General features: G+C 39.5%; 5 protein-coding genes and 1 pseudogene across 5 annotated transcripts; 1 reads left to right on the plus strand and 5 right to left on the minus strand.

Moving 5' to 3' along the window:
• Positions 1 to 5947: 5947 nt before the first annotated feature.
• KRT39 (keratin 39) lies at positions 5948 to 13501 on the minus strand. Its single transcript, XM_061145071.1, has 8 exons — positions 13473 to 13501; positions 12684 to 13164; positions 11744 to 11826; positions 10832 to 10988; positions 9369 to 9530; positions 9145 to 9270; positions 7602 to 7822; positions 5948 to 6209 (listed from the first exon to the last, which is right to left on the minus strand). The coding sequence occupies exons 1-8, from the start codon at positions 13499 to 13501 to the stop codon at positions 5948 to 5950; spliced, it is 1521 nt and encodes a 506-aa protein (XP_061001054.1).
• An 8822-nt stretch (positions 13502 to 22323) lies between these two features.
• On the plus strand, positions 22324 to 27785 carry LOC133057962 (bax inhibitor 1-like; annotated as a pseudogene).
• Positions 27786 to 28948: 1163 nt separating this feature from the next.
• Positions 28949 to 36398, minus strand: KRT40 (keratin 40). The gene is made up of 7 exons (XM_061143981.1): positions 35888 to 36398; positions 34970 to 35052; positions 33418 to 33574; positions 32458 to 32619; positions 32253 to 32378; positions 30613 to 30833; positions 28949 to 29726 (listed from the first exon to the last, which is right to left on the minus strand). The coding sequence occupies exons 1-7, from the start codon at positions 36332 to 36334 to the stop codon at positions 29627 to 29629; spliced, it is 1296 nt and encodes a 431-aa protein (XP_060999964.1). The 5' UTR covers positions 36335 to 36398; the 3' UTR covers positions 28949 to 29626.
• A 4947-nt stretch (positions 36399 to 41345) lies between these two features.
• On the minus strand, positions 41346 to 41642 carry LOC133056055 (keratin-associated protein 3-3-like). The gene has a single exon (XM_061141137.1). The coding sequence runs from the start codon at positions 41640 to 41642 to the stop codon at positions 41346 to 41348; it is 297 nt and encodes a 98-aa protein (XP_060997120.1).
• Positions 41643 to 48106: 6464 nt separating this feature from the next.
• Positions 48107 to 48403, minus strand: LOC133056056 (keratin-associated protein 3-3). The gene has a single exon (XM_061141138.1). The coding sequence runs from the start codon at positions 48401 to 48403 to the stop codon at positions 48107 to 48109; it is 297 nt and encodes a 98-aa protein (XP_060997121.1).
• An 11399-nt stretch (positions 48404 to 59802) lies between these two features.
• On the minus strand, positions 59803 to 60099 carry LOC133056057 (keratin-associated protein 3-1). The gene has a single exon (XM_061141140.1). The coding sequence runs from the start codon at positions 60097 to 60099 to the stop codon at positions 59803 to 59805; it is 297 nt and encodes a 98-aa protein (XP_060997123.1).
• Positions 60100 to 68534: the final 8435 nt, after the last annotated feature.

The raw sequence follows: 68534 nt of genomic DNA on the forward strand, positions 1-68534 counted from the left end.
TTAATCTCTTTCTCCCTTCCTCTCATTTGGAAAGGGCATTTGCTTTTAAAATACCATTTATTATCAAAACTTGAATTTAATTTTTTATTTTATTTTTGTTTTTTTTTTAAGCTGTTTATTTTGTATTCAGTTATAGCCGATTAACAATATTGTGATAGTTTTATGGGAACAGAGAAAGGACTTAGCCATACATATACATGTATCCATTCTCCCCCAAACTCCCCTCCCATCCAGGCTGCCACATAACATGGAGCAGAGTTTCATGTGCCAAACAGTAGGTCCTTGTTGATTATCCATTTTAAATATAGCAGTGTGTACATGTCCATCCCAAATTCCCTAACTACCCTTTCCCCTTATCATTTCCCTGGGCAACCATAAGTTTGTTCTTTGAAAACTTCAATTTTAAATCAAAACAAACAGAATTAGAATAAACCTACTCAAGCAATGAGTAGGATATTTTCCTCCATTGTTTGAGAGATGGACATTAAGGGAATTAATAATAATAACAACATACAATTATTAGCTTATAAAGAAATTAAAGAGCTTATTGTTAGCATCAAATTGCTTTTAAAAGAAACCAGAGAGAGGAGTTGGAGGACGGTTTTTCAAGTGTCATCTCCTATGTACATATGCAGAGGACTAGATACAATGAGTGACCTCAGGAACTGTAAGGGAAACTGAAGATGTAGATCAAGAAGACTCCTGGTGAGGATCCGGAGCACAGGGAAGTCAAATGACGCTCCTAACGATTGGACCTGAATAGCACTATCTCGTGGCCCAGGGTGGTTTCCATCAGACCCAATTTCACTCTGTCTACTACAGATGCGACAGAGAGTGAGAAGGACAAGAGCGAGTACTGGATTCTCCTAATGACTGTGTAGTGATGGGCCAGTCACCTTTCTCTCTGAGTTGTAGTTTCTCCATCCCTGATATGAAAAAGAAACTATTAGATGCCACAGAAATACTTTCCTAATTTTCAGAGGGATATGAGCACTCTCATGTTCATTGTGGCACTATTCTCCAAGAGAAAGAAACAACCATCTCTGTTCATTGATGGATAAATGTGGATGAATGTAAAAAAAAAAAAAAAAATCACACACACAAACACTCACACTGAGCCTTAAAACAGGAAATCCTTCAATATGTGGCAACATGCCTGAACATTACACTAAATGAAATAAGCCAACTCCAGAAGGACTATTAATGCATGATTCTGTTTATATGAACCATTTAAAATAAAGTCATCGAAACAAAGGATAGAAGTTGCCAGGGGCTTGGATGAGGGGAAAGGGGGAAGTTACTAAGCAACAAGTATAAAGTTTCAGCTATACAAGACAAATACGTTCTAGAAATCTGCTTTACAGTATTGTGTCTAACAAAACTGTATTGTTCACTTAAAAAATCTGTTAAGAGGGTCGATCTCAGGTTAAGTGTTCTTACCGCAGTAAAGTAAAATTTAAAATAAACACACTTAGTCTATGAATTTTTGGACAAAGAGAACTAACAGTGCTAATGACATAAAGACTCCTGGGATGGTTTCTCACTAGAAGCAATGACAAGAAAGCTGGAGAAAGGTGCTTAGAATGGTTGAAAAATAATCTCTTGCTGCTGTGAATCATTTCTATTCTTGGATACTAATTATATAAAGTATCAGGTGCCATATTGATTTTCCTAAGGAAAGTACTTAAAATTCAGTCTTATTATTGTGTGCTGGCATTGAGTGAGTCACTTAACTTCTCTATCTGTTGGTTTCTTTATTTTTTTGTATTTTATTTTTTGTTTTCTATACAAGTTTGAAAGATTATTTTCCTATTGACAGTTATTACAAAATGCTGGTTTCTTTATCTTTTACATGGGAATATTAATAGTAAGTACTTTATGGTAGTGTTTTGATGATTAAGTGAGTTAATAACACTTATTAACAGATTTATTATTGATGAACCCCATTGTATAAAAAGGTGGATGGATATGTGGAGAAGGAGCTGTCTGTAAGTATGGTCATCTAGCAAGCTCATATCAGAACTTAAAAGAAAGCCCCCTGCCAAAGGTATCATGTCATTCAGAACTTTAAACCAAAAGGCACTTGTCAGATAGAAAGCAGTGGCTTTTAGTTCAGTGTACATGCTTCAGCTGAGGATATTTGTTTAAATTTGCATTTTTGGGTCCCACACCTGGAGATGCTAATTCAGGAGGTCTGGGATAGGGCCCCCAAATTTGAATTTTACAAGCTCTCCCAGGGATCTAGATGTAGATATTTTCTGGGTCAACTAGAGAATTCCTGGTGGAAAGTAATGCAAGAGGTTATCACTAACCCAGTTCTTGGGGAAATTATTTTAGGCTGCTTCTTCTAATTAGAAATTTCTGTTAGTAATGGCAGTGTTGATAATAATACCAACTACCGTTTACTGAATACATGCTATTCATCAGCTACTCCTCTAAGCACTTTACATGCTCTAGTTCATTTAATGCTCAGAATGATCTCGTGGTAGGTACTGCTAATACCCCCATTTCACAGATAGGAAAAGTGAGGTACAGGGTCAGTAAACAGTCTGAGGTCTCCCAGTGAGAAATCAGAGGTGGGATTTGAAGTCAGACTCCAGAGAACATGCTGTTTCCTGATTTATGATTGACTTTTGAGCAGTGCTAAAGTTATACTTAAAAATTTTTTTATTTTGTTGAAGGATAGTTGGTTCAAAATATTGTGTCAGTCTCAGGTGTGCAGCGAAGTGATTCAGTTATGCATAGATATGTATTTTTTTATTTATGCATAGATATGTATTTTTTATTTATGCATAGACATGTATTTATTCTTTTCAGATTATTTTTCCTTATAGGTTGTTACAAAATACAGACTGTAGCTCCCTGTGCTATACAGTAGGTCCTTGTTGGTTATTCTATATATAGTAGTATGTATCTATTAATTAAAAACTCCTAGTTTATCACTCCTCCCTTCTCCTCCTTTGGTAGCGATGTTTTTTTTTTTCTTAATTGAATCCCTCCTTTTCCTCTCCATTAGACCCTTATATACTGTACTCCTGGCCTACACCTAATAAAAACCCTTTAACTCCCTCCTGTGGCTGTATAGGATATTAATTTAGCTTCCTGGGAAAAGTCCAGACCCGCTTATGACCTTTAAAAGGTTTGGCCACTCATATCCAAAGTCCAGTAGATAGTTTTATCTTCCCTTACATAGAGAAACTCTTAAGAAATCCATTAGTTGTTGAGTGGTCAAACCCCCTCTTCACCACGCAGTTTATAATAATTTACTTTGATCATGGAAGGCATGTGGGAGACTTTGCTCTGAGCAGGAGGAAGATGTCCTATTTCTGGGAAAAGCTGACAATGGCATTGCCGTATCAGCCCAAGGTTTCTCTGAATCCAGCAAGGCTCCTCAACCCGGAGTCTTGTTGGAATTGAAGCTCAGAGCAGACGGTGCAGCTCTGATCTTTCCTTAGTTGGTTTCCCAGTTAGTGTTGATGGTGTGTACAGGGTTCACTGGGGACTATCTCTGAACCAGACACAGAGGAAGAAGGTATGGAAGGAAATGACATATGCTTAGATTTCAGTATAAGCAATAAAAACTCCCTTCTGCACAGCGTTTTACAGCTTACAAGACCCTTTCCCCATCATTATCTCCTTTTTAAAAAATTTATGGCACATTTTATTGAATGTCAATGTTGCCACTATTTGCATAAGACCTAAGTCCCCATCACCATGGAGTATTTAGTGAGGTCAGAGAGAAGGGAGCTTCCTCTGGAATCTTATAAGATTTCAATTTTAATGAATTTTGGAAAAATCACTGATTATAAGGGTCATAGACCACTTGCATGGACTAAAGTTATGTTGATCACAAGATTGTTAAGGTGATTTTCTTCATTATCTCCATTAATCTTCCCAGCCGTGCAACAGACGGGGCCCAAGTTATTATGTCCTTTTTGTTCAAGGGCACACACACACACACACACACACACACACACACACACACACACAAGCTGATTTAAAACTCTGTCCTGGAGTTTCTGAGCCTAAACTGTATGCTCTTCCCATTTCCATCCTTAAGTCTGAGATAGAATGCAAGGAAGTGATGATCAGGGGTAATTTGAGCATTCAGAGTTAAAAGAGTTTATTGATAGAAAATAGATCCCTCTGGGAGTTCTGCAATCCATTTGCTTAGTGTAATTTGCTACTTGTTTGGAGGAAGTGTAGGGCTAAGCTGTGAGCTAAACAATGCTTTCACCTTTGATGTGGCCACAGCCATCAACTGATACCTGATACGTGGGCTAAGACTTCAAAAATGTTTTATTGAGTAGAACTGTGGGCTTGATCACAGGAGATGTTATCAATAACATTTCTATAGTACTTTTCAGCGTACAGAGCAGCATCGCCTAGAAACTTCATCTGATCACCACAACAACACCGTGAAGTAGGCATGAACCTCATTTAACAAACAAGGAAATTAAATTTGTTGACGGCTTAAGATTTGCCAGAGTCATGGTTAGGAAGTGGCAAGTATAGGACTTCAGGACTTTTGACTTCGCATTCTGTGTGTGGGTTGGAATTATTTACTGAAACCTCTGGAAAGGTAAAAAAAAAATTTGTACAGACTGATTTAAACACTCTGAGACCCTACTGTAAGAAGCTCTGATAATGGCTGGTACCTAAATGGTGCTTTCTCACATTGGGACTGCTTGCAAGCAGGAATTATTCTTGAGTATTCTCTGCAAAGTTGGTTGCTATTGAGTCCATTTCTCTATTCTGATAGATTGAAGTAGGCATCTAAGTTATTTTTTCATGGCACCTGTCACAGGGAGATAGAGGAGCAGGGTAATGTCTTGAGATTTCCAGCTACATGTCCTTTGTCAAACAATCAGAACTAAAGCCCATTCCCGAAAGAATAGAAAGAGAAATAGCAAACATTTAATGAAAGGATCCAAGATATTTCTTCAAACTGCTCTGGATTCACACCTCACAATGATTCCTGATTCTTGATGAAAATATTTGGAGAGCCTGATGATTTACAAAGTTTTGGAGAATGTGTACATCTTTAAAAGTATTTTTGTGCTCGGCACTTCCCTGGCAGTCTGGTAGTGAAGACTCGGTGCTTCCAATGCAGAGGGGGTGGGTTCTATCCTTAGGCCGGGGACTAAGATATTGCATGCTGTGCAGACAGACAAAACACATACAACAAAATACATACACACAAACAAAAATAAAAACGAGGAAAAGCTCCAGTCTTCATGTAGAAGGGGTGCAGAGAGAGAACAGAGAAAGGGAGATAATGGACTTGAATTTCCTCAAACCCAGTAGTTGTAAAACTTAAGATTCAAGAAGCCCAAAAAATCTTGAGCATAATAAATAAAATAAGTAAAAAATTTAAAAAAAATACTTGAGAGCAGGCAGAGTGTGTACGTGTGGATAAACAGTCATTGAGACAACAGAGGTGAATAGGATTCAGACTCATGACTATTCAAGGAAACTAAGTATTAAAAACTTTTCTCTGTTCATGCCATCCCCACATAAGCTTCTTTCTATATACAAAGAAGGAGTTTAGAAGGGAAGATTTTAACTTTTCACCTTCATGTTCTGTGGCCAAAAACAACCCTCAAACTTGTCAGACTGGCTCTGGAGAGGAATGTAAGTAAACAAGGCCTGAATAAACACAGAAGAACCTGCCCATCACCTGGGGAGTCAGGTAATGTAGGTCACCTTGTCACACCTACATATCAGTGCCTGACCTTCAGATACCTGGGAAATGTGCTTCCAGAGAAATGTCATTTATTGTCGTGTTGGTGGCAATGACTTAGAGCAGAATAAAAGATCTTATATCTAGCAATGGGGACCCGTGTAGTAGCAAGAAACCAAGTACCTCAAGGGACTGGGGGTTCTGGCAGAAACAAGGATTGGCCTCTCTTTCATGAATGAGGGTCATTTTTATCACCTTGAGATGTCAGGCTTTGGCAGTTCTGGTGATGAAGCAAGGCTGCACGTGCTCATAAGAAGAAATGACTTTCCCATCCTTGATCTCCTCAGTGATGGTGCAGATTTTAACCAGAATTCTGGGCAGGATGCTGCAGGCACTGCGGGACTCATGTATTCCACAGGGGCCTAAGGATGACGTGTGAACTGGGGCTGTGCATTCCATGGTCCTGGCCTTGCTGGATATGCAAGCAGAAGGCTCATGCTTAATGGCACATGGGTGACAGGGAAGCCTAGGAAAAAACAGAATTTTGCTTGTGATTGAGGGAAGGCAATGGTGGCTATGGAGAAACATCGCAGTGGTTAATTTTTCAATATGTGTCGCTCAAAACAAGTACTTCCTAATACTTGTTTATTCATTTTGCACAAGCACCGGTGGAAGAAAAAGAATCAGACCAGATCCATGGGAAAGCAGCACCCTAGGTTTAGACACGCTAGATTATGTAAGCTGCTATTACAGCCAATGCCATAGTGTTGGATGAACAGGCCAGGCGTCCAAGACTGGGGTGGGGCCCAGGTCTGTCATTTGCCAGCTGGTGACCTCAGATAAGTCAGTTAACCCTCCTGAGCTTTAGTTTTTCATCTATAGAATGGATATAGCGGGAACTCAACCGTGAGAAGGGACAAGTCAGAGGGCTTACTATCAGAAGAAAGGAAGTTAATCTGGTATTTTTCCTAATGAGAGTGTTAGTCACAGTACTTTTGGTGACCCATCTCCATCTACGGAAGAGTTCTCAATGCGTCATCCAAGATCTCTGAAGTACCTTCTGGGTGTCTATAAGTGACTAATCTTTAGAGAATTAGAATTAGGAGGAGTTACAAGTGAGAACTCTTTAAGAAAGCATCATGTTTCTTTGATGGATGATTCAAAGTACTTTGGTATATTATAGCTCCTAAGAGTGATCACATAGGTGAACACTGTGCTAATATAATGTGGACGTGAAAAGATTGCTGTGAACAGAGTTCACTGATTGTTTTGGGGAAGGAAGTCTCCTTAGCAGTTGTAAACTAAGTCTGCATGTGGGGCGTTAGTTTGGACGGAGTTGATTCAAAGAGCTCATACTCCTTATCAGTTCTTTATGAGTTGGTTAGCTTCTTATCATGAACAAAATTACAACTTCTAGAAAAGATGCTGATACACACATGTGTACATGCTGCTCTTGGCCATCAAGGGCAAGTGACTGGACAAGGCTAGGAGTTTCATCCTGAGCAGAATGTTTCTCTTCAGGGAACATGGTTGTCCTACTTGATCTCATGGCAGTCAGATTTTCATCTCAGTAGGGGAAAAAATCTGTAAATCACCAGGAATGTTCATCTTTGGGGAAACTATTTTTTTCCCCTAGTAATTTTTAAGACTTTAAGAAGCTAGACAGCCTGTAGGGAATCAATCTGGAGCACTGGCTCTTCAAAAACGATGCAGTTCAGCTCACCCCTCAAATTTGGACTAGGTTACGATTGTAGGCCTCCAAATGGCACAGCTCAAGAGAGAGTGGATGGACTGTTTCAGCTGAAGCTCCCCATCACTGACAAGAAGACCAAGGCGACGGTTCCCCGTTGCTGGTGGCAGCACACACATGTGTGTGTTTGAAACTTTTTCTTGCAAAAACTGCTTTTATTTTACATACTTGCCATCTGAGCTCTCCAGAAGGCTGTGGTATGTGGCAATCTCACACTCCAGTCGGGACTTGACATCTAGCAGAATCTCATATTCTCGGTTCTGTCTTTCCAGGGCCCCCCGGATCTCTGCCAGCTGAGCTTCTAGGTTATCGATCAGACACTGGATCTGGGCCAGCAAGGCTGCGTAGCGGGCTTCCGTTTCTGTCAGGGCACATTCCTGGGAATCTCTCTATCATAGAGGAGGAAAGGAGAATTTCTAATGATGACTCCTTTAAACCCAAATCATTTGTGATCAGCATCATTTTAAACAGTAGTTTTTTTTTTTTTTAATGACAGGTACTAATGACTCTCCAAGCCCTCTTATTACTTCCTAACCAAACAAATCTAAAAATAAAATTATCAGCTATGTTAAAGCTCACTTTTCTTTGTCTTTTTTCTTTGGGCATCTCTTTAAATAATTATCTTCCTCTTCCTTATTCACCTGACAATCTCCTACCACATTCTCCTACCTAAAACAGAAAAAAATTCCAACATATTTTACACTTAGGTGTTAAAAACACATTACCATGGCACCTCGTTTTATGAGGATTTGTACCTTAAAAAGGAGAAAAAGGAAGTGAGCAGCAGTTAGCCATAAACAATTCCTTCACTGGAGCAATTCCTTTGCATGTAAAATATGAGAGTTGAACCTTTGATAATTAAAGTTCTTTCCTGATCTATCATTCTGTATGACTATATATAATGGGATTTTCATTTTCAATAACATATGACTTGCATGATTATTCCAATTTTTACAGATGAGAAAACCAAGGCTCAGGAATTTAAATGAGTTGACTAGCTGGTGACAAAACCAGCTTTGGGGCAAGGTCTTCCTAATACCTTTCATACCAAAGCATTTAAATAATTTCCTACTTCACAGAGGTTGTAGAATGAGGAAGAAGTGGTTCCAGCTTTGGAACCAGCATTCTGGCTCAGACTTGAATTTCTTTTGTGACTTTTGACAAGTTACTTAATGCCTCAGGAGCTCATATCTCCATCTACAAAATGAGTGAGATGAAACTTATCTTGGATTTGACTTGGTAAAGCCACCTTAGCTCTCTGAGCCTCATCTGTAAAATTGGCCACTTCCTTCATAAGATTATTTTAATAAATTTGAAAGTTTGTAAGAGTGTTTTGCATATAATAAAATGCTCTTATAGAGCTTCCCAAAGTGTACTCCAGGGATTATCATTGCTGTGAGATGCTCTTTAAAAAAAAGGAGTCCATGATCAAATGAGTTCTAAAATGCTGAATATTATACATCCCTTTCTTGTTGATTCATGGTGAACATCAGCTTACTGAAGGCCTGTAGGAAGGTACCCTGTTTTACCTTTGTTTAATCCAGGATTTCTCTGGCTTATTTGATCACAAAGTCTTTTTTTTAGCACAGACCCTTTAGGAAACAGAGGAACTATTGTTCTAAGGGACACACTTTGGGAAACACAGCACCACACAGATGTCAGGGACTATTGCCATCACTGCTGCGCTAAGTTTGGTCAATGTTTCGGGTACCATTCGGTGCTGGGCCTGCAGTTCAATCTCCAGAGCATTCATGGTGCGTCTCAGTTCAATGATCTCCTTCTGGTAGCACTGCTGTTGTTGAGTGCTGGTCACCACCTGCTGGTTCAGCTCCTCCATCTGAAACACAGTCAAAGGCCATCGAAGGATATCATGAAGGGAAAACTTGACTGTGTTTCAAGTCAACTTTTTGTTTTTGAATTTTCTACCCTCCCTACCTGTGTGTTGAACCACTCTTCCACATCTTTGCGGTTTGTCTCCATGATGGACTCATATTGACATCGCATTTCTTGGAGAACCCGGTTTAGGTCAACAGAAGGGGCACTGGTCACTTCAATGTTGAGTCTGTCCCCAAGCTGGCTCTGTAAGGAACTGATTTCCTATGAAAAGAAAAGAATGTGAAGTCACTTGATGAAGAGATGCCCCTCTTGTGTTCTTGTTTCAGTCTAACAGTGATAATTTAGCTTAATTGCATCTGAAAGAAAGTCCACAATAAAAGAATACATGATTTACAGGTGCTATTGTATAGCAAAAACCTCTACAATATTGTAATTAGCCTCCAATTAAAATAAATAAATTAAAAAACATGTTATGACTTAAGGCTATTTCAGATATGACTGTGTGTTCAAGTATGTGCAATGTTACAAGGAATTAACTAGCAAGATCAGGATTTAAAAGAATTTAGATCATTTCCATGGGTAACGGGTGAAGTGACATAGAGGTAGAATTTATAATGAGAGATCATAGTCTTTATGATGCCAATATGTCCGTATGCCAATATTGGCTTATACCAATTGTGGCAGAAGTCTGTGCAGAGATGCCTATAGAAAGATGGGAAACCTGTGAGCACAGGAAAATTGGGTTGCTTCCTTTTCCTGGAAAAATTGGAGAGGACAGTGGAGGCTTCAGATATTGTGTTATAGGCAACAGATTAGAAACACATTGAATCAGTGGAAGTAGTAGTAGGTATAACCAAGGTAGAACAGAGTAGTGGCTAGTGGGGACAACTTTTGTCAAATTCAACTCAAAAAAATTGATGCTATTTTTAAGCCAGGACATGGAAGCAACCTAAATGCCCATCAGCAGATGAATGGATAAGGAAGCTGTGGTATATATATATACCATGGAATATTACTCAGCCATTAAAAAGAATTCATTTGAATCAGTTCTAATGAGATGGATGAAACTGGAGCCTATTATACAGACTGAAGTAAGCCAGAAAGATAAAGACCAATACAGTATACTAACACATATATTTGGAATTTAGAAAGATGGTAATGATAACCCTATATGCAAAACAGAAAAAGAGATACAGACGTACAGAACAGACTTTTGGACTCTGTGGGAGAAGGCGAGGGTGGGATGTCTCAAGAGAACAGCATCAAAACATGTATATTATCTAGGGTGAAACAGATCACCAGCCGAGGTGGGATGCATGAGACAAGTGCTCGGGCCTGGTGCACTGGGAAGACCCAGAGGGATCGGGTGGAGAGGGAGGTGGGAGGGGGGATCTGGATGGGGAATACATGTAAATCCATGGCTGATTCATATCAATGTATGACAAAAACCACTACAATATTTTAAAGTAATTAGCCTCCAACTAATAAAAATAAATGGGGGAAAAAATTGATGCCTCTGTTAGAGGCTTAGTTTGTAATAACTCTCTTGGTCTTTCTCTAACCTGTTCATGGTCGTTTTTGAGGCAAAGGAGCTCCTCTTTCAGAGACTGGACTTGTGCCTCCAGGTCAGCCTTGCCCAGCGTCAGTGCATTCAGGATCTGCTGTAGGCCATTGGCATCTGCCTCCACTAGCTGGCGTAGGGACAGCTCAGCTTCGTACCTATAAAAATGATACATGAAAAGATAGGCATTAAAATGTAGATGGTATAAATCAAGCCAAGTTAACTTTCTTCTACATTTTTCACTAGGCTTCTCATTTCTTATGTTTCTATCAGAGGTTTTATTCTCTTTAGAGGTGGAATCATTTGAAAACATTGCTACTTAATTATGCAATCCATGGGTTTGCAAATTATACAGTTATGCAATTATGCAATCCGTGGGGTCGCAAAGAGTTGCAAACAGTTGGACATGACTGAGTGACTGAACCAAACTGAACTGAACTTAATTATGATTCCTTAGTTGGCCAGTTATGCTCCCTTGTTATTTAAGATGAATGAGCTTATTGTCCTTCTCCTTCCACTAGAGGCAGTGTAGTGTAAGTGCAAAGAGCAAAATTAAGATTTAGTAAGCTTGGGTCCAAGTTTTCACTTTGCCTTGTTCTAATTGCGTGCCTAGGACCCTGTTAAACCTCAGTTTTCTCTCCTTAAATAGGGTAGTAATACATTAGCTCTATCTATCTTATTGACTATTGTGCAGGTAATCAGATGTGTTCATATGTTATAAACTGCAGATACTGGATGCATGTGAGTGGTTGTGAATCTCAATCATTTATATTGAGTTTGGAGGTCTTCTTTGGGCTGGTGCTGACATGGTAAGGGCAGGAGAGTTAGTAGACTTGGAGATATCTTATTGGGACTGTACAGCATCAGATGCAGGGTGAACTCTGTCATGAATGACAGAGTTGGGTGGGCTTACTTGGCTCTCAAGTCATCAGCAGTCAGTTTGGTGTTGTCAATTTGTGAAACCAGTCTGGAATTCTCAGCCTTGGTACACAAGACCTAGAATTAAGAAGTTGCACACACAAATGAGACAAACACCAAGATATCCTCCTTTAAAAGCCTCCAAGAGGCTTATGTGTGTTTCAGTTAACAGGGGGAGGCTAGTTAGGCTTTTCATAGCTATGCTTAGTATGCTGGGGAACTTTGGGAAGTCAGAGTTTTTTGTTATTTTCCTGAAAGATCAGGAAAAAATTACTTCAACAAAAACTTCTGTAGATGTTTTACTGCTAAAATATAAAGTTCATCCTACATTTGCATAACATACCATGATCCACTAGAATGTTCATGCTATGAGGGTGAGAAATTTAGTTCACCAATATGTTCCCAGAGCCTAGAATAATGTCTGGTACATTGTTGCTGGTGCCCAATAAATATTTTTTGAAAAAATGTAACAGAAAAAAAATCCATGATGTGTAGCAGCAGCATATCATTCAGAATGGGAAATTTAGGCTTGGCATGGGAAGAAACTAGACAACATGGAGATGAAGAAATGAGCATAAAAGGAGAAAATAGTGATGATGATTGAAAAAAATGGATAAAAGTTAAAGTGTTTAGGAACTTGTTTAAACAAAATTCATTTTCTCAGATCCCTGTTTTCTAATTTTTGTTAAAGAAATGGCAGCAGATATTAATATATTTTGGTCATTTGTTATCTGGTTTTAATAGCAGAGTGTAACTCTGGAAAATGTAAAGCTGTAAAACTAAATATTGCCTCAACAATTTCATTCAAGAAATTTCCTTATTCTACAAAATATTTTTTAGTATAAAATGAACTAAAATATTAAAGTTTAGCAAACGACTATTGCTTTGAGAACATCAACTCACAATGTGATTATACAAGTTCCTAAGATTCTTACCTTTTGCTGGAGCTCCTCAATGATTGCATAGTAGGATAGGTAGTCAGGACATATGACCGGGAGTTCCTTGTTACATTCTTCCTGGATTTTACACTCCAGTGCGGAGTTCTCTCGTTCCAGCATTCGTACCTTTTCCAAGTAGTTAGCAAGGCGATCGTTCAAGGTTTTCATGGTCTCTTTCTCATTACTGTTGATGCCACCATCACACCAGCCACAGTTCTCCAGAAAGGGACAGGTGTTGAAGTTGCTGATTAAGCAGAGAGGTGTGAGCGAAAAGCAAGGAGTGGGTTTGTAGTCCTGGGACTGGAGAGTTCTCAGAACATGGCCGGTTGGTTGACAGCTATCGGCTTTAAGACCACCATGCTGGCAGCTGGTGTTAGGAAGGATGGTTGTTAAATTTGTAATCCCAGGACAGCTTTGGCATGGTGTTGCGGAAGACATCGTTACTATACAGCCCTTGGTATCCAGAATGTGTGCCCAGCTTCGGTTGATTTCAGTTTATGGTCTCCGGGATTCAAAGCTCAAGGCAACCACGACTGAGTCTAAATTTCAAGCCTCTTGGCTTTTTCCTCTTTGAAGTACTTATATAGCCTTTGCTCTAGGTGGTGTCACAGTAGGCAGGAAGTTTTCCTTTCTAATGTTTATATATCAAATCCCACAGGAACATCTCATTAGTCTCCTTTTTACTTGCCTGAGAAGAGCTACTTGTCTCATAAAAATGTGTATTTAGGCTGTTACTAAGTTATTACCCATCACAACTACTACTTATCATTGGATTCAGAGCTTCACCTTATGTCTTCAAAAGGATCTGTCGTCATGGTTCTAACAGCATCCATTATTAAGCAAGTGTGAGTATGTTAAGTTCATTAAGTCCTTGTTGACCTCTTCCCATGGCGTTAAGCTTGGTCAGGAATGAGTCCATCCTTCTTTTCCTTTCTTCTCTATTTTTTTTTTTTTCTTTTTTTCTTTTTTAATTTTTATTATTATTATTATTTTTTCCCAGTGGGTTTTGTCATACATTGATATGAATCAGCCATGGATTTACATGTATTCCCAATCCCGATCCCCCCTCCCACCTCCCTCTCCACCCGATTCCTCTGGGTCTTCCCAGTGCACCAGGCCGGAGCACTTGTCTCGTGCATCCCACCTGGGCTGGTGATCTGTTTCACCATAGATAGTATACATGCTGTTCTTTTCAAATATCCCACCCTCACATTCTCCCACAAAGTTCAAAAGTCTGTTCTGTGTTTCTGTGTCTCTTTTTCTGTTCTGCATATAGGGTTATCGTTATCACCTTTCTAAATTCCATATACATGTGTCAGTATGCTGTAATGTTCTTTATCTTTCTGGCTTACTTCACTCTGTATAAGGGGCTCCAGCTTCATCCATCTCATTAGGACTGGTTCAAATGAATTCTTTTTAATGGCTGAGTAATATTCCATGGTGTATATGTACCACAGCTTCCTTATCCATTCATCTGCTGATGGGCATCTAGGTTGCTTCCATGTCCTGGCTATTATAAACAGTGCTGCGATGAACATTGGGGTGCACGTGTCTCTTTCAGATCTGGTTTCCTCAGTGTGTATGCCCAGAAGTGGGATTGCTGGGTCATATGGCAGTTCTATTTCCAGTTTTTTAAGAAATCTCCACACTGTTTTCCATAGCGGCTGTACTAGTTTGCATTCCCACCAACAGTGTAAGAGGGTTCCCTTTTCTCCACACCCTCTCCAGCATTTATTGCTTGTAGACTTTTGGATAGCAGCCATCCTGACTGGCGTGTAATGGTACCTCATTGTGGTTTTGATTTGCATTTCTCTGATAAAGAGTGATGTTGAGCATCTTTTCATGTGTTTGTTAGCCATCTGTATGTCTTCTTTGGAGAAATGTCTGTTTAGTTCTTTGGCCCATTTTTTGATTGGGTCATTTATTTTTCTGGAATTGAGCTGCAGGAGTTGCTTGTATATTTTTGAGATTAATCCTTTGTCTGTTTCTTCATTTGCTATTATTTTCTCCCAATCTGAGGGCTGTCTTTTCACCTTACTTATAGTTTCCTTTGTAGTGCAAAAGCTTTTAAGTTTCATTAGGTCCCATTTGTTTAGTTTTGCTTTTATTTCCAATATTCTGGGAGGTGGGTCATAGAGGATCTTGCTTTGATTTATGTCGGAGAGTGTTTTGCCTATGTTCTCCTCTAGGAGTTTTATAGTTTCTGGTCTTACATTTAGATCTTTAATCCATTTTGAGTTTATTTTTGTGTATGGTGTTAGAAAGTGTTCTAGTTTCATTCTTTTACAAGTGGTTGACCAGTTTTCCCAGCACCACTTGTTAAAGAGGTTGTCTTTTTTCCATTGTATATCCTTGCCTCCTTTGTCAAAGATAAGGTGTCCATAGGTTCGTGGATTTATCTCTGGCCTTTCTATTCTGTTCCATTGATCTATATTTCTGTCTTTGTGCCAGTACCATACTGTCTTGATGACTGTGGCTTTGTAGTAGAGTCTGAAGTCAGGCAGGTTGATTCCTCCAGTTCCATTCTTCTTTCTCAAGATTACTTTGGCTATTCGAGGTTTTTTGTATTTCCATACAAATTGTGAAATTCTTTGGTCTAGTTCTGTGAAAAATACCGTTGGTAGCTTGATAGGGATTGCATTGAATCTATAGACTGCTTTGGGTAGAATAGCCATTTTGACAATATTAATTCTTCCAATCCATGAACACGGTATGTTTCTCCATCTGTTTGTGTCCTCTTTGATTTCTTTCATCAGTGTTTTATAGTTTTCTATGTATAGGTCCTTTGTTTCTTTAGGTAGATATACTCCTAAGTATTTTATTCTTTTTGTTGCAATGGTGAATGGTATTGTTTCCTTAATTTCTCTGTCTGTTTTTTCATTGTTAGTATATAGGAATGCAAGGGATTTCTGTGTGTTAATTTTATATCCTGCAACTTTACTATATTCATTGATTAGCTCTAGTAATTTTCTGGCAGAGTCTTTAGGGTTTTCTATGTAGAGGATCATGTCATCTGCAAACAGTGAGAGTTTTACTTCTTCTTTTCCTATCTGGATTCCTTTTACTTCTTTTTCTGCTCTGATTGCTGTGGCCAGCACTTCCAACACTATGTTGAATAGTAGTGGTGAGAGTGGGCACCCTTGTCTTGTTCCTGATTTCAGGGGAAATGCCTTCAATTTTTCACCATTGAGGGTGATGCTTGCTGTGGGTTTGTCATATATAGCTTTTATTATGTTGAGGTATGTTCCTTCTATTCCTGCTTTTTGGAGAGTTTTAATCATAAATGAGTGTTGAATTTTGTCAAAGGCTTTCTCTGCATCTATTGAGATAATCATATGGTTTTTATCTTTCAATTTGTTAATGTGGTGTATTACATTGATTGATTTGCGGATATTAAAGAATCCTTGCATTCCTGGGATAAAGCCCACTTGGTCATGGTGTATGATTTTTTTAATATGTTGTTGGATTCTGTTTGCTAGAATTTTGTTAAGGATTTTTGCATCTATGTTCATCAGTGATATTGGCCTGTAGTTTTCTTTTTTTGTGGCATCTTTGTCTGGTTTTGGAATTAGGGTGATGGTGGCCTCATAGAATGAGTTTGGAAGTTTACCTTCTTCTGCAATTTTCTGGAAGAGTTTGAGTAAGATAGGTGTTAGCTCTTCTCTAAATTTTTGGTAGAATTCAGCTGTGAAGCCATCTGGTCCTGGGCTTTTGTTTGCTGGAAGATTTTTGATGACAGTTTCGATTTCCTTGCTTGTGATGGGTCTGTTAAGATCTTCTATTTCTTCCTGGTTCAGTTTTGGAAAGTTATACTTTTCTAAGAATTTGTCCATTTCATCCAAGTTGTCCATTTTATTGGCATAGAGCTGCTGGTAGTAGTCTCTTATGATCCTTTGTATTTCAGTGTTGTCTGTTGTGATCTCTCCATTTTCATTTCTAATTTTGTCAATTTGGTTTTTCTCTCTTTGTTTCTTAATGAGTCTTGCTAATGGTTTGTCAATTTTGTTTATTTTTTCAAAAAACCAGCTTTTAGCTTTGTTGATTTTTGCTATGGTCTCTTTAGTTTCTTTTGCATTTATTTCTGCCCTGATTTTTAAGATTTCTTTCCTTCTGCTAACTCTGGGGTTCTTCATTTCTTCCTTCTCTAATTGCTTTAGGTGTAGAGTTAGGTTATTTAATTGGTTTTTTTCCTGTTTCTTGATGTAAGCCTGTAATGCTATGAACCTTCCCCTTAGCACTGCTTTTACAGTGTCCCATAGGTTTTGGGTTGTTGTGTTTTCATTTTCATTCATTTCTATACATATTTTGATTTCTTTTTTGATTTCTTCTATGATTTGTTGGTTATTCAGAAGCGTGTTATTTAGCCTCCATATGTTTGAAGTTTTAACAATTTTTTCCCTGTAATTGAGATCTAATCTTACTGCACTGTGGTCAGAAAAGATGACTGGAATGATTTCAATTTTTTTGAATTTTCCAAGACCAGATTTATGGCCCAGGATGTGATCTATTCTGGAGAATGTTCCGTGTGCACTTGAGAAAAAGGTGAAGTTGATTGTTTTGGGGTGAAATGTCCTATAGATATCAATTAGGTCTAGCTGGTCCATTGTGTCATTTAAGGTTTGTGTTTCCTTGTTAATTTTCTGTTTAGTTGATCTATCCATAGTTGTGAGTGGGGTATTAAAGTCTCCCACTATTATTGTGTTACTATTAATTTCCTCTTTCATACTTGTTAGCGTTTGCCGTACATATTGCGGTGCTCCTATGTTGGGTGCATATATATTTATAATTGTTATATCTTCTTTTTTGATTGATCCTTTGATCATTATGTAGTGTCCTTCTTTGTCTCTTTTCACTTCCTTTATTTGAAAGTCTATTTTATCTGATATGAGTATTGCGACTCCTGCTTTCTTTTGGTCTCCGTTTGCATGAAATACTTTTTTCCAGCCCTTCACTTTTAGTCTGTATGTGTCTCTTGTTTTGAGGTGGGTCTCTTGTAGACAGCATATATAGGGGTCTTGTTTTTGTATCCATTCAGCCAATCTTTGTCTTTTGGTTGGGGCATTCAACCCATTTACATTTAGGGTAATTATTGATAGGTGTGGTCCCGTTGCCATTTACTTTGTTGTTTTGGGTTCACATTTATACAACCTTTCTGCATTTCCTGTCTAGAGAAGATCCTTTAGCATTTGTTGAAGAGCTGGTTTGGTGGTGCTGAATTCTCTCAGCTTTTGCTTATCTGTAAAGCTTTTAAATTCTCCTTCATATCTGAATGAGATCCTTGCTGGATACAGTAATCTAGGTTGTAGGTTATTCTCTTTCATTACTTTCAGTACGTCCTGCCATTCCCTTCTGGCCTGGAGGGTTTCTATTGATAGATCAGCTGTTATCCTTATGGGAATCCCTTTGTGTGTTATTTGTTGTTTTTCCCTTGCTGCTTTTAATATTTGTTCTTTGTGTTTGATCTTTGTTAATTTGATTAATATGTGTCTTGGGGTGTTTCGCCTTGGGTTTATCCTGTTTGGGACTCTCTGGGTTTCTTGGACTTGGGTGGCTATTTCCTTCCCCATTTTAGGGAAGTTTTCAGCTATTATCTCCTCGAGTATTTTCTCATGGCCTTTCTTTTTGTCTTCTTCTTCTGGAACTCCTATGATTCGAATGTTGGGGCGTTTCACAGTGTCCCAGAGGTCCCTGAGGTTGTCCTCCTTTCTTTTGATCCTTTTTTCTTTTTTCCTCTCTGCTTCATTTATTTCCACCATTTTATCTTCTACCTCACTTATCCTATCTTCTGCCTCCGTTATTCTACTCTTGGTTCCCTCCAAAGTGTTTTTGATCTCATTCATTGCATTATTCATTTGTAATTGACTCTTTTTTATTTCTTCTAGGTCTTTATTAAACAGTTCTTGAATCTTTTCAATCTTTGTTTCCAGGCTATTTATCTGTAACTCCATTTTGTTCTCAAGATTTTGGATCATTTTTATTATCATTATTCTAAATTCTTTTTCAGGTAGATTCCCTATCTCCTCCTCTTTTGTTTGACTTGGTGGGCATTTTTCATGTTCCTTTACCTGTTGGGTATTTCTTTGCCTTTTCATCTTGTTTAGATTGCTGTATCTGGAGTGGGCTTTCTGTATTCTGGAGGTCTGTGGTTCCTTTTTGTTGTGGAGGATTAACCCAGTGGGTAGGGTTAGACGATTGGCTTGTCAAGGTTTCCTGGTTAGGGAAGCTTGCGTCAGTGTTCTGGTGCGTGGAACTTGATTTCTACTCTTTGGAGAGCAATGGAGTGCCCAGTAATGAGTTTTGAGATGGGTCTATGTGTTAGGTGTGACCTTGGGCAGCCTGTATGTTGATGTTCAGGGCTATGTTCCTGCGTTGCTGGAGAATTTGCGTGGTATGTCTTGCTCTAAAACTTATTGGCTCTTGTGTGGTGGTTGGTTTCAGTGTAGGTATGGAGGCTTTTGGACAGTCACTTATTACTTAAAGTTCCTTGTAGTCAGGAGTTTTCTGGTGTTCTCAGGTTTTGGGCTTAAGTCTCCTGCCTCTGGATTTCAGTTTTATTCTTCCTGTAGTCTCAGGACTTCTCCAACTATGCAGCCCTGATAAGAAAACTTCTAGGTTAATGGCTAAAAGATTCTCCCCCGTTAGGGACACCCAGAGAGGTTCACAGAGTCACATGAAGAAGAGGAGAGGGAGGAGGGAGATAGAGATGAACAGGAGGAGAAAAAGGGGGACTCAAGAGGAGAGAGACAGATCTACGCAGCTGTCTGTTCCCAGAGTGTTCTCCGTAGCCCAGTCACCTACAAAGATTCACAGAATTGGATTGGGAAGAGAAGGGGAAAGGAGGAAATAGAGGTGTTCTGAGGTAGAAAACAGAGAGTCAAGATTGGGAGAGAATAATCTTCGGTTTAAAAATAGGGCTTCTCTTCTTTTTTTTTTTTTTGTAAGGTTATAGTGTATTGAAAATGAAAATTAAGGAGTAGTAGAGGAGTACTAGAGGACTTTAAAAGAAATAAGAGAAAAAGAAAAATAGAAAATAGAAGAGAAAAAGGAAAGAAAAAAAAGAAAGAAAAAGAAAAAAAAGAAAAAAAAGGGGAAAAAAAAAAAGAAAAGAAAAAAAAAAAATTTTCCCCCTAATTAAAAAATCGTAAAAGTCTATGGAAATGAAAGTTAAGGAGTAATGGGGGAGTAATAGGGGATTTTAAAGGAAAATAAAAGAGAAAAAATAAAAAAGAAAAAAGAAAAAAAGGAAAAAAAAATTAAAAAAATAAAAAAAAGAGAAAAAAGTAAAATTATATCTAGGAGTTTCTCTGGAGCTGTTGCGGTCAGTGTGGGTTCGGCTCAGTTTCAGATAGCTCCTCGTTCCAGCTTACGCTTCTCGATATCTACAGGCTCCTCCGGTGTAGACAATGTTTCCTAGAGGGATTTTAATCTGTTGCACCAGTCCCTTCTGAAGAGGTTCCCTTTGTTTATTTGGCTTCTGTTTGCCGGTCTCTTCAGAGCCTCATTTCCGCCCTGACACAGGCGGGCGGAGGTGGACTCTTATTCAGGTAGCTAGTTCCGTCGCTCCGCGGGGATGGGCTTGCGCCGCGGGGATGGGCTGGGGCTGCCGGGAGGGGCTGTCGCTGTGGTGACGGGCTTGCGCCGCGGGGATGGGCTGGGGCTGCCAGGAGGGGCCGACGCTGCTCTCTCCTTCTGCGCTGCTCAGGCTCCCGGCTGTTCTATATGGAGCGCGCCCCGCGCTGCGCGAGGTTCCAGCCCTCGGGTGTTCCACATAAGCACGGAAGGAAAAGCTGCGCCCGCTCTCAGTGCCTTCCCCGTCAGAGCGGTCCAGGCAGCGAGGGGCTCGGTGGGCGCACTCTCCCCAGGTGTGGCGCGCCCACTCCCTTCCGCGGACCCAGTCTCAGTTTCCGCTGGCGCCAGTCGGGTGCGCGCGCCTTCTGCCCTCCGCGTCCCCAGCCCCAGTCCCGCCCGCGCCGGTCGGGTGCCTGCGCCCTGTGTCTCGCTGCGACCTTCCCCTCCCCCCTGCCTCCTGCCTCCGGCGGGGCTGGGCCGGTCCGCAGCTTGCGAGCTCCTCTCTGGACCCTCTCGGTCTCTTTGTTCTGCGAACGGCCGGCAGTGTGTTCGGGCTGGTTAATTTACTCTCTCCTCTGGTCTCCCACAGTTCATGTTGGCAACTCACAGAAGCTCCCTCCGATTGTCCTCAGGGCACTCAGGCCCGGACCCTACCCCAAGCAATGCCGCCTAAGAGCTCCCGGGACGGATCTCAGTCCTTAGCTCTTTTGTCTCACTTTTTATCTTTTATATTTTGTCCTACCTCCTTTCGAAGACAATGGGCTGCTTTTCTGGGCGCCTGATGACCTCAGCTAGCGATCAGAAGTTGTTTTGCGAAGTTTGCTCTGCGTTCAGTTATTCTTTTGATGAATTTGTAGGAGAGAAAGTGGTCTCCCCGTCCTACTCCTCTGCCATCTTGGCTCCTCCCTCCCTTTCTTCTCTAAAAAGGGGAAACTGTTCATATCTAATAATTATTGGTGAACTTAGAAATCAGTATTTTATTTTGGTATGTCCAACAGAATTTCCCATTTTCATTGTTCAGACATGTTGGTCTTAAGACTCTAAGTAATTGCTGGATTTCTGTTTTAGATTTCCAGGTTGGGTTTGATTGCTAATAAGAAATTCCTTGTAAAACAGGTTGGTTACCTTTTGAGTTTCCAAAATTCATACTTTTAGTACTCAGTGTTTGTTGTATTACATTAGCTAAAAATTTGCCATTGTGTTGGTTTATGTTTGCTGTTTAAACATGATCTGCTGCAAGATAAGTGTGCTCCTTTTCAGGAATACTTAGCATTATTCTTAAGAAATACTTTATTAGGATTTTGTTCTTGATCCTTTCTGGAAGACCTAGGAGAGAATAATCTCCTTACCCATTCCAACTTCTAGAGGCTATCCATGCTCCTTGACTTGCTGGCCCTTCCATCCTCAAACAGCAATAGCCAGTCAAGTTTTTCTCATATCGCATCACTCTAATGCTGACTCTTCTGCTCCTATCTTCCACATTTAAGGAAGAACCCTTGTGATTACATTGGACTGAGGTAATCTAGGATAATCTTCCTATTTTAAGGTCAGCTGATTAGTAACCTTTCTTCTCCTTTGTCACGTAGCCTAATGTATTTGAAGTTTCTGGGATTAGGACATGAACATCTTTAGGGGCTCATTATTCTGCCTAACACTCAATGGAAGGGAAAAAATGCAATTTACAGTAGTACCATAAAATGTAAAATATGGAAGAATAAATTTAGACAGGTATAAGATGATGCTGTTGAAGTGCTGCAGTCTTTATATCAGCAAATTTGGAACACTCATCAGTGGCCACAGAACTGGAAAGGGTCAGTTTTCATTTTAATCCCCAAGAAAAGCAATGCCAAAGAATGTTAAAATTACAGTACAATTGCACTCATTTCACACGCCAGCAAGATTATGCTCGAAACCTAGCTCAAGCTAGGTTTCAACAGTACATGAACCGAGAACTTCCAAATGTACAAGCTGGATTTAGAAAAGGCAGAGGAGAAGCGCATTTGGTGTTAGAAGAGCTGCGTGGGCTTCTGAGAGGCAGGTCCGAAAAGCAGAGGCTGTGTCCCACAGACACTAGCATCATGAATATATTTGATTGGAAGATCAATTTTGATGCACTCTTTAAATTTTCCCACATAACCCCCTTGACACAGCAGCACCTGAGAAGGTCTATGCCCGTTTTGCCCTCTGTATGCTTGTGGTGGCTGCAAGGGCTTATGTCCATGTGGTCACCCATTTCATTCAGGCTGGCCTGCTCTCTGCCTTGGGCTCTCTGGGGTGATGATTTGGCTGATGGCAACACCTCACAGCCATGAAACTAAGCAAAAAAGACTGGGACTTCTGGCTGGATTTGCTTTCCTTACAGAAGGTGGCCTGGGCCCTGCTCTGGGCTTGTGCGTTGCCATCAACCCCAGCATCCTTCCCACTGCCTTCACGGGCACAGCAATGATCTTCACTTGCTTCACCCTGAGTACACTCTATGCCAGGCACTGTAGCCACATCTTTCTAGGAAGTATCTTGATGTCAGCCATGAGCCTGATGCTCTCGTCTTCCCTGGGGAACCTTTTCTTTGGATCTATTTGGCTTTTCCAGGCAAACCTGTATGTGGGGCGGGTGGTCATGTGTGGCTTTGTCCTTTTTGATACTCAACTCATTATTGAAAAGGCTGAAAATGGAGATAAATATTAAATCTGGCATTGTGTTGACCTCTTCTTAGATTTCCTCTCTTCAGAAAGCTCATGATGATCCTGGCAATGAATGGGAAGAATAAGAAAAAGGAGCGAAGCAGTCATCCAGCCTTCCCCAATTTGACTTCCTTTCCCTCCGCCCCTCATTTCCTCTTTGCACACATTACAGTTGGTGTGTTCTGTGATAATGAAAAGCATCAGGAAAAAAAAGAAAAGAAAAGAAAAGGCAGAGGAACCAAAGATCAAATTGTCGATATATGCTGGATCATAGATAAAACAAGGGAATTCCAAAAAAAATCTACTTCTGCTTCATTGACTATGCTAAAGCCTTTGATTGTGTGGATTACAACAAACTGTGGAAAATTCTTAATGAGATGAGAATACCAGACAACATGACCTACCTCCTGAGAAACCTATATGTAGGACAAAAAGCAGCATTTAGAACTGGACATGGAACAACAAACTGGTTCAAAATTGGGAAAGGAGTACATCAAGGCTGTATATTTTCACCTTGCTTATCTATCTTATATGCAGAATACATCATGCAAAATGCTGGACTGGATGAAGCACAAGCTGGAATCAAGATTGCCGGGAGAAACATTAACAACCTGAGATATGCAGATGACACACTTCAGTGGCAGAAATTGAAGAGGAACTAAAGAGCCTCTTGATGAAGGTGAAAGAGGAGAGTGAAAAAGCTGGCTTAAAACTCAACAATCAAAAAATGAAGATCTGGCATCTGGTCCCATCACTTCATGGCAAATAGAAGGGGAAAATATAAACAGTGTTAGATTTCATTTTCTTGGGCTCCAAAATCAGTGCTGATGGTGACTGCTGCCATGAAATTAAAAGATGCTTGCTCCTTGGAAGAATAGCTATGACAAACCTGTACAGTGTATTAAAAAGCAGAGATCACTTTGATCACTTTGCCAACAAAGGTCCGGATAGTCAAAGCTATGATTTTTCCCATAGTTATGTTTGAATGGAGAGTTGGACCATAAAGAAGGCTGAGTGCTGAAGAATTGATGCTTTTGAACTGTGGTGCTAGAGAAGACTCTTGAGACTCTTGGACAGTGAAGAGATCAAACCCGTCCATCCTAAAGGAGATCAACCCTTAATATTCATTAGAAGGGCTGGTGCTGAAGCTGAAGCACCAATACTTTGGCTACCTGGTGTGAAGAGGTGACTCATCAGAAAATACCTTAATACTAGGAAAGCTTGAGGGCAAGAGAAGGGAGGTTGAGACGGTTGGATGGCATCACAGACTCAATGGACATGAGTCTGAGCAAACTCAGGGAGACTGTACAGGATAGGGAAGCCTGCATGCTGCAGTTCATGGGGTTGCAGAGTCAGACACAACTTAGTGACTGCACAACAACAACAAAGGTTTTCAATTGATACCACATAAATACAAGGAATCATAAGTGATTACTATGAACAATTACACACCAATAAAATGGACAACTTAGAAGGAATGGATATGCTCCAAGAAAGGTACAATCTTCCAATACTTAATCAGGAAGAAAGAGAAAATATGAACAGATGATTACCAGTAATGAAACTGAATCAATAATACAAAAAACTCCCAACAAACAAAAGTCCAGGACAAGATGACTTCGTGAGTGAGTTTTACTATTCTCCTTTTCAAACTTTTTGAAAAATTTGCACAGAAAAGAATGCTTCTGAATTCATTCTACAAGACCAGCATCACTATGATACAAAAACTAGATAAGACACCACAAGAAAAGGAAAATGAAAGGACAATATCACTGATGAACACAGATGTAAAAATTCTCAATGAAATATTAGCAAACTGAATTCAACAATACATGAAAAGGATGATATACTACAATCAAATGGGATCTATTTCAGGCATGCAATGGTTCAATATTTATGGGTTAATCAATGTGACACACCACATTAACAAATTGAAGAATAAAAACTATATGATCACCCCAATAGACAGAGAAAAAGGTTTTGAAAGAATTCATCATCCATTTATTTAAAACCTCTCAACAAAGTGGGTATAGAGGAAACATACCTCCACAAAAAAACAGATCATGTGTGACAAGCCCACAGTTAACATTATACTCAATGATGAACATTGAGAGTATCTCTTTTAAGATCAGGAATAAGATGAAGCCCATTCTCACTCTTTTATTCAACATGGTATTGGAAGTCTTAGCTACAATAATTGGAAAAGGAAAAGAAGGAAAAGGAATCCAAATTGGAAAGGAAGAAGTAAAACTGTCACTGTTTGCAGCTGACATGTTTATATATATATATATATATACATATATATATATGTGTATGTATGTATAATATCCTAAAGATGCATACCAAAGCCATTAGAACTAATGAATGAATTCAGTAAAGTTGCAGATACAAAATTAATATACAGACATCTGTAGCATTTTTATATACTAATAGCAAACTATCAGAAGGCAAAATTAGGAAAACAATTCTATTGAAATTACATCAGAAATAATAGAATACCTGGGAATAAATCAGAAAGTGAAAGAACTGTACTCTGACAACTATAAAACATTGATGAAAGAGCTGAAGACTATGCAAACAAATGGAAATATATACTGTGCTCATGGATTGGAAGACATAAAATTATTAAATTAACTGTACTACCCAAGACAAAGTAGAGATTTGATGCAATCGCTATATGAAAACCAAAGAAATTTTTCATAGAGCTGAGCAAGTAGTCGTAAATTTTGTATGGAACCACAAAAGACCCCAAATCCTGAATGCAACCTTGAGAAAGAAGAACAAAGCAGTATCACATTCCCTGATTTTAAACCATGCTACAAAGCTACAGCAATCAAAACAGTATGTGAAAGTGAAAGTTGCTCAGTCGTGTCCAACTCTTTGTGACCCCATGGACTGTATAGTCCATGGACTTCTCCAGGTCAGAGTACTGGAGTGGGTAGCCCCTTCCTTCTCCAGGAAAACAGTATAGTACTGAGCTCTCTATTTTGTCCCATGATGTATGTGTCTTTTTTTTTTAAAACAGTATAGTACTGGCATAAAAGCAGACACATAGATTATGAGACAAAATAGAAAGTTCAGAAATAAACCCACACAGATATGGTCAATTAGCTTACGGTAAAGAATATAAGAATGAGGAAAAGAATTTCTTCAATTAGTGGTCTTGGGATAACTGGATAGAGCTATGTAAAAGAATGAAAAGAGACCATTTTTCACACCATATACAAAAATCAACTCAAAATGGATTAAAGACTTAAATGTAAGACTGCAAATCATAAGATTTCTAGAAGAAAACATAGGTAGTATTCTCTCTTTGAAATTGGTCTTATCGATATTTTTTTGTATGTATCTCCTAAGGCAAGGGAAACAAAAGCAAAAATAAGCAAATAAGAACACATCAAACTAAAACCTTTCGTGCAGCAAAGTAAACCATCAGCAAACTGTAAAGGCTGCCTAATGAGTTGGAGAAAAAATTAACAAAAGATATATTTTAAGAGGTTAATATTCAAAATATAAAAATACTCAGACAAATTGACATTAAAAAACCCAGTTAAAAATGGGCAAAGAACCTGAATTGACATTTTTCCAAAGAAGACATACAGATAGTTGACAGACACATGAAAAAAATATTCAACAAAACTAGTCATCAGGGAAATGCAAATCAAAATCATAATCAGATACCACCTTGCACCTATCAGAATGCCTATCATCAAAAAGACAACAAATAACGAGTTTTGGGGAGGATATGGAGAAAAGGGATGTGGACAAACATAAACTGGTTCAGCTATTATGGAAAACAGTAGGGAGGTTCCTAAAAAGATTAAAAATAGAATGCCCTGTGATCCAGAAATTTCATTTCTGCATATTTACCTGAAGGAAACAAAAACAGTAACTCAAAAAGATATAGGCACCCACATTTTCAGTGCAGCATTATTTACAATAACCAAGATAATGGAAGCAACCTAAATGTCCATTGATAGATGAATGGATAAAGAAGATGCATTATTACTCTGCCATAAAAAATGAAATCTTGTCATTTGCAATGACAATTACAATGGATGTAATTCAGAAGGCATTATGCTCAGTGAAATGTCTGAGAAAGACAAATACCATATGATCTCACTTTTATGGTGAGTATAAAAAACAAAGTGCAAAATGAAAATAAACTTACAGATTCAGAGAACAAATAAACTTCCCTTAGTTTATTTTGAGTATTTTCATTACTTTTTTGTTATTGTTAAATCAAGAGGATGCTATATAAAACATCTAGCATAAAATTGTAGGTCTCAAATTTGATTTTTCTTTCAACCTGCATTAGCTATTATTATTATTACTGTTACATGCTTTATCTCTGGGTTTCTAAAAAGGTAGAAATAGAAAATTGAGGAGAAGAACTTCTCTCCAGCTTTCTACTGTGTTTTTTTTTTTAAACTCTTAAATTCTGAAACAGTAATAGAGTCACAAGGATTTGCAAAGATAGTACAAGAAATCTCATATACTCTGGTTTTCTGCAATGGTTATATCTTATTCAACTGTAGTACAGTTGCAAAATCAGGAAGCTGACATTGATATAATGTTTGTGTTTCCCACTATATAATTTTTTTTCACATATGTAGATTCAGGTAACTACCACTGCATTTAAGATATGCAACAATTCAACCAACAAAAATCTCCTTCATGCTACACCTATTTGTTCTCCATCTCTATAATTTTGTCATTTCAAGAATGTCATGTAAATAGAATCATACAGTATCTGACCCTTCAAGATGACCTTTTTTTCACTCAGCATAATGACCTTAAGATTTTGAGCACATTTTGGTTGTTTGCAGTTGTTACCTATTATCAATAAAGCTTCTATGAACAATTGTGTATTTTGTTTTGTTTTCAATCCCATTACTTACAATTTACCTATACCATTGTATTTGAAGTGAAGTTCTTGTTGAAAGCATAGAATTGTGTCATGCTTTTTCTAATCCATCCTGCCAATCTCTGTCCTTTAATTGATGTATTTAGACCTTTTCTATTTGTTGTAATTATTGATATGGTAGGCTTAAGTTCACACTTCATTTTTTGTTTTCTGTTTGTTCTCTCTGGGTTTTTTCATTTTTCTTTTTCCTGCTTTCCTTGAACACATTTTAGAATTCCACTTTGATTTACCTATAATGTTTTTAAGTGTATTTCTTTGTATAGCTTTTAAAGTAATGCTCTAGGTATTACATTATATATGCATATCATGGTCTACTGGACTTGACATTTTGTCAGTTCAAGTGAAGTTTAGAAACCTTACCTCCCTTTACTTCCCTTTATTCTCCTCTTCTTGGAGCTTTCTTTCTTTCTTTTTCTGTTTGTACCAACTGGTGTTACTGGGTTCTTGGTTTCTCCAGCTCACAATTCCAGGGTACATGAGGCAAAACGAAACCTCAGGGAATTCACCACTCTGTTGTTCCCAGAATAGCAAGGAATTTAGATGGTTTGGCTTCTTCCAACTCTTCAGAGTCTGCTTTTGTTATATATATGACTTCCAGGGTTTTTAGCCATACTTAGGAAGAGAAATCAGAGAAGGCAACGGCAACCCACTCCAGTACTCTTGCCTGGAAAATCCCATGGACGGAGGAGCCTGGTAGGCTGCAGGCCATGGAGCTGCTAAGAGTCGGACACGCCTGAGTGGCTTCACTTTCATGCATTGGAGAAGGAAATGGCAACCCACTCCAGTGTTCTTGCCTGGAGAATCCCAGGGATGGGGGAGCCTGGTGGGCTGCTGTCTATGGGGTTGCATAGAGTTGGACACAACTGCAGCGATTTAGCAGCAGCAGCAGCAGGAAGAGAAATGGGGAAATATATGTCTACTTTCTTTCTGGAAGTTCTCTACTTTTCCATTTAAATATGTGAAAATATTCGTTATTATACCTACATGTCCAATAACAGACCAATGTACCTTAAGGCATTTTATGAAACCACAAAATAATGATCATGAAACAATCTTATATTTTTATTAGGAAAGAAAATGCTTAGATAACATAGTGAAAAAATAGGTTAAAACTATATGCTCATACAGATTCAAAGTAAAATCATGCAACTATGATTATTATCATTATAGGAAAGAAAACTGGAAGTTCCCAAAATACAAACAATGGATATTTGGGGTATGGAATTATGAGTGATTTTTCCCTTTCCTGTGCCAAATTGAAAAAAAGGGAATCTAGTATTTTTATAATTAATATTCTCAAGTGTTTCTTCTCAGAATGATATATACACCTATCTTCCATGTTATATGACATTTTACATGAATTAGCTAATCTATTTGTATTCAAGGAGTTAAAAAATATCTTCCTTCTGGGTTTAGGCAAAATCAAACTACTGGAATGGGTTTAGACAATGACCTTGGCATCAAATGGTTATTATATTAACAGTAATGAGCTACAAGGCTGTATTTACCATGCTAAAGGATGAAAACATTTTATTGGAGAGCAGCAAGAAAGTTTTACAGACTCCTAGAATATCACAAATAAGCAAGCAGGAGAGGAAATGACAAAATAGAGATATTTTGTGCATGCTTAGCGGACAATTTTAGAATACAAAAGCCTTCTTGACTTGAATTTCAAGTTTGGATGTCCCTGATCGAAGCACCGTCTCCTTTCAAGGATTCTGCTGGCTTCCCTTCCTCCATCTGCTGTGCTGGATGTATAGCCTTCAGGGACAGCTGTTTTCCACTGTGCAAATTATGTATGCCGAGCATGGCTCACAAGTGTTGTTTGACGTGCTTGTTGCAGAACATGGGTTACAGGGAAGCCTGTGAAAAATCCATTTTTAACTAATCTCAACATGGAGAAGCTGGATAAAATGTCAACTCAGAAAAAAATCATGCCAAAATTTGCCCTTCAAATTATATTTTCAAGAACACTATTTGCAGAATAACATTTGAATGAAGCCTGTTTTATCCCTGGACCCAGAATTGTCACTTCACGTTCACTGTAGCAGAGACAGTTGGATAAACTTTTATGTATTTTCTTTAGCTGGCAAATGCCATCTTATGTGTGTTACTGACTTTCGTTTTTTTCTTCTTCCAGCTTTATTGAGATATACTTGACATACAGCACTGTATAAATTTAAGGTGTACAGCATAATGATTTGATTTATATATGACATGAAATGATTACCACAATAAGTTTATTGAGCATCCATCAGCTCATACAGATTCAAAGTAAAAGAAAAGGAAAAATATTTTTTCCTTGTGATGAGAACTTTTAGGATTTTCTTTTAACAGCTTTCCTGTTAACATATCACATACGGCAGTGTTATTAATTCCATTGCTTTCTAATGCCTATTTAGGTCCCATTAGCCAGAGGTTATGCATATTTTGTCATTTGTCTAGTAGTTAAATCATTCAGTACCCTGGAATATTTCTTCTGCGTTTCCTTTAACGGAAGTCAGGAGCAAAGCGAAACTCCCAGCTTGAAATGTTACATATTATATTTTTTCTGCCTTTGAAATTTAGAACATTTTGAACATTTCTATTGTCATGTGACTAGCCTTGCTGCTTTTCATCACTCTTTAAGAATATCCTTTAACACCTTTAAGGAGGTTTGAACATGGCCAGATCTTTGGGAAACAGGATGGTCCTTCAAGAGCCTCTCTGTGACTCTGGGGGATTTTAAGAGTGATTGTGTGGAACTTGCCTGCCGTCCTCGCTGTCCAGCAGCCCCTGGTACGTGTTGATCTCACCCTCCAGCCGGGCCTTGGTGTCCAGCAACACCTGGTATTCCTCGTTCTGCCGCTCCAGGTCGCAGCGGATCTCGGCCAGCTGGTTCTCCACGTTATCGATCAGACACTGTATCTGGGCCAGCTCCGAGCTGTACTGGGCCTCGGTCTCCGCCACGGTGCATTCCAGAGATTCTGTCTGCACAAGGAAAGAGAGTGTAAATAAGGTGGTTGTAGAACAACCTCTGGGGCCAGATTGCCCATTTTCCAACCCTGCTCTACTCTTATCTTTCCAGCTATGTGACTTTGGAAAATTACTTAGCTTCTCTGAGCCTCAGTTTCTTTTCTTTTTTTTTCAGTTTGGGCATTATTTATTTAGTATAAATACATTTTAAAAGCCCCAAATCTCCTACTATTTTACCACCCTGGAAACACCATGGTGTCAAAAGTCCTGTTAAGATTGAAGATTAACACCTGCTAGAGCCATCAGTCTGAACTCAGTTTTATTGTATAAAAAATGAAGAATGCAAAGTACCAATCTCATAGGATGGTTGGAGGGTTAAATGAGTAAATATACATAAAGCATCTAAAATAGTGCCTGGAAAATTTTAAAGGTCATAAGAGTTATCATTACCACTATGACCTCTGCGGCCTATAAGATACTAGTGTAGCCTAAGGAGGATCAAAAGCATTTGAGAGAAAATGTTGTAATGGGCTCCTGGCTCCTGGTGTGGTTAAGAGAAAAGATTCTGAGATTGAACCACTTGGATTCAGCTTCCACTTTTGCCTCTTAAAACTTGCATGAACCCCTGTTACTTAATCTGAGCCTCAGTTTTCCTCATCTGTATAACGGGGTCAGTGAAAGGATTTACCCCATAAGGTAACTGTGAGAATTAAATTAGCATTGTGCCTCTCACAAGATGAATGCTCAGCTATTATTCACTTATATATTATCTATAGGACCTAATGTGGCTCACACGGTAATGGAAATGCCTAGTGTAATTTTGAATACATGGTATTCTTGCTGCTTGGGTGAAGTGTGGTACAGAGAAGGGTCCAGCTGAGGTGTGGATCCTGGGAAAGTTTAGGATGGTTATAGAATGTAAAGTCTGAGTATCTTCATTTTAAATGTGATGGTGAGCTTGGAAAATTGGCCCAAATCAAAAAAAAAAAGTGAGTGGGAGAAAATATTTGTGAACCATGAAACCAACATCTCCAAAATTTGCAAGCAAAAATTTTTAAAAAAACAAACAACCAAATCGAAAACTGGGCAGAGGACCTAAACAGACATTTCTTCAAAGGAGAGCCTTTGGTTTGTAAGCTCCTCTCTCATTCTTCTCCTTCCCGTTCCCCCTCTCTCTTTGTCTCTAGAGGATGCTGCAGGACCATGCCCAAGCCAAGAAAGGAAGGTCAGGACATCCTAGTGGTTCATTACAAACTGTTGACCTATCACTTCTGCTTCTAGCTGGGTAAACAGCATCCTTGAAAAAGGGAAGGAAATTCAGACCTTCTGCTGCATGAACTGTGCGTTTGCCCTTTGGGTTACAGAATAGGGGATAGTAAGTATCTTAAGCATGATTCTTCAGTGACAAAACAGAGTGGTCTTTCCCTTACACACCAGGCTCTGCTGTGCTTGAAGCTCAATTTCCAGAGTGTTGGCTGTGCGCTTCAGTTCCAAGATCTCCGCTTGGCAACCCTGCAGCTGCTCTGCACTGGATAGCTGCTGCTGATTCAGTTCCTCTGTCTGAAATACAGGCATGATTAGAATATGCAAATTAGGAAGAAGTCTGGATGCCTGGCATTTTATTGCTCCAAGTGCCAACCTGAACAGTGAACCATTCTTCCATGTCTCTGCGGTTGTTGGCCAGCACAGTTTCATACTGACAACGCATCTCATCCAAGACCCTGTTGAGATCTGTGGTGGGGGCAGTGTCTAGTTCCACACTGAGTCGGTCACCCAGCTGTCCACGAAGCACGTTGACCTCCTGAGTTGGAAATGGAGTAAAGAATGTCTGACTGGTGGGGAAAAAATTCAACGCAACATACCAACAGCACCCCATTTCTGTTTTTTGCAGTAGTGAGTAAAAGTGTGAGATTTAGATTCAGATTGCCTCGCTTGAGATTCCTTTCATCACTCAGTTTTTTCATCTGTGAAATAGGTATGATTTTACCTTTATAAGAGAGTTATTGTGAGACATATGAGAGTTCATATTCATAGAAAACACTTAAACAAGTCCTAAGTGCTTCATAAGGTCTCAATGTTAGTTACTATTATCATAAACAGGTGTTCAAAGGGAAGATATGCTCTGTAACATCATTCAGCTTTTCATTTTTCAGCTTCATAAATATAGGATAATTATATAATTCACAGTTGATGATTTAAAAAAGTTTATAAATGCAGAATATTAAAAAAATTAGTCTAAATATTGCATGAGTCTTTTCTCCTTTATGAAATAACCTTCATACTCTGCAATTATCAGCTTGATTTTCATACTTAATGGGTTACAGATAAGAGTGGCATAAAACACCCAGGAAAGCTATTTGTGGAGCTACCTCCTCCCCCAAAATAATGGCAGGTGAAGTTCCTCCATTTGGCACTGGTCAGTGGTCATTTCATGTTTACATTCAGAGATACACCAGAATGATCAGGCTGAATAGTAACAGTGCCTAGAGTGATTTTCTTCCACATCAATCAACATCTACTTAAGTTCTAGGTATATACACAACATGAGCTTAACTTTGTCACTTTGAGAGCCCTTCAGTGATTTTACCATTTTCCTCACCTCTTCATGGTTTTTCTTAAGGCAAAGGAGATCATCCTTCAGAGACTCCACATGGGCCTCCAGATCAGATCTGCACACAGTCAGCTCACCCAGAATCCCACGCAGGCCACTAATGTCAGTCTCTACCAGCTGGCGAAGAGAGAGTTCAGACTCGTACCTTTTACAGCAAAAGAGATACAGCCAATGCTTACTCTGCTGGACACTGTGAAAAGTGCTGAGGCATACAGATGACGGACGCATGACATCAAGGAACCCACATGCCATAATTTCTCCTACACCCCAAATCATGAAAAATTCAAGCTTTATGAGCATTCTTAGCTTGAAAAAATATTACAAAGGGGATACTTGTGATGTGTGCATGTAGGTATGTGAGAGAGGAAGAGAAACAGCCTATCATCTATTAAGCTCAAATTCAGATCTGGTCTTACTCGAGCTTGTACTTGCTGCTAAGTCCATAATATAAGCAGCTCATACAGCTCAATATCAGAGAAACAAACAGTCCAGTCAAAAAAATGGGCAGACCTAAACGGACATTTTTCCAAATAAGAGCTACAAATGGCCAATAAACACACGAAAAGATGCTCTACATCTCTCATTACTGGAGACATGTAAATCAAAACTACAGTGAGGTACCACGTCACACCAATCAGAATGGCCATCATCAAAAAAACTACAAACAATAAATGCTGGAGAGGATGTAGAGAAAAGGGAACCTATTGCACTGTTGGTGGTATGGCTGCCATGGAGAACAGTATGGAGATTTCTTAACAAAGTGGAATAAAACTGCCATATGACCCAGCAATCCCATTACTGGATATGTACCCTGAGAAAACCACAATTCAAAAAGACACATGCACTCCAGTGTTCATGGCAGCACAATTTACTGTAACTAGGACACGGAAGCAACCTAGATTTCCATTGACAGATGAATGGATAAAGAAGTTGTGATGATACATACAATGGAATATTACCCAGCCATAAAAAGGAAAAAAAATTTGAGTCAGTTATAGTGAGATGGATAAACCAATAGCCTGTTATACAGAGGGAATCATTAATAAGTCAGAAAGAGAAAAACAAATGTTGTATATTAATGTATATATATATATATATATATGGAATCTAAAAAAATAGCATGATGAACCTATTTACAGAGAAGAAATGGAGATACAGATATAGAGAATGGTCTGGTGGACACAGCAAGGGGAAGGAAAGGGTAGGACAAATTGAGAAAGTAACATTGACATATATACACTATCAGGGGTAAAATAAATAGCTAATGGGAAGCTGTATAACACAGGGAGCCCAGACTTGTGCTCTGTGGTGACCTGAAGGGGTGGAATTGTGGAGTGAGAGGCTCAAGAGAAAATGGATATATATACGCTGCTGCTGCTAAGTCGCTTTAGTCGTGTCCAACTCTGTGCGACCCTACCAGGCTCCCCCACCCCTGGGATTCTCCATATAATTATGATTGGCTTATGTTGATATATGGCAGATACTACCACAACATTGTAAAGCAATTTCCTCCAAGAAAAAAAGTTCAAATGAAACTTACTTTGACCTAAAGTCATCAGCAGCCAGTTTGCAGTTGTCAAGCTGTACGGCAAGTCTACAATTCTCTGCCTTCGTACACAAGATCTGGGAAGTAAGTTACTATGTCATGAACGGTTCTTTGAGAGAAACCCACATATCTACTCATTTAATAACCATGCCAGTGTTTATCTTTTAAAAGTCTTTATAAGAAAATATAAAATAGCTTCCAGCATGCTTTTATTGACCACATCATTTCATGAAGGCCAATTTATAAGCAAAAATAGAGAAATAAAAAGGTTTATTTTTTTAATGACCTAAAACATTTTGCAGTGTTCCTTGGCCACTGAATTTATGTAGATTTATCTCTAGGAGTTTATATTATGACTACATCCCCACCCATGATAATAAAAATTTATCAGTAAGAAAAGGACATAATTACTAGGTAAAATTATATGATTAAAAATATGACATTTCCATATCTATGTTAAATAATGTACATGTACAGTGTTACACACAGAAATAATTTTAGATATAGCAGTGCTTTTCCTCATTCTGTAGCTGATAAAGGTAAATTTAGAGATAAGGGAGTTTATTATGGTCACTTAGTAATTAGTGGCAGCATAGAGCTAGCGCTGATGTTTACTGACTCCCCCCCCCCCCTCTTCTTTTTGGCCATGCCACATGGCATGTGGGGTCTTAGTCCCCCACCAGGGATGGAACCTGAGCCCTCTGCAGTGGAAGAACAGTGTCTTAACCATCGGACCATCAGTCACCCTGTTTGCTGACTTTTGGTCCTCTACCCTTTCCTCTGCATCACATTACCTCTGGGGAGTCCCTCCCCTTTCCCTGGTTCCCCTCCATAGAACAGACTCTTGTAATATGAACATAAAGCACATCACAGGCTGGGAAGGTGGAACATTAGGGCCATGAGATACTAGACCTTTTGTTGGAGATCTTCAATGGTGTCGAAGTAACACTGATAATCAGGGCACACCAATGGGACATCCTCTTCACACTGTTCTCGGATCCTGCTTTCCAACTCGGCATTCAATTCCTCCAGCCCGCGCACCTTCTCCAGATAGGTGGCGAGCCTGTCATTCAGGAACTGCATTGTCTCCTTCTCGTTGCTGTTGAACACACCATCCTCACACCAGGCACAGTTCCCCACCAAGCACGGGATATTACAACTCCCAGCAAAGCAGGATGGCGGGAGGCACCCAGCTGGCAAGCGAGACCCGGATAGAAAGCTGGGGGTCTGGCAGCTGGATGTAGCACAGGCGCTGGGGAGACTAGTGGTTTCAACGGAACAGGTTGAAGTAAGCGCACAATCAGAAGCCCTGGCACTCGATTCAGAAGAGCAGCCCGTGGGGGAACAGTCAGAAGTCATTCTATCGGAAGTGAAGGACAAAGACTAGCTGCAAACTCCAATGGCCCGCCTCCAAAACTCTCGTTCCTTCCCGAGACTTTTATATATACCCCACTTCAGATGGGTATTTACAGACTACACAGGATGTTTTCCGGTGCCAGTTTTCATATGAACATTCATTAGTGTTGTTTATTTGCTGAAGAAGAGTTTTATGCTTCGTAAAAGAGGCATAACTTCAGGTTACTAAATAAGGACACCATCTCCCTGTGCCAATAGGATAAAGCACTGGCTTCAGAAAATCTTCATAGGAAGCATTGTCATTTTGACAGAATAAGGAAAGAAAGAGAAAATTTGGCAATCAGTAATTGTAGATACAACTGATTACACATAAGGGAAATAATATTCCTACAGATTTTGATCCTGTGCATTGAAAACTGCTCATGTCTTCTTTTGAAATTAATATTACAACTCATTGAAATGCCGTTTGTTTGTGCCACCACCATAAAAGTGTTCTGTGTGATTAGCAATCTTCAACGCTTTTTGTGGTCTTGCGGTGCTCACATGGTGGAGGAGTGAGTGTGTACTGAATTCGAAGTGTGTGTGTGTGAGAACCATACATGCCCGTGTGCAAATTGAAAAGTCACTTTACATAACTGATGGGCATCACTTTTGCCCTACGTGCCAAAATAGAAATTGGTTATCAAAACATGGAGTTGTGATCTTTGATTTCCTGAAACTTGCCTTCTCCACTTTTCCTATGCCTCACTTTTATATCAGAGATACTGATTTTTATCTGTATCTCTAATAAGAATGAAATACAAATTCTGTTATAAGTTTTTATTCTTAGGAAGCTAAACCTTTGTTAACCACGCTTCAGTATAGAAGGAAGAAAGTTACAAAAGGCATATCTTCTGGGACATGGAAGCTGTTTTCTCTTATTTACTTATTTATTTAATTTTGAAGGCCTCAATTTCATGAAAATTAAAAGTGCTGGAACTTGGAAATAAAATTCTATTGTATGGGTTCCAGCAATTCCATTGGATGAAATCCCTGGGGCAGTACTGAATGGATAGGAATCTGATATGTAAGTTTTCTGGGTTCTTTCTTAAGTTTTACCTCCAATTTTCAGTTTTCTTGCCTTTGATTGTGGTATTTATTTCATTTTAAAAAGTGTACAGAGCAAATTGTCTGCAGAATGTTCAAGATCTTTATGGGGTGGGCATAGCCCATTACTCCTACAAAGTTAAAATTTTCATGATTCAGAATAATCAATTTTTTTCTAACTCTGAGCACTTCTTCATTAAATAGCTGATAATGGAAAAACAACCAATCAACCAAAACCAAACCTGGAGACTTTAGATAGAGGATTAAAACAGTCTCTTAGGATTTATTATTCATTGAGCAAAGTTGGTTTTGATTTTAGTAATTCTCCTTAAATTTCAACACTATGCTAAAAGTTCTTAACTGTATAGAAATTAGACATCCTTTTCCTCTTTGATACCCTCTTTTTAATGTAGGTTTTCCCCTCATTTAAAAAAATATATTCTATTGATCTTTGTTAATTCAGCAGTTTGACTATGATATATCTAGATGGTGTGTGTGTGTGTGTTTAGGTTGTATTTATCCTGCTTGAGATTCTTGAACTTGTGAGTTACTGAAATATATCACTAAATTTGGGAAATTTTCAGCTTCCCCTCTCCCAGTTTTTCTGCCCCATTTTCACTCACCTATCATTCTGGAACTCCAATTTCATGCATATTGGACTACTTGATACTGGCCCAGAAGATTTAGTTGGCATTTTCTATTCTGATATTAACGGCAACTATTGACTTTTTTTTTATTACATTCTTTAGTTCTAGAATTTTTATTTGCTTCTTTTTTCATTTAAATAAATTTAATTTGTTATTAATTTATCAAATAGAATTTAAAGTTTTTACTTTTTCTGGTGAGATTCCTCATCTTGTCCATTCTTTTCCTTTTACCTCTTGTTCATCCTTCCCTTTAAATCCATGAAAATATTGATAATATCTGTTTTAAGATATTGTCTGCTAATTCTAACATCTATATATCTATGGATCTATTTCTATTGGCAGCTTCTTCTCTTGTTTATATATGAGATTTTCTTGCTTCTTCACGTGTCTGGAAATTTTAAATTATATGCTATCCATTTTAGATAATACATTTTAGGATATTTCAATTATGTTGCAGAGTTTTATGTGTCGGGCTTTTTTCTGACAAGAAGTCAAATCTCTGGAAGATCCTCTTGCTCCTCTCAGGCTAGGTTTTAGATTTTTTCAGGGCAGGTATAATTTCATGTGCTCTCTTCCCAAGGTTGCCATCCTTACTCTTTTGGTCTGTTCTTCTGGAATATCATTAGAATCCCCAAGAGCTTTGGCCCTCTGGATAGGCTGGGAATTCAAAGTCCATTGGTACAGAATGACTTCTGGTATTTCCAGTCAGCTCTTTATCCCTCAAAAGCCATTCTATGCCAACCTCATAGAATTTCATTCAGTGTGCATGCAAAACAGCCTTCTGTTGATATCATCTTTTACATAGACTTCCTCACCTTCCCTCCTATATCTGCTTCCTTCTAGAACACAATTACAAATTCCAGTTGCCTAACCTTCATTTCCTTCCCTGGTGGCTCAGACGATAAAGAATCCACTGGCAATGCAGGAGACCTGGGTTTGATCCCAGAGTTGGGAAGATCCCCTGGAGGAGGGCATGGCAACCCACTCCAGTATTCTTGCCTGGAGAATCCGCATGGACAGAGGAGCCTGGTGGGAAGTCCATGGGGTCACAAAGAGTCGGACACGACTGAGCGACTAAGCGCAGCACAGCACAAACTTCATTTAGATATGTCACTTGTGTTTTGACATTTCTAGAGCAGAACACAGCATTCCTTTTTAAATTGGTGACCTTACACTACTGCCTAGTATCTCTCGACATCTTTTCCATACTCTTGATCTCCAGCTTCAGTCAATTTGTCTTTGGCTGTGTCTTTTCTCCTTTTTATCACTTAAATCTTAATTTCTTAATTGTTCTCAATTTTTCCATACCACAGCACTTCTCTAATGCACATTTTTGACTCACATTTTTTTTTAATTGAAGTATAGTTAGTTTACAATGTTGTATTAATTTCAAGTTTATGGCAGTTATACATACAAATATGTGTGTGCTCTAAGTTGCTTCAGTTGTGTTCCTTTCTTTGTGACCCCAGGGATTGTAGCCTGTCAGGCTCCCCTGTCCATGAGATTCTCCAGGCAGAATATTGGAGTGGATTGCCATGCCCTTCTCCAGGGGATCTTTCTGACCAAGGGATTGAACCTGTGTCTGTTATGTCTCCTGCATTAGCAGGCAAGTTCTTTACCACTAGCACCACCTGGGAAGCCTCTGCATATAAACACATTCTTTTTCAAATTCTTTTCTATTATAGCTTATTACAAGATTTTGAGTATAGATCCCTGTGCTATACAGCATAATTCATTTATTTTTTATTATAATATAATGCTAGCATTCAATAAATAATTGTTAACTGTATGAGGGATTGAGTGGATATTGTATATATATCTGCCTTACTTTCCAGACAATCAGTTCATTTTTAGCAGGGATGGTAAAACACAGGGTACATAATAGGTACTTAATATATTTATTGAATGAATATTGTTATATATTTTTTGCACAAATAGATCTGTTATATGGATTAGTTGATATATTAGGTCATATTTGGTCTTTGGATCATATTTGGTGTTTCCCAATCTACCTTAAACCATTTTGGAGGAAGGACAAGTCAGGGAAATTATGCTGATATCCTGGACCATTTTATATGCAATGCCATTTAGTTTTCCTAAAACAACAAGAACAACAAAAGAAGAAGTATTTACACACTGAGGAAACCAGATCTGAAAGAGACACGTGCACCCCAATGTTCATCTCAGCACTGTTTATAATAGCCAGGACATGGAAGCAACCTAGATGCCCATCAGCAGATGAATGGATAAGGAAGCTGTGGTACATATACACCATGGAATATTACTCAGCCATTAAAATGAATTTATTTGAACCAGTCCTAATGAGATGGATGAAGCTGGAGCCCCTTATACAGAGTGAAGTAAGCCAGAAAGATAAAGAACATTACAGCATACTAACACATATATATGGAATTTAGAAAGATGGTAACGATAACCCTATATGCAAAACAGAAAAAGAGACACAGAAATACAGAACAGACTTTTGAACTCTGTGGGAGAATGTGAGGGTGGGATATTTCAAAAGAACAGCATGTATACTATCTATGGTGAAACAGATCACCAGCCCAGGTGGGATGCATGAGACAAGTGCTCGGGCCTGGTGCACTGGGAAGACCCAGAGGAATCGGGTGGAGAGGGAGGTGGGAGCAGGGATCAGGATGGGGAATACGTGTAAATCCATGGCTGATTCATATCAATATATGAAAAAACCCACTGAAATGTTGTGAAGTAATTAGCCTCCAACTAATAAAAAAAAAAAAAAAAAAGAAGAAGTATTTATTTCTGTACTGCCACCCTTCTCAGTTTTGCAGATGTTCTCAGTTTCTTAAAATGTTGACCTTTGGAGTTAAGAAATACATTTGATGCGTCAACAAAAATAAACGGAAGTAATTATAGACACTTGTGTTATGCTAGAGACGTAAGCTTTATTAGAATAATCATGAAGAAGCTCCTTATTTTCCAGAAAGATACCATTCAAGACTGGAAAGAGAATTCCCAAAGCACCAAAGAAACATACAATTTAACTTGAAGGAACTGAACAACGTTGGGAAGCCTATAGGCATCTACCTATTCCAATTATCCTTGTTCACTGATGTCCACTACATGGCCATCAAAGTCTCTTGGTTTTTTTTTTTTTTTTGTGAGGGTTGTCAGTGATAATGCCATCCTTGTTCCAACTTAGAAAGCAGAGCCACAATTAGTTGCAGGTACTGAGACAGGTGAGCACTAAAGCTTCTGGGTTGACTCTTTCTGTGCCAGGCACTGGGTGAGGCAGCCGTCGGTCAGCAGCAGCTTGGGATGCAGGGCTCACAGGTGGGCTGAGTGTAGGTTGTGAGGTTGATGGTTTCCAGGCCTGGGGTGGGCTGGGAAGAGTTGAGCAGGAAGCAGGTGGGCACACAGGGCTGAGGAATGTGGCAAGGTGGGGGGCAGTTGTCACAGCAGGTTGGCTCGAGTAGCCAGACTGTGTGTGGGCAGGTGCTGGGCAGGCAGACTCCACACCTGCAGAATTTGTCAGAGGAGCAGATGGTGGTGGCGGGGCTGGTGGGGACGCTGCAGCAGAGGGGAGCACAGCAAGCCATGGTGTTGGGAAGCTGTGTTTTTTATTGATTTGGCTTAGAGAAGATGAGTCTCCTGAAGTGCGAATGTCTCCTTTTGCTCTGGGGCTCTTATATACCCTCTCCAGTGGGTGTTGGTCCAACCGGAAGGCTTCTTTCCTGGTTCTTGTTTATGTTACTGTACCCATTATCCTTTGACTGGTTTGCCATTTAGATGCTTGTAAAGAGTCTTTATTTTCCTAATTAACCTTTGTTTGAGTTCACTGCTAAATCTGAACTGATTACTCTTGCTGTTTGTCACTGGAACACAAGCTTTATGAGGTATCACCAGTGGCTTCTGCTATTATAATTCCAGCACCAGCCCTGATGGGGAATATGCATGACGGTACAACTGTAGGATGTAGGTCTTTTCTCTTGTGCTCGTCAGTTTTTATTTTCTTTACCTTTATCTGTTATCAGTTGGTTTGATGAACTATTCTTCTTTTAAGGAGAACTTATTTTTAGTAACTCTCTTTTAGCTTTGGGGACTTTAGTAAATTAACTGACTTTTAATTGATGTATAATATACATGTAATATTGTATTAGTAATATTGTAGTGTTGGGACTTTTGAAGATTTAACTTACATTAATATGGAGACACACACTGTTATCCCATTTTTATTGTAAACTATTGCATATTCATGAAAAAATTCAGACTATATAGAAATGTATAAAGAAATTATCCACAATACCTTATCATCAAGAGAAATTCTCTGTCAGTGTTTATATATATCCCTCTAGTCATTTTTCTATATACTTATTTATCATTTTATGACACCACTGGAATCACATTGTATATACCATTCTATAACTTGCATTTTCACTTAAATATATATATATTCATGATCTTATATTCTTAAGTATATTTGATAATGTTATTTTAAGTATTTACTAATGTTCGTCATATAATTGTACTTCTAAGTTGCTTAGAAACCTCATATATTAATCATTTAAACTGTTTGCAACTTTTCTCCTAAGATAATTGTGGCAATAGTAACAACTGTGTACATAAATCTTTATGTACGTGTCTGATCATTTTGTTAGGTAGTTAGAATAGGGAAAAGGAGTCCGAAATGGCGGTGGCTAAAAGACAGGAAGGGAGCCTGTGAAAATAGAACAGAGGAAGGTCAAAGGAAGGTCTGAGGACCAGAGTGAGGACTTAAGGTAAACAGAGCTCCTGCCTAAGCCCAATTTGCAAAGGACAGGCCCGTGTTCTCTCTCTCTCTCTCCCGAGCGATGGGGCGCTCTTCTCTTCGCATCTTTGGATGGATGTGCCCTCACACACCTCGAAGATGGATTTTCCTGCTCTTATCTAAATAAAATAGAGCTGTAACACTGAGCTGTAACACTGATTTATTTAAGAGCTATAACACAGTCCGTTCGAGACCTGAGAGCTATAACATGGTCTGTCCAAGACCCGAGAGCTGTGACTGCCAAGGGGGCTTTAATGTCCATCACTCCAAATTTTTGTTGTGACAAGACAAAGAACCGAGGAGCATACACTCGCCTGGCAATTTCAAAAAGAGGACTAATTATTATATAGAATTATTGGAGGAAATGTTAATTAATGATATTTTAAGACCTTTGATATTCATTGCCATACTGCTCTCCAGAATCATTTTATTTAGCTATTTTTTCCTGTTTACATGTTCCCAACTGCTATATGAAAATTTCTGTGTGTGTATACTTTGATGATGAATATTTTATTTTAAAAGTGTTTGTCAATTTGTTAGGCAAAAATGAAATTTCATTGTTATAGTATTTGCATTTCTTTCATAACTGTTAGGTTAAAACATTCTTTCATATACACATTGGCCATGTATATTTCTATCGAAAACTGGCTTATTTTGTTTCTTTCTCTACTGAGTGTGGGAAAGTTGAATTTTTAGCTTATATCTAAATACTAAGTAGAAGAATACTTTCACTACCAATATTGCTACCAATGGAAAGTGAAGTTAAAGACCTATGTTAATCTAACCACAATCGATTTTGTTCACTGTTTTTTTTTCCCTCCAAAGTAGTACATTTTCTCCCCAAGTGAAATGTAGCTGTGGTATGCGAGATCTGGATTCTAGTTCCAATAAGCCATTTAGACTTCAAGCATAGTCCAGCATAAAGAGTGAGCACAGGGCAGACTCCTGTCCAGGGTCATCCTGACAACTCAAGCCATCTCCTCTCAACTTGGATTCACTCATCCTTCAAGCCATGGTTCTCCTCTCTTCCTTTAAGTCTGCCTGTATCTCAGTGCATGATGGTGGGAAAGTCCATGTGGTTTTTTCCTGGAGAGGGTGTGGATTCAAGAGGACCCCATTAAGAGTTAGAATAGCTCTTTACTGGTCACTGTATGCTGGCTACCTTTCTTGCTATGGCAAGCAATTAACTTTTTGGAAGCTCATCTTTCTCCTCTGTAAAATAAGGATAATTATATCTACATTCTTCCACTCTGAAGATTATTGTGAGGCTTGAATGAGATAAAAATGGGTTAAAACCCATAGATGAGGTGTAATGCAAAGGTAAATTATTGTCATTATCCAAGCAAGTTACAGATCAAACTCAGGGGAAGAGGAAGGCAGAGAAAGTAAGTTAAAGAGTAACCTTACAGGAAACAGCAAAATTTACCTAAAAGTTCACACCTACACTTAGAGAAAATGGCTGGCACAGAAATGAATACGTTTCAAATTTTAAAAAGTTCTCTATGGCTCTGCTTGAAATAAAGGATTTACGATCTTTACTGCTGTCCCTTGATTTCCCCCAGATGAATCTTTGAGTGAATACCTGCCAAATTGCTCACCCTTTTACTCAGGACAGATTAATATTCTTTCCAGTGCTTGAAATATAATTCAGTAGATATTTATTGAGCTGTTACCATATGCCAGGAACTGTGATTATACAATAGTGAACAAAACAAACATCATCTCTGCTTTCAGGAAACTTTGGGTCTGGAGGAAGGTTTGTCTCATATATGAGACATGTATATGTCTCATGTCATAATGTATTATTATAAGTTACTGTTGTTATAATTTATGATGGGAAAAGAAAAGACTGGGTTCCAAGGATAAAAAATAAGCTGAAGGAAATTCTTTTGACATTTTAAAGAAAAGTGTTATAAAGGAGTTTTCAGACTCTTGCAGTTAGAATTTCATGGCAGAAAAATATCAGTCTCTTACTTAGAATGCATATTATTTTGAATCAACCTTGTGAGGATAAAGGAATTGTTACTATTCTGTGTGGAATAGTATGTTTCTAGAATGAGAAGGCAATGGCACCCCACCTCTGGGGTGGAAAATCCCATGGATGGAGGAGCCTGGTAGACTGCAGTCCATGGGGTCGCTAAGAGTCGGACACGACTGAGCAACTTCACTTTCACTTTTCACTTTCATGCATTGGAGAAGGCAATGGCAACCCACTCCAGTGTTCTTGCCTGGAGAATCCCAGGGACAGGGGAGCCTGGTGGGCTGCCATCTGTGGGGTCGCACAGAGTCAGACACCACTGAAGTGACTTAGCAGCAGCAGCAGAACTAGAAATAAAACAGCATTACAGATTAGAAAGAGTCATAAAATACAAAGTTTATGAATAAACTCATATCTTTTATTGAAAGGACTTGTATTTCATTAAAATTTATTTTCTCTGCAATTGTCTAAGAGACCTGGGAATAACTCTCCTTTGTTTTTAAATTAGGGTCATGAGTCCTAGAGAGGTAAGATGATTTGCCTTAGGTAGCCTGGTGACCGACTTGTTAAGAACTAAATATAGGACTACTGGGATTGAGTTACCTTTTATGTGGTTTTAAATGTAATTTTAAAGTATGTGGCAGGGATATTAAACATATTTTATTTTTAGAAAGAAAGGGTACCCTTTTCCTTCAAGCAAGTGCAGGAAAAACATGGTGATCCTTGATGAATTTCAACAGTTTGAAAACCTACGCACACACATACATGCACACCCACACACGAACTTGTCCAGTTTTTTTTTTTTGAAATATAGTTGGTTCACAATGTTTTGTCAATCTCTGCTGTATAGCAAAGTGACTCAGTTATACACAGACATTCTTTTTTAATGTTGTTTTATATTATGGTTTATCATAGGATACTGAACATAGTTCCCTGTGCTACATACAGCGGGAACTTTTTGCTCATCATCCTACAAAAAATCCCACACTCCCAGTCCTTCCCTCCCCACTCCCCTTCTCCTCGGCAGCCACAAGTCTGTTCTCTATGTCTGTGAGTCTAGAACTTGTCCAGTTTTAATTACACCTTTTTATAGTCAGTAGGGATATATGTGACAGTAAAGATACAAAGATTGGTCATAAGAAGTAATAAAAATAAGAAGTAAAATATGATTGTTAGTCTCTTGCTTCAAATCTCTCATTGCTTCTAGGGTTCAGCCTGAACCTCTCTGCTGGGGGCTCACTTCAGGGTCTTTGCATTTCTTCTTTCTCGTTGTCCTCAGCCTCTCCCGTCTTCAATGCATCCATGAGTTAGTAAGCTCCTGTTCTGCTCTTCACCTCTTCCACCTCCTCATCTCTTTTCTTTTTTTATTCTGCCTCATCATCTTTCAATGCTTAGCTTGGATAGCTTGAAGCCTTTTCATAACTGCCCCTCAACCTGACACTGAATCACCAAATAAATCTGTGTCTTAGTTACTCTGTCTGTGTGCTTGCCTGGCATACTGCTCATAGCTCCATCACAGCAGAAATTCCATGGCATTATAACTACATTCATACAACATACATAGAACACATATACTGTGATTGTAATAACTTGTCTGTCTCCTTCACCAGATTTGAGAGAAACTTGAGGGCACTTTAGATAAACATTTCTTTTATCTTTATACTCTTAGTCTGGATTTGAAGCCTGGCACAGGGGAGGCATGAAAGAAATGTTGGCCAAGTGAATGAGTAAATGGACTAAATCTTTTGTTAACTACATCCTAGATTGTGTTCCATCTACGCCATGGCTTCTAAGTTCTGTTCATTCAAAGTTGAGCTTCTAATAAACCTGTGGGATCCTCTGAGAAATTCTTCTCTGGAGAGAGTGACAGTGACAATGAGGACATTTAAAACATTTATTTAAAGGCATTTGCTTCTCCTCTTCCTTGCTCATTTTCTTTTTCACATGTATGGTTTTGGTTCTAGCTCAATGCTTTATCAGAGTTTGATGTGCACCTTAATGTATATATGTATAGATATTTTATATAAATAGTTAATATATACTTATATATCATCTATTCTAAAATATATTTATATATATGTAATCTAAGGCTGGGAAAATAATCTGTGCAAGATAAAAAAAAGGTAGGTTGGTAAAACGAAGTAAAATTAAGTAGTAGATTAAACCATATTTAATCAGACTTTAGCTCTAGCCCTCAGATAATCACCTGGAAAATACTGGTGTTCTGTTCATTACTGGGGTAGTATTGTGGCAGGTAGAAGGATATTCCTATTGCCCTATTGCTAGAAATGACCACTGTAAGTTCTCTCCAAGGGAAAATGAAGTCAAATGGTAGGCCCACTAAATGACCCAGCTCTTAGAACTGAATACCTGCCACTTTTAATCTATAAGCCATTGTATCCTTGTCCATTACTGTTGGATTGGATGATTTTGTTAAAGATTTTTATACTTTTATTTCTTTTTCATATTTTAAGTTAATGTCATAACTGTGTTTATTAAGTTTCTGGCTCTGTTAGAACTGGGGGCTCTGTGATGTGATAGAAAGAATTGGGCTTTAAAGTCAAATAAATATACAAGGAGCTGAATCCTGGTATTTTTTAGTAACTTTGTGACTTTGAGAATGTTGAATCACTCTTAAAGCTTCATTTTTCTTTTTATGCTGTTTTAAGGGTTACATGAGTTAATACATGTGATCTACCTGGCAAAGTGTAGGTAAGTAAATGTCTCACCCCCAAATTGTATTTGTCTGAGGAAGAGAAAAGAGGGTGAATATAAAGATAAGCAATTTAAAGTTAGCAAGCCATGTTAGTAAGCTAGTTTTAGTCATTCCTCTGAGATTCTTTTTTTAAAATTATCTTTCCTTTATTTTGTTTAAATGAAAGAAATATACCAAAAGCTGTAACATAAATGAAAAACACATCTTGCCACAGAAACAAAGTTTATTGGAAAGCCATCAAAAGTTATTTTTCCTCTATGAAAATGCCCAATACAAGAAATGAGACCCATGAAGCAACATGACCAAGAAAATACAGTCTGAGGGCTTATAGATTCCACTACTCTTTTGATAACAGATGACCTCTATCTATCCAAATGAACCAAAGGGTTACTCAGCCAAATAAGCATATTTTTAAAAATTTTCTTTTCATGAAAATGAAAGTTAGGTTTTCCATATCTATGCCCTCTGATCTACATCATTATCTGATAAACTACCGAGGCAAGTAAATATCAAATAGATAGCTTCTGTGTTATTGCCAGGCACTGGGTGAGGCAGCCGTCGGTCAGCAGCAGCTTGGGATGCAGGGCTCACAGCTGGGCTGAGTGTAGGTTGTGAGGTTGATGGTTTCCAGGCCTGGGGTGGGCTGGGAAGAGTTGAGCAGGAAGCAGGTGGGCACACAGGGCTGAGGAATGTGGCAAGGTGGGGGGCAGTTGTCACAGCAGGTTGGCTCGAGTAGCCAGACTGTGTGTGGGCAGGTGCTGGGCAGGCAGACTCCACACCTGCAGAATTTGTCAGAGGAGCAGATGGTGGTGGCGGGGCTGGTGGGGACGCTGCAGCAGAGGGGAGCACAGCAAGCCATGGTGTTGGGAATCTGGTTTGCTTTTGGTTTCTAGGAAAGAAAGATGAGGTTTCTAGGATGAAATGTCTCTTCTCACTTTGGGACTCTTATATACTCCTCTCGTTGAGTGTTGGTCCAATCAGAAGACTTCCTCTTATTTACATTTATGCCACCCTTTTCCACTAAGATTCTCTAATCAGTTTGGCATTTACTTGTCCATTAAGAATTCCTGAGCTTATTAGGGTAATCATGTTTTTGACTCATTGACTTGTCATTAGATGATCACTTTTATCTTTACAGGGTTCTGGAATGCCAAATCTTGCATAAATTATGGATAATGAATCCAAGTGACAATTCAGCTATAGTTTCAGAGGCTAAATTCTTCTCTTCATTCCACCGCATAATTTTAAATAATACGCTTAACATGATATGATTTTTAATGAATAATTTCAGAATATGCAACTTGATTAACTGCATCAAGACATAGCTCCTTACAGATGAATGTTGCATGTGACTATATGCATATATACATCACAGATATATTTACCTTATTTATTGATGATATAATTCAGTTTCTATTGCGCAATTAAGGTGACAGCCAGAATAGACTAAGATGAAATCCTTTTCATTATTTTTAATAAATTTATAGTCAGTTTCCAAAGATTGTGTTACTCTATGGACTTTTTAAAAAAACCATTTATATTCTCAAAGTTGTACCAGTGTTGTAGTGAGAAAGTGTGAATCCACTGGAAAATATTCACCCAGGGCTTTTTTTTTTTATTATTGTTAAATATACCACTATAAGAAAATCACCTCAGTCTTCATTCATTTTCATAGGAATTATATACTTTACAATGAGATGCAGGAAAGAAGAAATTATAAGATTCATAACATCACAGTGGGTTCTTGAAGGGGATTTGATCCAATGTGATTTAGCACCATGGCATTCATAGAAATCAGTTTTTTCACTGACTTACTTCCTACTTTGTATGTTTATTTGCTTTCATATCTTAGGGCTTCGATTAGATTGTAAATTCCTTCGAGGAATACCTTACACACATTCTTTGCCTCAATTCACCTTGATTTGCCTTACTGTAAGTTGGCAGATAAGGAAGTTGAACCAAGTAATCTCCAGTGTGTAATATTCTATGATTCTAACATTTCTACATACATCCCCCATGATCAGCACAAAATTATTCAGAAAGTAGAATCTAAATTACACAATTTGTTAAATAGCAAATGTACAGAATCTGTTGTCTAAATTACAGATTTGTTGAATAAACACAATATACAGAATCTGTTGTCTCTGAGGCGGCATTAGGGAAGACCAATCTAGTCTGCCTGAAAGAGAAGGAAGTTGGCTAAAATAAAATCAGTGGAAAATACTAAATGTCATTGGTTAGTAAACCTCATATATTTTGAGAAGAGGAACTTGTTTGTGAAGTTGGTTTGATTTTGACTTAAATATTGATGTTTATCATAAAACACATCAAATAGAAATGAAGGTTGGGGACTCCTAGGTACTTAATAACAATATTTTTTCTTTTGTCCTTCCTCTATTTGCTACTTCTCAAATCCTACTTGTCCCTCAAATTCCAGCTTGAATATCCTTCATAAAGAAATTTTAGGTGGTTCTTCTAGTTGTTTTCATTCTTTTCTCTGCTCTCACATTTTATTCTACTATATATTGTAGTTTCTCATCTATATTCATCTTCCTTACTCCAAAGTTAACTCTTGGAAAGTGGGAATTGTGTCTTAATCTTCTTTGTCTCTGTCAAGCACTTAGGACAATGCCTGGAACGCAGGCATTTAATAAATGTCTACTGAATTGCATTAAATAACAGATTAGAATGAAAAATTGTATGTATTTATTTTTAGAACAGCATCTAATAATAATATAGAATATTACATAATCAGAGTGACATTTCATTTGTGAAGGGCTTTACAGTTGTCTGTTTTGATTTACATTAAAAAACTGTTCTGTTTTACATTCAAAGCTTCACCTAAACAAAAAAATGGGAAAAAAAAGTGGCTCAGCTCAGTGTTTGGGGTCTCTTCTGCAAGTTTGTTGATCTCTGATTGCCAATTTCTTAGCCTCTTTAGGGATGTAAGTGAGTTACTTACAGAGGCAGGGAAAAAAATTAAAATTAAAAATAGATACTGACCTTGGAATTTAAAGTGATTCTAAGCTTAGAGTTTAATATAATATATTTTATTATCCAGGCAATTTTCTTCACATATTTACATATCCCTGTGCGACCTCTTTTTGGCTATGAGATTTATGTTGATGTCATCAGAAAGTGTAATTCTGCTGGACATATTTATGGGTTCATGATGCATACACATGTCAAGAGTCAGGTAATTATGGCATTAGACATTGAGACAGTCCTTGGTTTGGGAAAGAGTGGTGTTTATTTAAAGCAAGGAGGTCCATGACAGCATTTTTTCCACTTTTTATTTGAAATTATTGTTCAAATTGTAGAACACTTCTGCAAAACTGAAGGCACAGAATCAGAACATTTTTTCTAGAGCTTCTTATTAAAAGCCATTTGCTGAGCAGCTTTTTTTTTTTTTCTTTTATTATTATTATTATTATTTTCCAGTGGGTTTTGTCATACATTGATGCTGAGCAGCTTTTAATGACAATTGCCGTCCCTTAGGGCAAGGCGGGCAAGCTCACTGAGATATCTTTGGCTGCTAGGATTTTGCTCCACCCTCACAGGGCTGGACGCAGGTTGTGACAGAGATTCCGCTCAGGTTTGGAGTCGGCTGGCAGCTGCTGAGCAGCCAACAGGTTGGCACGTAGGAGTCGGGTACGCAGGAGTCAGGCACAAGGCAGGGTGGGTGGCAGGTGTCACAGCAGGTGGGCTGAAGGAGCCTGATCTCGTGTGGGCAGGTGCTGGGCAGGCAGGCTCCGCCTCGACAGCATACATCCGAGGAGCAGATGGTGGTGGTGGGGCCGGGGGGGACGCTGCAGCATCCCTGGAGATGAGACTCACAGCAAGACATTCAAAGGATCAGGTAGACGTTTGTTGCAAAGGAAGGTGTTCTATAAAGTTGTCCTTGGTGAGTCTTTTATAGCTATGCAGCTCAGGGAACGTGGCTCCCGTCGATCAGAATGCTTCCTGTTGTTGTTTGTATAATCCCCTAAAAATAACTAATTTATTTATCTGCCACAGGAGGAGTACTCCTTCAGTGTTATTTGCTTGTTGCTACGTTTGAACTTGCTTCCTATTGTAGTTTCAAAATGCTGTTGATATAGGTTCTCTACATACTTAACCGCGGCAAATACATCAGTATTTATTCCGACTTTCCTCTTTTTTACCAACCAGAATGTGTTCTTACAAATGATCACTACTGGGTGTGAGGAGTTAGAAGTGATTTCCCTTAGAAGTAAGAAATGATCCCTCTCAAAAGATATGTCCTGGGCTTCCCAGGTGGTGCTAGTGGTAAAGAACCCGCCTGCCAATGCAGGCAACATAAAGAGACGCAGGTTCAATCTCTACGCTGGGAAGATTCCCTGGAGGAGGGCACAGCAACCCACTCCAGTATTCTTGCCTGTAGAATCTCATGGCCAGAGGAGCCTGGCAGGCTACAGTCCTGGGTTGAAAAGATTGGACATGACTGAGTGACTTAGGACACAGCACACAGCAGGGATATATTTGGGAAGTCAAAATCTGTGGGATTTTTTTTTCCCCAGCAGATTCACCTTGCTATCTTTTCATGGATTTGAGAAAATAAGCAAATATCAACTATATGTAACATTATCTTGATTAGAAAGTTCAGAGCCTGCTAGATGATCTTCTATTGTTTCACTGCATTATCTATACATGAAATTATGCATAAACATAAAGAAACTCTCAGTTTTAGGAAGGATGTCTTTTTTTAGCCGGAAGTCAGAACATATTAAAATATAGGTTCTTGAGACTATATGTGGCCTGAAAAATAAATTTGGCTTTCTTTGCAAAGCGGCATGAAAAGTTCTTATTTTATTTTATTTTTTTAAGGAAAACCAAACTGCGAACCTGTTCATTCCGTTTTCCAAAACCACTGCCTAAGCTGATAATCACTGTCTATCAGACAGGAACCTTTAAAAGTTCCCTTCCATTTTACTTCAGTTACAGTGTTAACAAGTCATAGCTAAAGCTAGTATATAACTAGAGTAAAGGAGATAGATCAGCAAATCCATTTGTTATAAGTCAAGTAGTTATTGATTCTCTAACATATTCTGAAGAGACTGGTAGAGACTTAAAAAAAAATAGAAGACATGGTGCCTGCCCTCAAGGAGTATGTGGGCTGATAGAAAAGGCTAGAAATTCCTTTGCAAATGGTTCAAACAACATAATTTAGTACCTGACAGTGAAATGAAAGAGATTCAGAGATACTTTTGAGTCATGACTAGCACTTACATGCTGTGAGACCTAGATCAAGTTATTAGACGTTTTGGGCTTTAGTTTTCTCAACTACAAATTTGGGGAAAATATAATCACCTGTTATAGTCTTATTATGAGTATTAGTATTAAAGACCAAGTGAGAATTAATCAGGCAAATCATTCATCACTGTGCTTATTAGATAAGTCTAATAAATAGCAGTTTCTCCTCCAGGGACTGTGAGAACTCCCACAAGAAGAAATGTGATGAAAAAGGGTTGAAATGACCAGAAGTCTTCAAGGAGGATTTGGAATAAGTTGTTTTGATGAGAAATGCTTAGAAAAGAGGTAAGTGCTTTTGGGGCAAGGAAAACAGTGAGTTCTGTGATGCTGTTCTGCCCCTACTCTCTGCACGGTCCCAGCAGAACTGGTCATGCCATCCTTTTTACCTCTACTGTATCCTATATCCACCCAAAAAACTTTGTTACATTTTTTGGTACACATGTTGATTCTCTTTACTAGGATGTAATCTCCTTCAAAGCAGGAACTATGTCTCACTTTTCCTGGTTTCTCTATTACCTAGCATAGAACCTGAATCACCAGATGGAATATGGTGCCTGGAACACATGGAATAAATATTTAAGGAAGTTTGGAAAATAATCATAACTAGCATTTATGAAGGCTTCTATGTTAAGTGTGGTCAGGAAAACAAGCAAACAAGAACATCCTCATGCACTAGGTATTTCAACAGAGAGGATTTGAAGATAGGGAACTGGTTTACATAGGTATGGGAGGACTGAGAAAGAAAAAAAAAAAAAAACCCACAGGTAATGAACACAAGAAGCTGCTATCAGCTAGAGAGCTGGGATTGAAGAGAAGATGTTGAGGATGAGTGGACCTAGGAGCTTGGAAGAGTGGTCCTGCAGGGCTGGGCTCAGGCCCCGGGGGTTGCCCAGCTGGTGCTCTTAACTCAGAAGCTCAGAGGAGAGGTCCTGTGGAGCCAGGGCTTGGACCTCTGTGAAAAGGAGGTGGGGGGCGGGTGTCACTCCCTTGCTGATTCTGGTGTTTCCGAGAAAGTTAAATGATGTTTGCTTTTCTTTTTGAAGAGTGAAAAGAAGCTAGAAAGGAGAGCCCACTGCTGCCACCAAATGTAGGACTATTGCTGGGGCAACAAGACCTTTCTTTTCTCCTCTCATCTTGCAGTCTCCTTCTAGCACCCTCTATTGGTGGAGTCTAGTACAAAACTAATACTGAGGGGTTTCCCTCCTAGCTGAGAAGGTAAAGAGTCTCCCTGCAATGCAGGAGACTGGGGTTCGATTTCTGGGTCAGGAGGATCCCCTGGAGAAGGAAATGGCAACCCACTCCATTCTCCAGGCAAGTATTCCCAGGGACAGAGGAGCCTGGCAGGCTACAGTGTTTGGGGTCGCAAGAGTCGGACATGACTGAACGACTAAACACACAGCACACGGTAGAAACCAGCCAAAGGAGAAACCTTCCTCATTCCAGCATCAGAGAGTATTATTAATAAAAGGTGTACTTAGAGGTTGACAGTCAGCACTCAGTTTTCTAAGGGCTGGATGTGCTTTAATAAACTTAATCTTCACTACAGTTTTAGGAAGTATATACTTTTTTTAAAGTTAGCTTTTTATTTTTGAATAATTTTAGATTTGCAGAAAGGTTGCAAAGATAGTACTGCATTCCTATGTATCTCTCACTCAACTTCCCTTTAATGATAACATCTTATGATACCATTGTGCATTTGTCATAATTAAGGTACATCACTATTAGTCAAACTTCAGACATTATTCACATGTTACTAGTTCTCCCACTAATGTCCTTTGTCCCTGAATCTAGTCGGAGATACCACATTACATTTAGTCATCTTGTCTCCTTGGTTTCCCCTGGTCTGTGATAATTTCTCAGTCTTTTCTGGTTTTTCATGATCTGGGTAGTTTTGTGGTGTACTGGTCAGATATTTTTCAGGGTACCTACTGGTTTTAATCTTAACATCTGAGAAACCAGAGGCATAGGGAAATGAAATGGCATGGCCAAGAACACAGAACTAGTAAGTGACAGAGTCTGCGCTGTGCTCAGTCGTGTCAGACTCTTTGGGACCCCACGGTCTGCAGCCCACCAGGCTCCTCTGTCCACGGGGCTTCTCCAGGCAAGAATACTGGAGTGAGTTGCCATGCCCTCCTCCAGGGGATCTTCCCAACCCAGGGATCGAATCCAGGTCTCCTGCATTGCAGTCGGATTCTTTACCATCTGAGCCATCAGGGAAGCCCAAAAGGTACCATTTAGAGCAAGACAGTTTGGTTTCCGAGATCTCTCTCTCGACCACTGAATAGGGAGCATTGCTCTGACTGGAGTACAGGATTCATGTTGCCCAAGACAAGTAGCAAGTAGCATTTGATGAAAATGGTTGTACCAGATTATTGAAGGTCTTAGAGTCACACTGAAGAATTTATACTTGACTCATTAAAAAACAAAAATCTTGAGTCATCTAAGAGCTATGAGTAACTCAATTTAGCCAGTATTTATAGAGAAATAGAAATCTATCCTGACAAAAGTATAGTTTGTGTGGAGGAAGAAGCATGGGATACTTGACTCAAGGTCAACGAGGAGACTGGCTGTGATCATAAGTGTGGTGATCAGAGCCTAAATTAGGCTAGAGTCAATTCATAAAGATAGAAAGAAAGACCTGGAGGCCAGATCTTTGAAAGAAAATGAAATGATTTGACTTTCTATTCTATTCTCAAGGGTAAACAATCTTTAAGGGTAGTTTATTTTATCTTAAACTAAGTCATTGAAACTCACCAGAAAATTGAAAATCCGTCTGAGTTGCCAAACATTCTACATTTTAATTCAAGGTTAATGAACCAGTCAGTATTTTTCGTGTGCTGATGTTGCTCATCAGTATTTAAAGTCTGACTTAAAAAAACATGATTTATTTTCATCTTAGAAACATAAACAGTTTTTCCTAGACTCATTGTGTATACTCATTTTGTCTTAAGCTATAACAACCACAGAGAAAACGGTTGCCATGTACAACCAAATAGACAATCTACAAGCATGTGTTGTCAAGTAGAGCATGTATTGTCAAGTAGCATATGCTTTCTCCTGGATAAAGAAAGCTGTGTGCAATCATATTTCTCTTGGGCATGTTGCTGTCTGCAGAGGAGGCAGATGCTTTGGTATAGTGGAAGGAGGAAGGACTCTGAATTCAGATAGCTCCTCTGTCACTGTTTATGTAGCTTTTGCAAGTAATTTCTCCATCTCAGTTTTCTCACCTATATAGTGGGGAGAATAATGGTAGCTACCTGTTAGGTTTTTTTGTTAGGGATAAATGGGATAAGGCACATACAGCACATATTAGAGTGTGCAGGATATACTTACCAAACATTAGCTATTATGACTGAAAGAGGTAAAAGCAATACAGTAAGATAGGGTTGATTAGCAGCATGGAGTATTTGTAACTTAAAATGTTTCTAGATAATCTAGAATCAAGGAATGTTCAAGCTGAAAGTGATTTTAGAGAGGACTTGGTCAACCAACCCATATTACTGATGTAGGACCTGAGACCGAAAGAGTTCAAGTGACTTGATCAGGGCTACAGAAGCAGCTTGAGGCAGAGCCAGAACTGGAACACAAATTACCTGCTTTACATTTGAGGCTCTTTAGCTAGCCAAGGGCCCTTTAATGCTTAAAGGTCCACAGTGGTAAAAAAAAAAAGGACTCTGAGAGTTATTTTTGATATTAAAAATAAAACCTAAATATTTGTCCTTTATAAACATGTATGAAAACACCAGTCTCCTTTGTTTTTGGCTAAAAAAGAGGTGGGTTGGCATAGTGCCAATTGTTATCTTGTAGTAAAGCCTAAAATTCAGAACATATTACAAATCAACAGTAATCAAAACAGTATGGTACTGGTAGAAAAACAGGCATATAGGTCAACAGAGTAGAATAGAGAGCCCAGAAATAAATCCACACATTTATGGTCAATTAATCTACAACAAAGGAGGCAAGAATACACAGTGGAGAAAAGACAGTCTCTTCAGTAAATGGTGCAAAGAAAGCTGGACAGGTAATATTATTAATAGAACATTCTCCAACACTATATTTGGACAGGTAATATTATTAATAGAACATTCTCCAACACTATATTTAAAAAAATAAACTCAAAATGGATTAGAGACCTAAATGAAAGACCAGAAAACATAAAACTTCTGGCAAAGATCTGAAGAAAAGGGAACACTTGTTCAATGTTGGTGGGAATGTAAATTGATGCAGCCACTCAGGAAAACAATATTAAGGTTCCCCCCAAGACTAAAAATAGAACTACCATATAACCCACCAATTCTACTCCTGAATATATATCCAAAGAAAATGAAAACATTAATTTGAAAAAAATGCACCATAATGTTCATAGGAGCATTATTTACAATAGCCAAGATATGGAAGAAGCTTAGTGTCCATCAACAGATGAATGGATAAAGAAGATATGGTATATATGGAAACAATGAAATACTACTCAACCATAAAAAAGAATGAAATTTTGCCGTTTGAAACAACACAGATGGACTTGGAGTGTAATATACTTAGTGAAATAAGTCAGAGAATGCCAAATACTGTTTGATATCACTTACATGTGGAATCTAAAAAATAAACTGGTGGATATAAGAAAAAAAGAAACAGATTCACAGATAAGGAGAATAAGCTAGTGGTCACCAATGAGAGGGAAGTGGAAAGGAAAAAGATAGGGCAGGAGACTGAGGTACAAACTACTCTGTATAAAATAAATAAGCTTATTGTTGTTCAGTTGCTAAGCTGAGTTTGACTCTTTGGGACCCCATGGACACAGCACACCAGGCTTCCCTGTCCTTCACTATCTCCCAGAGTTTGCTCAGATTCATGTCCATTAGGTCAGTGATGATATCTAACCATCTCATCCTCTGCCACCTCTTTCTCCTTTAGCTCTCCATATTTTCCAGCATCAGGGTCTTTTCCAATGAGTTTGCTCTTCATATAAGGTGGCCAAAGTTTTGGAGATTCATTGCCTGTCCTTCTAATGATATTCAGTGTTGATTTTCTTTAGGGTTGACTGGTTTGATCTCCTTGCAGTCCAAGGGACTCTCAAGAGTCTTCTCCAGCACCATCATTTGAAAGCATCAGTTCTTCAGCACTCAGCCTTCTTTATGTTCAACTCTCAAATCTGTACATGACTATTGGAAAAACCACAGCTTTGACTATGCAAGTCTTTGTCAGCAAAGTGATGTCTTTGCTTTTTAATATGCTGTCTGGTTTTGTCATAATTTTCTTTCCAAAAAGCAAGTGTCTTTTAATTTCATGGCTATAGTTACTGTCAGAAGTGGTTTTGGAGCCCAAGAAAATAAAATCTGTCACTGCTGACACTTTTTCCCCTTCTATTTGACCTGAAGTGATGGAACTGGATGCCATGATCTTAGTTTCTTGAGTGTTGAGTTTTAAGTCAGTTTTTTTCACTCTTCTCTTTTACCCTCAACAAGAGGCTGTTTAGCTCCTCTTCACTTTCTGTCATTAGAGTGGTATCATCTGCATATCTGAGGTTGTTGATGTTTCTCCAGGCAATTGATTCCAGCTTGTAATTCATCCAATCTGGCATTTCACATGATGTACTCTGCATAGAAGTTAAATAAACAGGGTGACAATACACAGCCTTGTCGTACTCCTTTCCCAATTTTAAACCAGTCAGTTGTTCCATGTAAGTTTCTAACGTTGCTTCTTGACCCATGTATAGGTTTCTTAGGAAATAGGTAAGGTGGTCTGGTATTCCCATCTCTTTAAGAATATCCCACAGTTTGTTGTGATCCACATCAAAAGTCAAAGGCTTTTATGTAGTCAATGAAGCACAAGTAGATGTTTTTCTGGAATTCTCTTGCTTTCTCTATGATCCAAAAAATATTGGCAATTTGATCTCTGGTTCTTCTGCCTTTTTTAAACCAAACTTGTACATCTGGAAGTTCTTGGTTCAAATACTACTGAAGCTTAGCTTGAAGAATTTTGAGCATAACCTTACTAGCATGCAAAATGAGCCTAATTGTATGATAGTTTGAACATTCACTGGCACTGCTGTTTTTTGGGATTGGGATGAAAACCGATCTTTTCCAGTCCTGTGGCCACTGCTGAGTTTTCCAAATTTGTTGACATATTGAGTGCAGCATTTAAACAGCATCATCTTTTAGGATTTGAAATAGCTCAGCGGCAATTTCATTACCTCCACTAGCTTTGTTTGTAGTAATGCTTCCTAAGGCCCACTTGACTTCACACTCCAGGATGTCTGGCTCTAGCTGAGTGACCACATGTTTGTGGTTATCTGGGTCATTAAGACATTTTTTTGTATAGTTTTGTGTACCAAGTACTATGTATAAAATAAATAAAGTACAAGACTATATTGTACAGCACAGGAAATACAGCTGATATTTTATCATAACTATAAGTGAAGTGTAACTTATAAAAATTGTGAGTCACTATGTTGCACACTTAAAACTCATATAATATTGCAAAACAAGTATATCTCAGTTTTTAAAGAGGGTGGGAATCCTAAAAAATAACCTGTTGAATTTTTCACTTCTCAGCTCATCACAAAAAAGCAGTGTCTAATTTTTCAATGATTCCACCATGAGAGCTCTCATTCTGCTGGGGTAAATCTTGGGCAGTATGATGAGCCGCTGTTCAAGTTTAGGTAGGCATTTCCCTTTCCCTAAGAAGAAACATATGAACAAATAATCACAAAACCATATTTGCTACGCAAGAATGAAGTTTATTATTGGATAGTCAAAATGGTTCATTTCCAAAGGACAGTGATATAATCTAAAAGAAAGAAAGAAGGTCTCCAACTCTATCCAAAAGAAGAAAGAATCAAGAAGTTGGGCAAATGCATGAAAACACTGCCCAGGCTATTGGGATTGGTTTTGTAGGTGTAGTGATGTAGGTAGTAGTGAGTGTTGAAGGCCAGATGATGCATTAAGACTTGAGCAACACATCACTGAACCTGTGCAAAGATGTGGCCACTTAACAGCAGGGCTCGCAGGGATTTTCACAGCCAGGCTGGACGAAGGTCGTCAGGTTGATCCCGCTCAGTCCAGGAGTGGGGTGGGAAGAGTTGAGCAGGAAGCAGGTTGGCACGTAGGTGTCAGGCACACAGCAGGGTGGGGGGCAGGTGTCACAGCAGGTGGGCTGGAGGAGGCTGATCTCGTGTGGGCAGGTGCTGGGCAGGCAGACTCCACACCGACAGAATTTGTCAGAGGAGCAGATGGTGGTGGCAGGGCCGGTGGGGATGCTGCAGCAGAGGGGAGCACAGCAGGCCATGGTGTCAGGAGTTGGGTTTTTGTTGGGTTGATGAGAGAAGTCTCTTGGTGTCTCGATGCTTCTGTCTTCTCCCCTGGCTCTTATATACCCACCTCCCAGGGCGTCAGCCTATTACCGAGATTTTTCCACCATGTTTCAGTTTATAGTTATCTCCATAAAAGCATCTAATTACTTAAGTGTTTATTACTTAAGACATACTCCTCACCTCATAAAAGGGGTTTAGATTGTTTTGTTGTCAAATTAGGGTTCTTTACATTGGCTGTTTGTCACTGCATGGACATTTCATTTCAGTCTTCAAAGGTACTGAGTTATTATCTTCCAATCATTATACATCACTAATAATGACCTGGCATGCTAGGTATCTGCAGATTGTTTTCACATTTTCTTGTTTACTTTTCAGATGAAGAGAGAGAGCTAAGTTTTTCAATTGCTGTTCTACTGGAAACCAAAGATTCTTTATGATGATTAAGCCCTCTGGCTGAAAAAGTGATACTATTTTAAGATTTCACATGGCTCCAAGAGACTGTGTGAACAGATGGAATCAACAGGGAAAGAGATTCTGGTTCTGTATTAAGGAGCCCCTTTTTTTAACAGAGCTGTAACAAATTATTTGCTCTTCAGTCCCTTCATTTGTGCTTTGAATGAAAACGTGTCAGGGGCATGTAGGTGAGAGTTCAGATCTGCGTGAGTGACAGTGATGGAGGCCCTTTAAAATTTCATCCAAACATGTTATGAATTAATATTATTTATGGCCCCCAAACTAGTTGTATTGGGCCATTTAGAGGCTAAATGGTGCAGTAGTTCCTAAAATGAGTTTCATGAACACTTGGTTCAAAGAACACTAAAGGGTTCTCTGGTAAATAAGTTTGGGAAATACTGAATTCTTTGCTGGTTGATCTGTCAGAGCCTTTAATATGCTAAAGTGCTTTATGATTTTTCTTTCTTTCTTTTATTTAAATTTATTTGGCTATGCCAGGTTTTAGTTGTGGCACATGGGATCTAGTTTCCTGACTAGAGATCAAGCCAAGGCCCCCTGCATTGGAGGGCAGAGTCTTTACCACTGGACCACCAGGGAAGTCCCATGACTTTTCAATAAAGAGATATAGCCATGTATTTTTCTCCAAACTTATTTGATCATAGAATCATTTTTATTTGTTTTCATAGATTAGTGTTCTATGGAGTACACATGGGGAGATCCCTCAGTTACATTTAAATCACTAGAATCTTAAAAATAAAATTGTTTAAATAAGTGAAGGCATGAAACTTTGTATGATATTTTAGCCTTCCTTTAAAGGAGGAAAAATATTAAAGTGGTAAATCTTTAGAAATATTTTCCTTTGAAATCTTTTTAAAAATATATTTTCTTGACTTATCTTCAAACAAAATGACTCAGCCTCTAAAATGAAGCAGAAAATTGTACAATATAGAGGAGTCAGAAGCTTAAAGAGATGTAGATTAATACAATGAAGGATCCAAAAGATGCTCAACATGAAAACTGCTTTTATTTTAGCCATCTTCTTACTAGAATGATTTTATGATTTTGGATCACTCTGCTAGAATTGTTTGCTGTCCACATCACTTCAGTAGGTATCAGTCAAACACTCATTGCTTGAGCACCTGCTATAAGTCAGGGATTATGCAAAAAAGATGCAAATATTTTCCTGCCATTGGGGAGGCCATAGAAGAGGTCACAGAGAAGTAAGCTGACAAATGACAGACAACACAAGTTGTGCATCCAGGTTTTCTAGATAAGATGTGGGAGTTTAGAGGTTGGAGCCCCTGCCTTTCCCTGGAAGATTTGGGGAGCATTTGGTGAAAATGGAACATTTATGTGGGTCTTGAAGGATGAACAGGAACTTCATAAGCAAAAGGGAATAGGAAGGGAATTTTAGCAAGTAAAGCAGAGAAACAAAATGCCATGGTGTTTTCTGGGGATGGCAAAAAGGGTCAGTTGGTTAAAGCACAGATTTTGAGTCTCCTCTAGGGAGGCACTGGAGGAGAATAATGAAATATGAAGTTGCAAAGTTGGCTTATCACCACAGTAGGAAGAATTTGCACTGTGCTTAAGTGTCCTAAACTTAGGATTCTTAATTTCATCTTGTTGACAATGGACATTAAAAGTTTTTGAACATGTATGTGGCATGATCGGATTTGTGTTTTAGGAAGATGAGTAGTTTCTGGTGGAGGCTTAATATCATCATCATCATCATCATTGCTACGTGTCAAGCTTTGTGCTTTACACGTACTCTATGATTCTCACCAAAGCTTATGACACATGCAGTGTTACTCTCCTTGCCATTTGCAGGTGAGGAATCCAGGGCACGGAGAGCCTAAGTAACTAGTAAGTGAGCTTCACTTACGTGAAGGAGCTGGCATCTGAAGCCAAGCAGTCTGGCTCTAGTTGCCCTGCTCTTAATTACTATGCCATATTCCCTCTCACTGTGGGCGTGTTGTTCTAACGAGAGTGAAGAATGCCCTCAAGGTTAGTTGTGTGTAAGAAACGTGGGAGGATGTGACTAGGTTATTTAAGTTCTTGAGACTGTAAGATTTTAGAGCCAAGATACTATGCTGTAGAAAGGAGACTATTTGAAGGCAGGAACAATGGCTGGGAGCTACTTGAATACCCTGAAGGAGTGATGAGGAGGGCATGATTTCTGTCTTAGAGAGTATCATAATTGGTAAGAACAGAGAAAAGGGGATATATCTGGGATTCCTCCTCACATCAGTTTTCTAAGGCCCACTAATTGGCGGGGAGCATACCGTTTTCCACAATAAAGCAAATGTTCTTCTTTTTAGAATTAACTAGAACATTCTAATCTTACCCTCCACTAATAGTTAGCATTTATTGAATATATACCATGTGCCAAGAATAGTGCTAAGTATTTTATGCACATCTTCTTCCTTATTTCTTACACCCTGATGAGGTCAAGACAATCACTACACCCATTTTTCAGATGTTAAAACTGAGAGTGGGGGATATTAAATAATAATTTAAAGCATAGAGCTAGCAAGTGATGGCTTATCTAACAGTAGTACTTCACACTTATTAATAAAATCAGTATTCTGTGGAATTAACTTTTATATGATTATAAATTGTAGTCATTCATTTTTTTTCATTTAATAATTCATTCAGTGAAACGTCTAGCACCATGTTAGGTGCTAAGCATATAGATATAACCAGGTCAGCTAAGGTTCTTTTTGTCATGGTGTTCATTCTTGTGGAGGATACAGATAACACAAATGTAAACAGATGAATAAATAAGAACTGCAGACAGTAACAAGTACCTGAAGGACGTAAAACAGAGTCATGTGACAGACAGTGATTGGGAGTTAGTTCAGGGAGTGCACCTGCTGTAATCAGGTGGTACCTGCTGTGATTAGGGGGTCAGGGATGGTCTTTGCCAGGTGGCTGGAGTATAGAGAAAGGGAAAGGTTGAGATCCGCGATAATGAGGTAGGTAGGTACAGGCCGGGAAGGATTTTGTCGGTTGTTCTGAAGAGTTTAGATCTTATTCTAAGGGCATTGAGAATCTATTGGATAATTTTCAGCAGGGAGAGATCAAATGAGATTTATGTTCTGTAGAAAACGAATTGCAGCAGGGCCAAAGTGGGAATGGGTGGAATAAGTATGTGGCCCAGGTGAGAGGATGAACAGTGATGCTAGTGCTTGATGAACTAGTAAGAGGTGGTAGAGTCTGGGAGGCAATTTTGAAAGCAGAGATGGTAGGCCAAACTGATCAAGGATCATGTTTAGGTCTCAGGTTTTTCTCCTAGGTGAGAGGGCACCTGAAACCAAAAAGCTGCTGTCTGGAGTGATGGGGGGAGGGTCTCTGATGACCTCAAAGCGGGAACTGCAGAGAGGGAGCAGGGCTGAAGACTTAGGAGCTCCAATACATAGATGAAATACACGCTTGCTACCACTTCCTGGACTGTGATAAGAGATCAGTATTATGTGTGTTAGTCACAGTTTGTTGTGAGTCTGTGTGTACCTTACTAGTATCTACCCCCAAACAACTTGGTGCTTTTCTGGGTTGCTGTCAGGAAACCCCTCCCAAGACAGTACCTCCTGTAGGCAGGGATGTCAGTGGTGGGAGGGTTCACACTTCATGGCAACCTGATTTTCTTTAAGCCCAATGGAGTGCTTCATCCCTTCACAAAAGCAGGATATAGATATCTTTCCAATTTGTCATCCTAATAAAAACGCTTGCAAGTAAAAACACTTGGTCTTTACTTCCTGAATTGCAAGATCTTTAAAATTTCTGGAAACTCCTTCATGACATGGGTTGGAAGAAAGAATGATTGGTATCAGGAATGCCATGGATGTCAATCTTTTAAAACATTGCAGCAAGTCCAGTGTAGGAAAAAAGCAGATTAGCCAAGATGGCACGGTCAGGCTCTCTTGCCCCATGGCCTCTCGCTCTTGACCCACATTTGGTAAATAATGATTGTGTAGGAGCTGAGCTCACTGGTAGCGCTGGGCATGTACATCATGAGGTTTATGTAACAGCTGAGATCACTTACAGGACTGCGCATGTGTGTCACCAGGCACTCGTTTCGACTTGCGTTACTTTGTGTGGGACCCCTGGAGCCCTGGCTGCTGCTACACTGGGGCGACGTTGGAGTGACGCCATGATGATGTTATATGAGGTTGTGTTAGAGCTCACACACACAGCTATGGCTTTGCTTGGTTGCTAAGTCGTGTCCGACTCTTGCGACCCCATAGACTGTAGCCCGCCAGGTTCCTCTGTCCATGGGATTCTCCAGGCAAGAATACTGGAGTGGGTTGCCATTTCCTTCTCCATGAGATCTTCCCGACCCAGGAATCGAACCGAGGTCTCCTGCATTGCAGGCAGATTCTTTACCGATTGAGCTACAAGGGAAGCCCCTTAGCTGTTAGGGCTATGTTATAGTTATATTGTGGCTATTGTTATGACTGCTGCGTCAGCCAGGAGAGAGGCTGTGCTATGGCTGCCATGTCAGCCAGGAGAGATTAAAATGTGTCTGCAGTTCCTATGGCTCCTTGAGTCTCCTTCCAGCCTCTTAGCTGCCGCCTTGCCTATCCTGAGTTTAGTGGACAGTGTGAACAGCAAGACGATTGGCATAGTTGGCAGGATACCCAGCAGGTAGGGGAGCCTGAGGCTCCGCTGGATGGAGGAGGCCAATGGCTGTGAGATAGCATGTGGTCCCGTGTGGCTGTGATCCTCTCCATGTGGGCTCAGTGTAAGACTGGGAGATGGTGGACAAGTCACCAGATAGCATTGAAAAATCATTAGAGGCGGTGAGTTCCCATTTGCCGAACAAGGTGACATGGACTGCCGCTGGAACCATGGGGTGGATTTCCTTGACTGCCCTGAAGGTGAATACGGATAGTGCTCTCCATGATGCCATGCTGGTGCGCAATGTGCAGAGATGCTTGGAAGAACTAGAGCAACATATATTGGCGTCAGAGCAGAACCCCGTGGCCTGGAAGAACCCAGCATCTCTGACAGTGAGGCAGTAACTGAAGGTGATAATGAACATTAGGAAACTGTGGGTCCCTGCTTGGCAGTGAGGCCTGTTGTGCAGCAGAAAGTGAAGCATGAGCGGTGTATAGCCCAGGGGAGACATCCTCAAGAAACCCCCAATGTGACTCATATGACATATCAACCATATACTCTGGCAGAGTTGGTAGACTTGGATATGCGATTTCGGCAAAAGCAAGGGGAACTTTGGCAGCGTGGCTCTTGCAACTTTGAAACACAGAGGTGGACAGTATCATATGTGTTGGGGATGAAATAGAACGGTTGGCATCAATAACCACTCACTCCTCATTGAGACGAAAGTTTCAGAATGCTAGGTGGCTCACGCAGGGTGTACCTAAACCAAATGTACATCCTCATGGAATGGGTTCCCTAGTGGCTCAAATGGTAAGAATCTGCCTGAAATGTGGGAGGCCTGGGTTTGATCCCTGGGGTGGGAAGATATCCTGGAGGAGGGCAAGGCAACCCATTCCAGTATTCTTGCCTGGAGAATCTCTATGGACAGAGGATCCTGACAGGGTATAGTCCATGTGGTCGCAAAGAGTCGGACATGACTGAGAGACCGATAACAGCAGATGGAATGGATTAACGCCGCTATCCACACCATGTGGTCAAACACAGGAGAGCTCCCAGATATACTGTGAGTACATGGCATACCTATGCCAAGTTGACCCAAGTGGTGAGAGAACTGGGTATGAAGCAGTAGATATTTAACCCAAATACCCGAGGCCCATGTGACAAATGTTTTACTGGCGGCATTTGAGGCACCATTTTGAACAACGCCCTGTCTACCATTTTCAGATTCCTGATTGCTATTCTTGTACCCTTTGTGGGGCACCCTGTCTATAAGACCTCGATGGTGACTAGCTTGGGAGAAATAGAGGGATGGCAGCGGGAAAAGGGGGTAAGATGTGTGAAGACCCCAAAGGGGGCCTGGACTGGTGGGGGCCCCATCTGGGTGATGAGAATGCAAACGTGGGCTGATTTGCTGGCAGCGGAAGTCGACAGAAATAAAATTGGTAGATAGCCCAATGCTCTGCTCCTGGAGCTGTGGGGGCAACTGAGACCAGAGCAGCAGTTTGCCACGTTTGAGAGGCACCCACAGTGGGAGATGTGGGTGGTTCGGTTGGAGGATCGCATGGCGCTCAAGGGTGTTCCTTTGGATGATGCCCTTTTCTGCTTTGAGTAGGGCCTGGACCAGGGTGCCCTTCTCGGGGGCCCGAGCAGGGACTGGAGGCCCCATGCAGAGCTTGCAGTTCACTGGTTGCTGGCTAGTGTGCGGAGAGTGGTGGCCTGGTTGAACACCGGTGCTGAATGCAGCCTTGTTTGTGGCAGGCCGGAGCAGTTTCTTGATCCTAGGGTGTGCATTGATGGCTGTGATGGCCAAATGGTTAAGATAAAGGCTGTGTCCTATAACATAGGTTTGGAGCAGTGTGCTGTGAAGGCTGTGTCCTGTGATGTGCTGCTGACTTCTGGTTCTCTTGCAGATCTGGAGCAGTGTGAAGGCATTTGGAGTCTTGTGGGTGGGCTGTGAATGCCACAGGAATCCCTTCTTTGGGGTAGGGGGTGGGCTTAGCACCTATGGGGTTGTTTTGGGGGTCCTTGGTGGAAATCCGCAGGAATAGAGTTGCCCCTGTGGAGGCTTTCCTGTGGTTCCACAAGGACAAATGGACTGAACTTGCCATGGAAGACAAAGGCACTCCACATGCACTGGGTGGCTCTTCTAGAGACCCTGAAGAGGTGGACTGTAGGGAAAAGAGCAAATTAACCAAGATGGCAGGGTCAGGCTCTCTGGCCCCCTGGTCTCTCACTCTTGCTCCATGCTTTGTAAATAATGATTGTGTGGCAGCTGAGATCACTTGTAGCGCTGGGCATGTGCGTCACGAGGTTTATGTAACAGTTGAGATCACTTATAAGACTGCACATGTGCATCACAAGATACTCACTTGGACATGGGTTACTTTGTGCAGAATGCCTGTATGAGCTTCACCATGAACCCTGGCTGCTGCTACATTGGGGCAACACCATGATTATGTTACATGATGAGATTATGTTATGGCTCTGTTATGGTTATGCTGTGGCTGCTGCTACCGCTGCTGCATCAGCCAGGAGAGAGGCTGTGTTATGGCTGCCATGTCAGCCAGGAGAGAATAAATGTGTCTGCAGTTCCTATGGCTCCTCAAGTCTCCTTCCAGCCTCTTAGCTGGTGCCTTGCCTACCCTGAGTTCAGTGAACAGTATAAACAGTGAGACAGTTGGTGCTGTGAGCAGGATCAGCAAGACAGTCCACTTTGCTCTTTGATGAGCATGTAGGCAAAGAATTCTGGGTTTGGGTTAAATGGTGGGCTATAAGGGGCTTTTTCAGTTGAATAAGGAGATATTCTTTAGTGTGTGACTATAGTCAATCTGGGGTGGCTCAGACGGTTAAGCATTTGCATGCAATGCGGGAGACCTGGGTTCGACCCCTGGGTCGGGAAGATCCCCTGGGGAAGGAAATGGCAACCCACTCCAGTACTCTTGCCTGGAAAACCCCATGGACAGAGAAGCTTGGTAGGCTACAGTTCCTGGGGTCACAAAGAGTCAGACACGACTGAGCGACTTCCCTAATTCTCTATAGTCAAGACTTGATAACTGTACCGAGAATTATCTCATTACATCTGACATATATCCAGCAGATGGTTGGAAATGATAGCTTCTCGTATTCTGCTATTTTTGTTTTCTCAGCATTAGATATATTCAGAAATACAAAGGAAAAACATCACTTTTCTTTTAAAGGGCATGCATTATGCTAATCTCTAACTCTCCCTGTGGAAGAGGCAAACTGATAAGTAATTTTGTTATAGAAAAGGAAGAAAGGATATAAATAAGTCACATATTATGCAACCATCAATACCATATATTATTTTGTATTATGTAAT

Source organism: Dama dama, chromosome 5 (genome assembly GCF_033118175.1).
Source record: "Dama dama isolate Ldn47 chromosome 5, ASM3311817v1, whole genome shotgun sequence".
In the NCBI taxonomy this organism is placed as follows: domain Eukaryota; kingdom Metazoa; phylum Chordata; class Mammalia; order Artiodactyla; family Cervidae; genus Dama; species Dama dama.

Bases quoted from the DNA above. Each gene is read 5' to 3' on its own strand.
- KRT39 (XM_061145071.1), bottom strand. From the start codon at position 13,501: ATGACGACAGATCCTTTTGAAGACATAAG. The intron at 9,271-9,368 runs GTAGGGAGGGTA...ACTGTGTTTCAG, and splicing joins AAGAGTGGTTCAACACACAG to ATGGAGGAGCTGAACCAGCA. The intron at 6,210-7,601 runs GTATGTAAAATA...GTTTTTTCCTAG, and splicing joins CTGGAGAGCTCAGATGGCAA to GCTTCCCTGTCACCCATGTG.
- KRT40 (XM_061143981.1), bottom strand. From the start codon at position 36,334: ATGACTTCTGACTGTTCCCCCACGGGCTGCTCTTCTGAATCGAGTGCC. The intron at 35,053-35,887 runs GTCTAGTATCTC...CTTACTTCCCAG, and splicing joins TTGAAGATCTCCAACAAAAG to ATCTTGTGTACGAAGGCAGA. The intron at 32,379-32,457 runs GTTGGCACTTGG...CCTGTATTTCAG, and splicing joins AAGAATGGTTCACTGTTCAG to ACAGAGGAACTGAATCAGCA.
- LOC133056055 (XM_061141137.1), bottom strand. From the start codon at position 41,642: ATGGCTTGCTGTGCTCCCCTCTGCTGCAGCGTCCCCACCAGCCCCGCC.
- LOC133056056 (XM_061141138.1), bottom strand. From the start codon at position 48,403: ATGGCTTGCTGTGCTCCCCTCTGCTGCAGCGTCCCCACCAGCCCCGCC.
- LOC133056057 (XM_061141140.1), bottom strand. From the start codon at position 60,099: ATGGCCTGCTGTGCTCCCCTCTGCTGCAGCATCCCCACCGGCCCTGCC.